A 72,089-nucleotide genomic window follows, 5' to 3' on the forward strand; every position below is an offset into this window, starting at 1 on the left:
ATTTCGAACAAAATGTTTTTTATTACAGGTTTTCATGTTGTTCCTAACTGTTTCTATGCTGCTGGTGGGTGGAGTATATTTTGGTTTTCAATCATTACTGCCTTCTGCCTTACCTACCTCTCCTTCTCATGATCTAAATTTCGTCTCTACTGTTTCTCCACATTCTTTTCACCTACTGCCCCAACATGAGCAAGTCAGACGTGCGGAATTTAGAAACAATTCCTTTGTGCAACTTTTGCATCAGCATCAGTTGGTGGTAAATACTACAAATTGTTAGGTGTGTGGGCTAATGCCACATACCATGGACAGGGGTATCCCATATTTGGTTCTTCCGTACAGCCCCCAAGGGTCAGCTCGGGCATTCCAAATCATGTTCCGTAGTGCACTAGATTCCTACCCCCATCGAGAGCCACGCTCAGCAAGCTTTGGTCCTGGCCCGTACCATAAGTCTCTGGCGATAGCGATGGCTGATCTAGATAGAGACATTTTTGATGCGTCGCTCATCCCAGAGGAGGAAGTGCAGGCCTATAAGTACCTTAGTGAGGCTGAGTATAGTATATCAGTGGGTGATAGGCAGCTTAAAAGCTCATCTCCGATCTGGATTGTACCTCACCTAGGCCACTTTTGTCTGCAAGGTTGTGGCCGAAATCCAAGAGCCCAGCTTGGGAAGAGTGCTTGTGTGGATACTTACGTTCTACCGATGCTCTTTTCCCCTGTCTTTCTGACTGCCAAGGGTACCTATTTTGTATGTTATGACCGAGCATATACGTGGTTACCTCATGACTTCTCAGGTACCTGCTATATTGCAAATCTCTTGCCCCAGACTTTCACTGTTGCTGCCGACTATCACAAAATCAGAGTTGTGAGAGGTGTCATTAGTAAAGAGGATACTTCCGGTCAAGAAGCAGGAGACTTCTTCAAGGGTTTCCTACCGTTTTGGGGCCCTATGGTCAATAGCAGAAATCTGAGACAGTTAACTCGTGTAGTAGAATCAACCGCTAACATAACTGCAAGCGCCCTTGGTAATCTGACAGCAGAGCTTCAAGCGGATAGGCTTATGACGTTACAGAACCGTATGGTTCTAGACATTGTTCTAGCAGACAGAGGTGGTGTGTGCAAAGTCATCCATTGGAGCTGCTGCATATTCATACCGGATAACGCTCCAACGGTTTATCAAGCCATCTCCAAGTTGCACAAAATCTCGGAGTCCATACACGTGGACGAGGGAGATTGGACGCTTCTAGGATGGTTTTGGAATCTAATGTCGACTTGGGGTTGGAAGATTCTCATGGTTATGGGGGTTGTTGTGACATTTCTGTTCACGTGTTGTCTGTGTGTACAGTGTGGTCCTGCCTTATGTGGCCTTTGCGCTACAGCGTGTATAAGAAGGCCATCTGTTACCAAAGAGGCATTGATGGATAGAATTATGTTCCAACAACATCTAAATGATCTGATGAGAATCGAGATTGACTCCGACTTCGACTAGTTCTTGCCTACATGAGGGCAAAAGGAGCGTCTGAGGTTCGGTGAAAATCGTTACGACGTTTCGGGCATCGCCGAATATGGACGAGTGTGGTATCTATGAACCGTAAATGACGAGTTTAGTAAGTGTACGCGGTATCGCCATGCTACCCAGAAGAGTTCGTCTCATTTACAGGTTTTTCCAATGAACCCTCGGGTTCCATTTTAGATACGGCATCCATTTTGTTTCTTGCCCTCACGTAGTCAGCGAACAGGCAACTGTCCGCATCGTGACCTTTTGTTCCCAAGCTTCACGGAAGAAGCATATGCCTTTTCATGCGTCTTTTATAACTAGGGGAAGGACACTGCTAAGGCAATTGCCTCCGATCGAAGGTGATTCTGCCCGGTCGGTCTATTGTTTCAGCCTCGCACATGCTGGGATCAAGCCCTTTTAAGCTACGATTACGCATCCAATATTAACTTCTTCCCTGCTGTCTGACTTCCTTGCAGCTGTTCTTGTCTCTTTCTCTTGCCTATTTACAACTCAAGTGGAATGTACCTAATGGTGAGAAGATGTGCTTTTACAGTTGGAGCTGGTGATGTTAATGTAATTATGTTCCGGGGTTCTGAATACATGAAAGCGACCCTTTTGAAGCCTTTGCGTGGGAACTGGGTTGTAACCTGTTGTTCACATGTTGTGCAATGGTAAAATCTTGTATAAAAGAGAGCGACTCACATATGCAATTTGAAGCAGACTCTCAGAACTACATGTTGTTGTACTTCTCGTGACTTTTGCCTCCCTGCAGTAATAAACGCTGATCTTTGACGTCGAAGGAAGTCTCCCGTGTCTCTGTCTTTAGTGCGCCAGAACAGGTATCCCACGAAGGTTTAAGGTGTTGTTCCCTGGCACCGCTGGGCCTTAAATAGTCCAGTCCTTCACCTGTCTTATCCCAACATGGATATGCTGGTGCCGCCCGGTTTCTCAATCATCCACAAAGACAGACTCGAGCACAGAGGGGGCGGCATAGCAATCATTCACAAAAGCGACCTCTCCATATCAGAAAATCCCTCATGCCTTTATAACTCCTTCGAATGCCTATCGGTCAACATCAAATCGCGTACTAACAGTTCGCTACAATGCCATCTCCTGTACAAACCATCTGGTAACCACAACGAATTTGGAACACAGCTCTTGGACTTGATCACCCAATGCGCTCTCAGCAACGATAACAGCATAATTCTGGGTGACCTTAACTTAAGATGGAATGAAACAAAAAACCCGCTCATCCAATCTCTCAACAGCCTCATGCTAGATAACGGTATGATCCAACATTGTTCAGAAGAAACTGACCACCGAGGAGTGATCCTGGATGCAATCATCTCGGACAGGAAATCAATCACTATTGACTACATCATTCCCGTTGACTGGTCCGATCACCCCATTATTCTTTTTCATATCAACCAACCGGCCCTAACCAAACCCCCTACTCTGGCCCCACCTAAATGGGCCAGGAACACATCCTGAGTCCCTCGAGACAAACTAGAAGAAGGGCTAAACATGCTCCTCCCAATCGAATCGGAGCACCTCTCAACCACTGAACTTACCTTGCTCTACCACTCTAATTTGTCGCTCACCTTGGACCGGCTGGCGCCCCTGAAACTAAAGAAAACCAGAAGCACCCCCTCTAGGTCCTGGTTCACCACTGACATCAATGAGGAAAGAAGACACCTCAGAACCGTAGAAAGATCTTGGAGGAATAATCCCTCCTCCCTCCATCGCGATCAACTCAAGGCAGCACACAGAAATTACAATAAGCACATCAAGAACAAAAAGACATCTTTCTTCTGCTCTGCCTTAGACAACGCAAAAAAACGCTCCAATGAACTCTTTGACATCATTAGGAGCCAAACATCCAAACCGTCGACAACCAACATGGTGGAGTCCAAAACGCTCTGTGACAACTTTGCCAGCTTTTTCAACGAAAAAATCGCCAAAATAGATCTATCACTCAGCACCTACCCCTCCACCCTCACAGAGACATCGACACTAGCAACAATAAGCAACATCCCAGTGATCACTCCTACTCTCTGGTCCTCCTTCCGCCCCATCCAGGAGGAAGAGATTAGTAAACTGATAGCCGCCGCTAAATTCTCATCCCACTCCCTAGATCAGCTACCCTCGAGCCTGACGAAAGACCTGAAGCTTACCCTAGCCCCGATCTGGTGCAAGATCATCAACAGTTCACTGAGCACGGGATTCATTCCAGACTGCCTCAAAGTAGGACAAGTCACTCCGTTACTAAAAAATCCTGGACTCGACACGGAGGATATGAACAACTTCAGACCGGTATCAAATCTTCCTCTTTTATCCAAAATTCTTGAACGATTGTTCTCGCACAGTTAACCCAACACCTAGAGAACATCAAACTACTAGACCCACACCAATCAGGATTCAGAAAGGGATGCAGCACCGAAACCGCAATCTTAAATGTCCTAGACGATCTTCACATGTCACTTGACTCTGACCAATGTAGCCTTCTCATCCTCCTTGACCTATCGGCCGCGTTCGATACAGTTGACCACACTCTGCTCCTCAAAGTCCTCCAGGAGAGAGCAGGCATTGAAAGGACGGTACTAAAATGGTTCTCCTCCTTCTTTCACAACCGCACACAAAGAACAAAAATCAATAACTTTGAGTCTGACCCCCTTCCCATCAGTAGAGGAGTTCCACAAGGGTCAGTATTCTCTCCACAACTTTTCAACTTCTACATGGAACCCCTCACCACACTTCTAAGGAACTCCAACATCCCATTCCACCTATATGCAGACGATAAACAACTGTATCTGGAAACCACTTCGATCAAAGACATACACAAACTAAATCTCACGCTCAAAGAGGTCCAACAGTGGCTCTCAATGAACCACCTCAAACTCAACCAAGAGAAAACAGAAGTTCTCCTCATCTCTAATAGAGACAAAAACCCACAAATCAAAGAACAGCTCAAAGCCATAGACGCCCTCAATGGTGCTCTTTCGCCAACGGACTCGGTGAAATCCCTAGGGATTACCCTCGACCTCAAGCTGAACATGAAAAAACACATCTCAAAAGCCGCAAAAAGCGTGTTCCTAAACCTGAAGCTGCTGTACAGAATAAAACCCTTCCTCCCTCCGAAAGATCTTAAACAGGCCACGCAGGCACTGGTACTTTCCAGAATTGACTATGGAATCGCAGCACTGACCGGATCAGCAAAATCTCACCTAGGTCCCCTGACAACTACCCTCAACGAAGTAGCAAGAATGGTCACAGGAACGAAGAAATTTGAGCACATCTCGCCGGCACTTAGAGAACTGAAGTGGCTTCCTATTGATCAACGAGCCAGCTTCCGCACAGCCTGTCTCACGCATAAAGCCTTGCACACAGGCAAACCTGTATATCTGGCCGCCACACTCAAAAGGGTCGGTCAGTCCAGGAACCTCAGAAGCTCCAACACGCTTCTACTCATCCCAATGAAATCTCGAAAACACAAAACCGCAAATAAATCCTTTGCGGGTAATGCGCCTAAGATTTGGAACTCCATCCCACCTCACATCAGAATGACCACCTCCTTCCCGAAATTCAAGACACTACTCAAAGCCCTCTTCCTAGAGCGCTCCCGATCGTAAAGAGTAAGCCAGAAAGGACTTGGGGAAGGATTACTACCTCCACAGCTTGAAACCCCTCCACTATGTTCCGTAACTGTGTACATATTGCCCTTAAGTTGGTAAACTGAAGGTTTTTTTTCTTTTCTTTTTTTCTTCTCTGCTCTCTTTTTCCGCACAGAACTTGTTTGCTCATAATTGTACATGCTGTGAAGCGCTCTGATACCCTCGGGTCCAGCTAGTGCTATACAAAACTTCAATAAATAAATAAATACATATTTATTACAACTCCACCTACAACCTTAACCACAGAGTCGACAAGGGAAATCGGTCTATAATTCAGTGTGTTATCACGATCACCCTTTTTAAACACTGGTACGATTGTAGAGGTACCGCAGGACGCAGGACACCCTTCCTTTGCCGCCGCGTTAAGCATGGCCACCAGGACAGGAGCCCAAAGGGAAGGATTTGACTTGTAGAGGTCCGGGGGAATACCATCCGAACCTGGCGCCTTTTTACATGACAGACCGGCAATACCTTTCTCCACTTCACTCTGGGTAAATACAACCGTGGCATTATTATGATCTCTAGCTTGTGGACGGGATAGGGTTGTGGCACTCTTAAAAATAAGACTGAAGTAGGATACCCATTCCTCTTCCGTTATGTTGGTGCCTAAATCATCTGCTCTGTTCCTTTCAAAGAGGGGTCTATTAATGATTTCCCAAAATCTTCTACTACTACGTAGCGTGCTTAGATCTAATAAATCCCGCCAGGTTGCTTCCTTCAATTCCGTCTTAAGGCTTGCCAGTATCTTATAATTGAGACGGAGAGCACAAATTCGGGGTTGGTCCCTCGGCTTTGCTTTCAATGCGGCCTTTAAGTCTCTAGCAGCTTTGGACATAAAGGATTAAACCATTTGGGATCATCAGACAACGTTCTTTGTGCAGGGACAAGTAATAGTGCCCCCACCATAGAAACAATCCCTTCAAAAGCTTTAAGAACGCCCATAGCAGGAGAATCAGGTTTCACACAAAAAGTGAGTTCTGCAGCACAGGAATCAAGAACCTTTTCATAAAAAAGGGACAGGGCTACCTGAGACCACTTAAGGGGGCGTCTCCCATCCGTAGAGATTATGATCGCTGTCCATGATTATGAATCCCCTAAGGATGGACTGGAGACTAGCCGAGATTAAAATATGATCAATAAAAGATCCACTGCAATGACCTTTAAAGGTCGGGACCAACTGTTTCTAGTTGGTGCTGCAAAAGACATAGACGAGATAAGATCGTATTCGTTGAGCAGATCATTAAGTGTGTCTCCCTGCACAGAGTGCTCAAAATGAAGACCCCGGAACCTGGCACAACCCATATTGCCCACACTAGAGATTTTAGGATCACCGCACGGATGAACATTAAAATCCCTTACTATCATAAGACTATTACTAACATGGCCACAATACTGCCTAACAAAACCGTTTAGCTGAGTTATCTTACAAACCCCCTGTCTGTTCAATGCATTATAGAAATTAATCAAACACAGACTAGCGTTTCCATGCATTAAAACAATAGCTTGGGAGTCCCTTTGAGCAGAGGAAATATCCTTAATCCTGCAGTTCAGGGAAAGAGTTGTAAAGACGGTCAAACCACCCTTAGCTCTTCCGCTGAATGATGGAGTGGCGGGGACAAAAAAAAGCTTTCCACCCCTCCAAAAATAGGTTGCAGTTCACCAGCCAGGTCTCCTGGAGACAAATCAAAGAAAATTGCCTGATGAACTGCACCCATAATGGACCTATGATCTTCTCTGCTAGCCCAGCAATGTTCCCAGACAGAATCTTATAGTCCTCTACCTTGGGTGGATCCTCTGACGGCACAATGGGTATGACCACCGATAACACAGGGATGGGCAACTCAGTCAACGACTGGCCTGATGACCCGGCACCAAAAAGAGAAGGAACAGCAAGTGCATGGGGCCGAGCAATTAGATCTAGAAGCTCTGATCTGTTACTCAGTCAATCACAGTCATCTAGCCTTGAAAGAGCTGCAAATCTATTTGGCCCCTGTGGGGTAGATGAAAAATGGCAATTCCCCATAAAATCATACCTCTCGGCCATGGGGTTAAGATATCTAGCCCTGGACTGCCCCACCAGCTTCTGAGACCACGTCTAACGTGATAACTTCAAGTTATTATGCATTGGGAGCTCCACCTTATAGAAAAATCCCAAGGGCAAAATCTAAATACCTTGTCCCCCATTCATCAATCCATCTCGGACCTCCCAGAAAATATTTTTTCACAGGCAGTGGGTTGTTAAAATTCACCACTTTACAGTCACCCCCCCTTGATTTCTTAGAACTTCGCAGCCAAGCAACACGACGAACCATGATAATATTTTGTTTAATCACAGGGCCCACAGAGGTATTACTAGTCAGCCAATAGGTAACCTTCTTTTGGGAGAGATGAGACGTTCCCTAAGATAACCACCAGCGGTGTTGATTGAGGTGGGAGATCAATAACTAGTAAATTCTGCTGCACGTTATTGGGGTTCCCCTGCGGCATACCTTCTTTCTTTACTGAGTCAGAGGAGGTTTGGCCGGATTGCTTAACAAACGGAGCCCCATTTGACTTCGATCTATCAGGTGCCTTATCGCACAACCCCTCCCAACTGCTACGAATCATATTTTCAGCAGGAAACGCAATATTAATCGGAGGGCAAAAAGCCCCAGTCGCCCCCTCTAAGGGGACGGAGCCTAATGGATTTGTGGGCTCTGCTGAGACTGACACAGCACAGCATTTGGGTCGAGTACATTGTATTAGTTTATTCTGGTCTGCAATACTTTGCTCAATCTTGTTTAGCTTAACCATAATTGGGCGTAGCTTCTCTTCCAGCATACTGCACAGGGTAGATTTAAGGGGAGGTCAGCCTCTGAGGGGGCTACTGTCATAGATGCCCTGTTATCTGGTGCTGGCTTAAGCAGTACGTTAGATTTCGTCTTTTTTGCTTGATTACCTATTGCTTTTCCTTTTCTTTTCGTGCTACCGAGAGACCGGCGGGCATCCCCCAATTGTTGTGGCGGGTTAGGGTCGCCGGATGCCTTTAAAGGAATGTGAGTAGTCTTCCCGCCTTCCCCGCCCTTACTTTTAGTGACTAAGGGGAAGGCCACCTGCCTGTTTTCAACAAATACAACCGGGGACAAGGGCATTGAAATTACCTCCCCCTGAGATTCTAATAAGGGGGAGAGCACATCTGTATCTCGGGTTACGCTACCCAGCCCCGGTGAGAGTATAAGGCTTCCGGCCTCATCAGTATTGTCCTTTGAATGATTATTAGTCCCCCCCAAGAGAAGAAGAAGGCCGCTGGTTGGAGATCTAGATAGGCGCCTGTTTACCAACTCGATCTCCCTATCTATAACTGGAGCAGTTCTAGTTAGAAAAGCGTCCATGGTGGTTACAGTTGTTCTAGCTGTACCTAAGCACCCCTCCTGGTTTGTCTGAATCTTTCGCATCCCCATGACGAATGAACTGATTTAAAATCCCGAGCTTGACTCGAGCTAGTGGGACCTCCATAAACAACCTGCAGCAAGTTTAGCCCTAAACACGCAAACACACTGGCCACCAAATAATAACATAAGAGATAAAATAGTAACAAATAAGGAAGAATCACCATAAAACATTAAAGAATGTCCAAAGAACTATAAGTAAAACTGAAATGACCTGGCCCAGCCCAGCCTCTTCCAGCCGCTGACGGGCACGGACGGGCCTGCTGGGCGCGTCCCGCGCTGCGGGAGCTTCCGAGCGTTCTTAAGCGCCTCCTGGCGCTTCTGGATGACACCGCAGTGAAGCAGCAGCCGGGAATGCTGGGGAAGGTAGTCATGCCTGCTCGTGACCAGTCCTCGGGGGTGGGCAGCATCGCGGGCCTCGGGCTCTGCTGCAGAGTGATAGAAGGTGAGTGAAATCCCCACAAAACGATATGCCTGCAAGTTGCAGAGGCGTCCCGCGCTGCGGGAGCCTCCGAGCGTTCTTAAGCGCCTCCTGGCGCTTTTGGATGACACCGCAGAGAAGCGCCAGCCGGGAATGCTGGGGAAGGTAGTCCTGCCTGCTCATGACCAGTCCTCGCGGGTGGGCAGCGTCGCGGGCCTCGGGTTCTGCTGCCGAGTGATAGAAGGTGAGTGAAATCCCCACAAAACGATATGCCTGCAAGTTGCAGTTTAGAGTCTGATTTCAGTGGAAGCCTACCTAATGCGCCTCAAAGGCACAATTGTAATCTCCCGCTATCAGTAGTTCTGTGTCTGGGTTAAATTGGGCCTGACTGAGAGTCGACCCTAGGAAGTCTCCATCATCATTGTTAGGCGTATAAATATTGATCAGACACATGGTATGACCATCCAACGTACCTTCAACCACTACGAATCTACCAATGGGATCTGGTTTGGATCGAGTCATTTTAAAAGGGACCCCCTGGTGCCACCCACACCAGTGCACCCCTAGAGAACCCCCAGTAGGACGTTGCATATATCTAACCCCTCCAGCGTCTTTGAACATACTTGAGACAGTTCCACTAGAGGTGCATTTCTTGTAAGAATGCTATTGAAACCCGTAACATTTCATGTAAGTGAATATACGGTTACGCTTAACAAAATTATTCAGTCCTCGGACATTCCATGTTATAAATTTGTAGGTACCTCCTCGATCCATTGTGACGCTAAATCGTCCCTGAGTTTCTGTTGGACTCTTACAGAAGGTCCTTAACCCACCGACACCACTAAATAGCAACCTTACACATTTTCCTCTGCTTGTCATAGCTCCTGATTTGTCTGCTGGTTTTGAACTTATTCCCAACACTACAATTTCACCTCCTTCCCCCTAGGCAGTAACTTCCCATCCCTCTTGCACCAACCATGGCCTAAGGACTTGGGGCTATGCTCCACACCTCTTGCGCGCCCCCACCCTTATCCATTATACCTTATCGCAGTAATACTACCCCAACTAGATCAGCATGAAAATGCCGAATTTCAATGTTAATGTATCTACCTAAATAACTGTCAACACTGAGGTCCAGCCACCGAACCCCGTGGGACCCCGCAGGACCCATCAGCCCCGCTAGGCCACTCACGTGGGGAGGTGTCTGGGAAGTCCTAATAAATCTTAGTGGCAGAGCCACGCAGCATTGTGACCTGTAAGGAATATTATCTCAATGGAGTACCCACCCATTCCCCACCCTTGTACATGTCGTAGGACTTAGTAGCAGATCATTGTCCATCCGTCATCCAGCACCAACCACCCGCTTTCCCTTTACTCATAGTTCTTTATCAACACTCGTCCTCTTTCTGGACCATTCATCTAACAGCAGAATAAACTCTCCTGCCCCTTTTTATCCTTCTGTGGTCCCCTCTGACTGTGATTGAGTTTCTTGCACCAGGCAGAGAGGGGAAAACTGAATCTGGAGTTGTATAGCCATCTATTCTGTTTGCAATGTACCATCCATGTTGACCAGGACTCGTCCCGTCCCCAGTGCCTCTTGCGGGGGAAGTCTTTGTTACAAGCTGTCCTGTCATTGTCCTCTCTGCCGGAGACGGCGTGATCGCTGCTCTCGCCATCCTTGATTCTGATCTGGTCCCACCAGGCCTATCGATTCTATCTAGTCCACCCCGTCCTGTGGTGTCATAGAAGTGGACCGTATCCTTATACTGTACATGCAGTTTTGCAGGGAATAGCAGGCTGTATTTAATATTGTGCTCTCGGAAGCACCTTTTAATTCCTAAAAAAACCGTTACCGAGCTCTTAAACTTTTCTAGTGTAATCTGGAAATATTTGGATTGTCCGGTCTTCGTATTTCGGCGGGCCATTGACCCGGATATGTTAAAGAATTATGTCTTGGTCTCTGTGATTAAATAGGTGTGCTATCAGCGCCCTAGGCGGAGCACCCAGGCTCGGCGGGAGTCCGAGGGCACGGTGGGCTCTTTCAATGGTGAAAAATTTGGAGAGTCTGATGTTTCCCATGGCCGCAGCGATCCATCCTTCCAAGAAAATATCCGCCACCGGTCCTTTCGCTTTTTCGGGAAATCCCACGAAACTGAGGTTGTTTCTTCACTAAGGCTCTTCCTCATCTTCCACTCTGTTTTCCAGATGGTTGGATTGGGTCTGGAGCGCCGAGACCGTTGTGCGAAGCCGATGGACCTCTTCCCGCAGTGTCCCAACTTCTTTCTCAGTATTGGTGGCTCTGTCTGCCACTTTCCATAGATAAAGGCGCATATGATTAATATCCATTCCCATGGCGTCAATCTTTGATTCTAGGGCAACTCGGGAGTCTCTAATGGTGTTCAGAATGTCTGTTTTGTCCTGCGCCATTGTGTCGGGAGTGGACACGTTGTTCTGTTCCGGTCTGGGCTGCTCCGTTACTGTGTACTGTACAATTTTATGAGTTTGTCCGCCCTATGCGGCTTGTCTTTGCTCATGTTGGGACCACATCTTGATATCATCTAAGGGGGCGCAGAATGTAGCTGTATTTACTACCCTGTGGAGTAGGACCTGTTCCTTACTGATTCACCCCTGAGGCGCACTGTGTGTCACGATGCTAAACTCTGTTGTTTTCAGTATGTGGGGCCTTACAAGACCCGTCTTCCATGGCCCTGTACCTCCTATATGGAAATAGACTGCGTACGGCCCCTTGACTTGCCTTCACAGTGGCTGAACCAGTCCCCATGTCTGTTTGGAGTATTGTGGCCTCAGGGCTGCCTTTCCCCCAGGCCAACTTCGACTAATGAGGGCAATGGCCCTCTTTTCCTTTAATGCCTGCCTCTGTTGTGTATGGGGGTCTGGTCCCAGCTCAGTCTTCCTGCTCCACCAGGGGTTTGTAATGTCTCAGCTTTCTGTCCTTTTTTCAGGGCCTAAGTGCTCCTTCTCTAGGCGACCAGGCTCCCCAACGATCCATGGCGGCACTCCGCCAAAGCGCCCGCCCCCCCCCGGGGTTCATCGGGGATACTCCAGCTATTGGGGATTGCGTCAGGCTTCCGATGGGCCTACCTAGACTTTTGGTCCTCCCCGTGGTGGCGTCTTATCACGGCCGCACCCCTTCAGTTCCAGGGGAAATCCGGACTCTCATTATACTCACCGTCGCCCTCGGGAGCATCTCCAGTCAGCTCCCGACATGCAGTTGTTTCCCCCGCAGACTAACCCATACTTCGCTCCAGGGTCAGGCATCGCCATCACGGGGTCAGGCACTCCCCGTTTCACCGGATCCGCATCAGACTGCTTCCGTTGTTTGTTGGCGACTTCGCGCAGTGTTTTTGGGTACTACAGGGTCTAGGTGGGTAGCCGCAACGATTCTTGGGCCTATGCAGGCGCTTTCGCCGGGATAAATGCAGGATTCTTATGCTGATGAGACGGAGTTCCGCGCTGATGCGACTACTCTGTCATCTTAGTTGGCCTCGCCCCCAAGAAAACTTTCAATTACGGTGGTTAAAGATATTTGAAGCTATCGAAAACTGGCAAAACCGCAAACTTTACATGCTTCGCCTAAAACGAGGCTGAGGCACCACTGATCCCATGCATGTACTTGCTAGCAAAAAGACCCAAAGACCCTGCTTCTAGAAGGGAATATGGCATATTTGTTCCTGTCACCATAGTGTCTCGTCAACCAAATATGCTATTGCTCGACCGTAAAGTTGTATGATGGTACAACGCATGCCTGTCAACACATGCCTGTACTACGCAGTCTCTACCACGACCGCGTCTTTAGCACGCATGCCTATAACACGCAAGCCTTTACCACACAATTATGTGGTAAAGACATGATGGGTAAAGGGGCATGCGGGCTAAAGACCATACCCCCGCCTCCTGCCTTGTAAACTGTCCCTTTTCCCCTGCCCTATCCCCTAAAAATTAAACCCACACCCTAAAAACGACCCCAACCCCAGCCCCCCCGCCCTGAGCCCTAAACTATCCTCTACATCCCTAAACTAACCCGACCCTGCCGTGTAAACTGTCCCTTCTCCCCCTGCCCTAAGCCCTAAAAATTAAGCCCAAGCCCCAAAAACTACCCTAAACCTACCCCCTGCCCTGAGCCCTAAAAACTATCCCCTACATCCCTAAACTACGTTGACCCTGTTCCCTGCCCTGTAATCTGTCCCTTTTCTGTCTGCCCTGAGCCCTAAAAATAACCCTACGCCCTAAAAACTATCCCAACCCTAGACCCACTACCCTGAGCCCTAAAAGGCTTTTCTCTACTTCCGTGAAGTACTCAGACCCAGCCCTCCACCCGCCCTGAGGCCAAAAAGTCCCTTGCCCTGAGCCATAAAAACTATCTCCTACATCCCTAAACTACCTGACCCTGCCCTCTGCCCTGTAAACTGTCCATTTTCCCCCTGCCCTGAGACCTAAAAATTAACATTTTTAACCAAAAGAGAGAGTAAGGAAAAAAGCGAACTTGTCCTCTTCCCCAAGTAGTTTATTGTAAACAAAGTAGACAAATCCTTTGCAAGGTCATGGAGTCATTGTTTCTGACTAGCACCTAGCAAATGGGAGATCAAGAAAAGCGCAAACAACTGCACGGTGTTTTAGGAAACCCCTCACCCACCTACCTGGTAGGTGGCATGCTTCATCATCGGGGCCCAGCTGGATTACCTAGCGCAATCCAGCTGTGCTTCAACGCCTGAGTTACAGCGGAGCAGGTTGTTTGTGTGAATACAGTGAAGTGCTATGTGAAGTGCAAGTTACCTGATAAAAATGTCTATATGGAATCCCTTTTAAAAGTTTTAATAGAAGGGCCCTAGGACATGAGTAAAAAATATTTGGGGGATCAACTTGAGGTTTTAGGTACCTCCGTATCCCTTTACAAATGATTAGGTCTACTAGTTTCAGCCCTTTAGGTAGTTAAGAGGGCTTTCGTCAGGACCAAAAAGTGTGTGACACAAAATTAGTTGGCCACTGCACCAGTGGCCAAGCTTAGTGCTTTTGGGGAGAGAGCGTTCTTACGAAAGATCAACCTCGTGTCTCAGACCTGTACCCTCCCGTCTGCATGGTCGGGGTTAGGGCCACAAAGTACCTACAGGCCAACCATCAACCTGTGCACTCAAAGAAATCCACCGACTGTGCTGACCGCTGTGATGTGGTCATTGGGCTTACCTGGATGTGAATGGCGCCAAAAGGGATCGCGCTGTTACAGCTGATGTTTATATAGCGTTATGGTTAATTGGTTTATTGGGGGTGGGGTTTGTGTTGACCAATAAAAGGGTCCTGGTTTGGCCAGGACGATGAACAGTCGTACCCGTGTGCGTGTAATGATTACTCTCGACATAACATTCTGGCGACGAAGGTCCAGAGTTTGATGCTGTTCTCCCGCCCCTCGTTCTGGCATGGTGGTGAAGCTACGGTACTGTGCTGGGACGATTCCTGTCTTGGGGGTTCTTCTTCGTATGACGCTGTCGGCGTGGCCAGGCTCCAGTGGTTTCTGCCGGATTCGGAGGGCGGACGGCGATCGGCTTAGGGTTTTCCTTCTTCCCTGCCCGCTCCGAGTGTTTGGGGGCATGGCTAGAGCCGTGGCTGTGCGTGAGTCAGCGGACCGGCTGGCTCGCGGCCCTGACAACGCGGAGGCTGTCAATTTCTTTGTGTTGTGGGATGCTGTCAGTCTCTTCAGTGGAGCTGTGAATGCGCTCCTGTGACTGATTGTTTTGCTGGGTATCTAGTAATAGGAGTGCTCAGTGATTGCAGGCATCATTGTCAGGCTATTCGGTGGAGCTGTGATAAGTGCTCCTGTGACTGCTTGTTTGTTGGGCATCTGGTGGCTGGAGTGCTCAGTGGTTGCAGGCATCATATTTTGGACCTGACTTTGGAACTTTCTGGTGTGCCCTACATTTGCAGATAAAGGGCTTAATGATGTCGACTGTTCCCCCGGTGGAACATTTTTTGCTGGATGGCCCCCCTTCTGCCCAGGCTGCTCGATGGAAAGAGTGGGTTGGTCGTTTGGAGACCTACTTTGAGGCCATTGATCTGGACGAAGAGAGGAAGCGCCCAATGTTATTGCATCTTGGCGGGGCAGCAAAACATCGGCTGGGGCGGTCGGTGGTGGAGGAAACCCCGCACACTTATGAGACATTGAAACAGGCCCTGACTGCACATTTTGAACCTCTGGCGAATCCTGACTACGAGAGGTTTCTGCTACGTCAGGCAAGGCAGGTGCCTAATGAGTCTGTCGATGTCTTCTTTGCTCGCTTGCGGGTACTGGCTAGTACCTGCAGGTTACCTGATGCTGCAGATGAGATAAGGGCACAATTTATACAGAGCTGTTATTCCAGCAAGCTTCGTGAGGCGATACTTCAGGTTCCCAAAATGCCGATGGCGGACATGTTGACCCGTGGCCGGTCCAAAGAACTTTTGAAGGTGAGGGCAGCCCATATGGATGCTGCTCTTCAGCATTCTGTAAAGACGGAACCAGTGAATGCTATGATGGTTCGACGTACTGACAAACAGAAAATGCCTCCTCACAACGCAGAGCGACATCGGACATGTTACGGTTGTGGGGGTTCGTTTCCTCATAATGGGACTTGTCCTGCGGTTGGGAAACGGTGTTCCAATTGCAATGAAGTTAATCATTTTGCGAAAATGTGCGGTTCGGCTCATATCCGGGGGCCTGTTCCTGCGTCTTCAGCCCAGGTCTATGCCGCCCTTCCAGAGCTGGAGGATATGGATGATGAGGAAGAGGTCATTCATGTGTTACATGCCTTACAGCCTGGGGGTGCAGTAAGGAGGGGTTTGCCTAAATGTGATATTGAGGTGAATGGTTATTTGGTACCTGCTCTGATTGACACTGGGGAGTCCATTAATGTGATGGCTGAATCCATGATGATGGGACTACCGAATATACCAGTATTGAGTGGGACATCTATTAAGGTGTTCGCTTTTGGGGCCAGTGAACCCCTTCCAATGGCTGGTGTTTTTTCTGCGGTGATTTCCCATGGTTCCCATCAAGTGAAAACGCCTGTATATGTTACCAAAGACGGTCAGGGGATGTTGCTGAGTTGCCAAACAGCCGAGAGTCTACGCCTGGTCGTCTTTGCATTGGCTATCCATCAGTGGACTATTGATGATTTACTGCTACAGTTCTCGCAGTTATTTGATGGTATAGGTTGTCTGAAGGATCGGATGATCAAATTGCACATTGACGAGTCTGTCCAACCAGTTGCATTGCGTCATCGACGAGTGGCCTTTCATCTTCGGCCGAAGGTGGAGGCAGAGTTAGCAATGTTGGAGGAAGCTGACAAAGTGGAGGGTCCGACTCTGTGGTTGTCTCCGATTGTCGTTGCCCGCAAACCTAAACAACCTGGTGAAGTTAGGATTTGTGTGGACATGCGCTTACCTAACTTGGCAATCAAACGTGAACGCCACCTTACCCCTACTGTTGATGACATTGTGGTGGAAGTCAGTGGGTCAAGGTGGTTTTCCAAAATGGATCTTCGTGCTGGTTATCATCAGTCGATGCTTGACCCTGCCTCTCGGGGAGTTGCCACCTTTTCCACATATGTCGGACTGAGACGTTATAAACGTTTAAGCTTTGGCATTTCTAGTGCTGCCGAAGTATTTCAGGCCACAGAGAAAAATGTGAATTTCTAAAAACTGACATTTCATTCTTTGGTTATCATTTTTCACAAAATGGGGTATCTCCTGATCCATTGAAGGTATGTGATATACAGACTGCCTCTGCCCCTATTAATGTGTCCGGTGTGTCATGGTTTGATTTCTGAATTACGCACGGATAATGGACCTCCTTTTTCCAGTCATGAGTTTTCTTCTAATTTGCAGTCCAGGGGAGTGCTTCATCGAAGAGTGACTCCTTTATGGCCTCAGGCCAATGGGGAGGTTGAACGTTTCATGCGTACTCTGAATAAAACACTTAGGATTGCTGTGACTGATAGTCAGGATTTAGATTGTGCTATATTTTTGTTCTTAAAGGAATATCGGATGACTCCACCCTCAACCACAAAAGTCAGTCCTACATCTTTGTGTATGAATCGTCATATGGGTGACTTTGTACCAGTATTGGTGTCCCCTCCTGCAAATTATGCTGCCGTGGCTGGAGAGCTGAAGAATCGGCAGATGAAGAATGACAAAGTGGCAATTAGCCGTGGGGCTGTGGCCCGGACATTTTCTGTTGGTGATGTTGTAATGATGAGAAATAGGTATCGGAAAGGGAAGTTTAGTTTGCCGTTTGAGCCTGAACCTTGGGTGGTGAAATCTGTTTATGGTACTAAAGTTACTATAGTAAGGGGTGGGGCAATCATCTCGAGGAATGTATCGTTCTTTAAAATGTTCCATAAATCCAGTGAGGCTCAGGAAAGGGATTATGTGATGTCCGATACTGTTTCAGTATCATCAGATTTTGGGGATGTTGGTCCGGTATCTCTTCCTCCTTTAGTCCCGGTGGGGGGGATGAGGGGTCTGGTAAAAGTGACGTGCCACCTGTATCACCTGTGTTACCCACGGCGGTGGGGTCTGGGTCTATATCTAGGGCTCCTGCCAGTGATTTGCCTTCTGGTTTCGAACATCAACGGAGGGGCACGGGCCGTTATCAGTTGAGGAACTGTCCTGTTCGTTCTACACGTTTGAGAGACTATGTCACATGTTTGAGATGATAATTTTTGTTTTCTTTGATTGTAAATAGGGGAGGAATGTGATGTGGTCATTGGGCTTACCTGGATGTGAATGGCGCCAAAAGGGATCGCGCTGCTACAGCTGATGTTTATATAGCGTTATGGTTAATTGGTTTATTAGGGGTGGGGTTTGTGTTGACCAATAAAAGGGTCCTGGTTTGGCCAGGACGATGAACAGTCGTACCTGTGTGCGTCTAATGATTACTCTCGACATAACAACCGCCCCTGCCCCCTCCTTCCGCTGCCGCCCGCTCCGCCTCACACTCAACAGTCATCCTGGACCCCCTCCCCCGTCTCCGGGGCGAGGAACTGGGGGGGGGGGGGTCCTCGCACGCCCGGTGCACCTGGGTCTGACCCCACTGCCTGCGCTATGGCGTCTCCGCACACTCACCTGTGCCCGCCCACCTGCCTGCCTCGGGCGCGGGCCGGGTACTCTGCCCAGGATGCTGAAGTTTCATGTCGACCGCCGGAGCAGGTAGGAGCCTGGGGTGGGGGTGGTGAGGCAGAAGGTGAGAGACTGGAGTCAAGGGTACTAACGTGAAGGTGGGCCCCGGGCTGAGAGTGGGGCTCTAGCTGGCGGCTGGGAAGGCAGCTGCTGCATTACAGTGCTTCTGTGGGACATGCTTGGCTCAGGGCTTTTAGAGCTGGGCCTGGCAGCCGCGGTGACATTGAGACTACTGCATGTGTGTGTGTGTCCGCGTGGGTCGCTGAGTTTTGACAAGGCTCCTTTTAACTCGTCAAATTCACGAATAATATCTTAACCTCGCTTCAGGTCTTCGCAGGCACTGTTGCCTTTCATATCCAGCACTAAAGCATTCTGGGTGTTGTAGTCCCGCTTTGCTCCCATTGAAATAATCAGACAGACTAATATACCCCACAGCGATCATATTAGTAAACAGCAATGGTCTAGCGAACAGTATTTGTGCTCAGATGTGGAGTCAGGTGGCCACACACTGATGGAGACACTGATGGGCCGCAACAGCCAAGTGAAGCTACAATTGTAGACAATGGCGAACCAAGACTTGTTTAAATTGGAGAGCAGAGAAGTGTGTGCATTCATGATTCTAAGTGTTTACGAAGGGAAACCAAGAATTATTTACATTGAGCAGTCGTGTTTACACTGGTGAGGCACGAACTGTTTACAAAGATCAGGGGTGGTGTTGTAGGTCTGGGCAGGCCGTATCTGAGCCATTTCACAATGGGGAGGGGGTTTGGGGGGAGGATCTTATAGGGGATGTGTCTATGAAGGGACAAAATCATAAGCCAATTGCGTTTTCGAGGCATGAGGGCACAAGGTCATGAAGAGGGGTCGGGGCTTTGGGCTGAGATCTGACCCCCAACATCCCTCCCCCAAAACAAAAGCTTATGAAGCTACCACTAATGCCCTGGGGAGTATGTAAAAAAAAAACATGAAACACAGCAGCGCCCACCCTCCAGATATGAGCTGGAAACCCACAACCCACAACCCACACCTGCAGTGTGAGACAGCAGTGTGTATGAGAGACAGCAGTGTGAGATACAGCATTGTGTGTAAGAAAGACAGTAGTGTGTGAGAAACAGCAGGGTGTGTGAGCGAGACAGCAGTGTGAGAGACAGCAGTGTGTGTGTTCTAGGGAGAGACAGCAGTGTGAGAGAGATAGCAGTGTGAGAGAGGCAGCAGTGTGAGAGACAGCAGTGTGATAGACCATTTATTTATGTTTTGGTTTTTGAAACAAATGTTATTTGCTAAAGTTAGGACTCCTAACTTCTGTGAATATCGAAATGTGTAAGTGCCTTCTGTGAATACCAAAATAAGTTAGTGCCTTCTGTGAATACCAAAATAGTAGTAAGTTTAGAATTTTGTCTTAAGTTAGTTCTGTGAATCGGGACCCTAGTGCTTATGCTGATGGTCTATGCATAATGTGTTTTATGCCTAATGTAATGCCTACTGCATAATGTGTTTATGCTTATGATATTAATGCATAATGTGTTTATGCCTGATGCAAATGTCATGCTATGATGTTTATGCCTAATGAGATTGCATAAGGTGTTTATGCTAGTGATAATGCTGAGTTCAGTATTTTGCCAGTAGTTACTGGTTGTGATATTTTTACTACTTGTGATGGTTCTGACAGTGGCCCGATTGGCCCTTTCATGTATATGATCCCCTGTGAATATTGCCCAGTGCCAGTTGGCACAGTGTATATTGTGTGATTATGATTCTATTGTGTTTTAGATAATACAAAGGCTATTTTTGTTATATTTAACCTTGTGTGGAGTTTCTTTTGTGGTGTGCCTAGTGTGTTGCTGCTGTGGTTTCTGCCTGGCTTAGGCGCATGTCCTGGCCAACCAGAAATCCTATTTCTAACAGTGGGTGAGAGGGGGAGCACATTGACAAGGGAGGGCCGGGCGGGAGGGTATAGTAGAAGACAGGGACAACAGAGGGCAGACAGGAGGAGCTGGGGAAGCAAACTGACAGCGAAGTGTGGGCAGGTAGAGCAGGAAGAGCAAAAGGACAAGGGGATGGTGTGGAAGCAGGAACCTCAATAGAAGGTGCGATTGGAGGAAGCAAGAACAGCAATTGAGGGAAGGCGAGAAAAAGTAACACAGAGGGGGGAGAAATACATCAGGGAGGCAGCTGAGAAACACACCCAATCTCCTAGAGTGCTTAAACAAAAAGAAAATAGTAACACCTAAAAAATTAGCAATGGAAAGGACACAAGCAATGCGTCCATACTCCTGGTATGGTGGTCAAACACAAGAGGAAGGAAAGCCTAAGGCAGCTGGCAAATAAGAAACAAGCTGAAAGAGTGATTTTAAAGCCAACTGATGGTATGTAATGGTAAGTGGGTGGGCTCTAAGCCCATTGCATGTTAACAACATGCCTCTTAACAGACAGCACATGCTGTAGGTGAAACATCTTTGTAGGTGATCCAAGATATTAAGAATGACACAGGATAAGGAAACAGTGAGAATTAAGGAGAGAGAGACGAGGCAGGGAGAAAGAGAACCAGCAAAAATCAGACAAGGAAAGGCAAAGAGAGGTTAAGGAGAGAGGTAGCGAAAAACAGAATTGGGGATGTTGCAAATGAGTTCCGCCCATTTAGTCACCAGGAATGTTCGCATTTGACTACCTGTTTTTTGGGGACCTTTACTGTGGGTGAGTCTTACAGTAATTTCACAGTAATTGGACTTAGCATGTTTACCACCAATGTCGATCATTTCAGAGAAGGCTGCTGCGGTGCTGCTAGGGTAAAGGTCACTGCACATGTGGGAAGGATGGGCATGTGAGACTATCGCCGTATGCAGCCCAGTAATTGCGCACAGGTAGCCCGGCGCAAAAGAGACTCTACAATGATAGGTGATGACCTGGGTTAGGTTTTATAATATTAGTGAGCATAGGACAGTAGAGTTTACTGGAACTTTGCAGTGCTTTCAATATACTATACATATAGATAAAATCTAGGCCTACACAGTCCAGCAAGGTGTCAAAGCGGGGTAAAACATGCATGCTGAGTGTAAATATGCAGTTTCCAACACACCACATAAATATATTATGGAACGTCAAGAATTCTCATGTTTCCCTGGCTCAGCTCAGGATTTGTCTCACCTGCTGGTCCAAGTGAATAATCTGCTCCCCAGCAGAGGGAACAAAGGCCACCCCAAAAAAAGGGAGCAATTATCAGTGACTGACCTAGTTCTTGAGAGAGGCAAGGGTCATAGGGAAAATCTGCATCTGATAACTAAATTGTCACACTGCACCTGGGATGGGACGTTCCAGGCCCACTGAACAAAGGAAGAAGCCCAGACGAATAGGCCACATTTTAACGCATGCGTTTAGAATACATGCCATTACAACGCGGCCATTACTACAACCACGTTCTTATATCGCATAGCATTACAACACAAGTCATTTCAACAACTTGCTGTAGGGGGGCGCTGGATATTGGAATAGTATAATTTACTATTCCAACTCCAGTCTGTGCAACAGTAGGGATGGTGTTGGATTTACAATCCAACACTTTCTGGCCCCTACATCAAGTCGTTGTAACAGCTTGCGTTGTAATGGCATACGATGTAACATCGTTGTCGTTGTAATGACCGTGTTGTAATGAATGCTTTGTTTGGCATGCGGGGTAAATGATGTTTCCCAGCCCACACACCTAGAGACACTACAGGAGAGGTTTGCCTTTGAAATCTTGGCGGGAAAGTATCTGGCAGTGATGTTAGTTAGGGGTGGAGCTGAGACCCTCCGAGAAGCTCTTCACAGAGAAAACCTGACAGTGCCATATTGGATTGTTTGGGAATGGTGTGCAGGAGGGTTGGTGTAGGAAATTAGGATCTTTATGACATGGTTGCCACCACTTTGTGCCTGGTGTCAGTGTGTTTAGATTGTAGTACACTGGGATCCTGCTAACCAGTATCCCAGGGTTGGTGCTCTCTCTCCTAAATTGACTTGGTAAGTACTTTTTACACCCAACAATTGGCATACTGGTGTACCCCTGTAAGCCCTTAGTATATGGTACTAAGGTACCCAGGGCATTAGTACACCAGGGGTGTCCCACGGGCTGCAGGATGTATTATGCCAACCATGGGAGCCCATGCAAACTGTATCTACAGGCCTGCCATTGCAGCCTGTGTGATATGGTGCATGCACCTTTCACTGCAGATATAAAGTTTGCCAGATCCTGGTCACTGCACTTGGACCTATAAGTCACCCCTAAGGTAGGCCTTTCAGCCCGAGGGCAGGGTGCATGGCTCTAAGTGTGAGTCTGCCCCTGCACAAGCAGAGGCACCCCTAAAAACCCAAGATTTCTTTCTCTGGGCTTTGTAAGTGAGGGGGGAGCCATCTTAAGGTATGTAGTGGATACTGGTCAACACACGATGTCCAACTACATAATTGCTTCACAGCACCTAGTCATGTGTGCTATCAAACATGATGGAATCATGCAAGTACACTGATTCCAGAGTTAGTCGTCTGATACCAATTATTGGGTGGGGGTCCTTAGAGGACCCCCCATGGCTACCTCTGACTGGTCAGTCCACCTTATTAGCGACCCTAATCACCCCCAGATAGGTGGGTCACTGCAGAAGCTGTCCAACCCCCTTCCTCAGTTACTTAAGGGCTCCCCTGAGGGTGGGAGCCTAGATTCGTCTGGACCAAGATTCATCTGCAAGACTCTTTCACAAGGCTCTTCTGCTGCTGTAACCCAAGACAAGCCATTACAAGAATGGGGTAACCCAATATGGTTCGTGGAACTGGGTGATCAATAATATCAAAAACAGTGGTCCAAACCAATACTTTTGAATCAACAAAATATGTACTTACAATTAAACATTTGTCATTATTGAGTGAGCCTTCGAATTAATCCGCTCTAAAGAATCAATCTGTAGTTCATTTTTCAAAACAATGCAACTACCTGACAAAACCCATGATTATTCAAAAAGGAGTTCAATGAATTACTCCATCGCACAAGGTTATTTATATACATTTATACATTTCTAATACTAACGGTAAAAAGGAAGAGCAATAAGCTACTAAGAAGGTGCAAGAAAGGAAAAAAGGGTAGTGATTTTGGAAAGGGGTGCAAGCCTCAAAGAAAAAGTGACACAGAAATAAACAATTTCAATTAATTAAATGGAAGCTGATATTAAAAAATCCCAGCTTATTCAGCAAACGACCACTGCTTGTTTACACTATTTTTTCATTTATACAGTTTTGAATAGCATGTATAATGTAATTCCTGGTGATTAGTGGTCCAATTTGCATATAAAGAAGCGTCGACGTTTCGACCCGTCTTTTGGTTCAGGGGTGACTGGGGGCCTCGACCTGCGGGTCTTCCTCAGGACATATATGGCACAACCTTCAAACCGTAGATCTATCAAGGACATGTACCCATGAATTTTCAGTGGGCGACCTTTGTCCTCCTACTTCAAAAATGGACGATATAGATTTTTGACCGTAATTTACCCACCATCCAAACAGGGGGTAAGGGCGTGTCGGACTCTATCCCAGATGTTCCAATTGTCTACTAGGGCAGTTAATGGTGGTTTAGACACAATTCCCACCGAGGCATCAAATGTCGCTTTCGAAGTTACGCGCCCACTGCTCAACGGGACGGCTGGATTTTGCACAGCGGTCCCGTTGAGCAGTGGGCGCGTAACTTCGAAAGCGACATTTGATGCCTCGGTGGGAATTGTGTCTAAACCACCATTAACTGCCCTAGTAGACAATTGGAACATCTGGGATAGAGTCCGACACGCCCTTACCCCCTGTTTGGATGGTGGGTAAATTACGGTCAAAAATCTATATCGTCCATTTTTGAAGTAGGAGGACAAAGGTCGCCCACTGAAAATTCATGGGTACATGTCCTTGATAGATCTACGGTTTGAAGGTTGTGCCATATATGTCCTGAGGAAGACCCGCAGGTCGAGGCCCCCAGTCACCCCTGAACCAAAAGACGGGTCGAAACGTCGACGCTTCTTTATATGCAAATTGGACCACTAATAACCAGGAATTACATTATACATGCTATTCAAAACTGTATAAATGAAAAAATAGTGTAAACAAGCAGTGGTCGTTTGCTGAATAAGCTGGGATTTTTTAATATCAGCTTCCATTTAATTAATTGAAATTGTTTATTTCTGTGTCACTTTTTCTTTGAGGCTTGCACCCCTTTCCAAAATCACTACCCTTTTTTCCTTTCTTGCACCTTCTTAGTAGCTTATTGCTCTTCGTATTAGAAATGTATAAATGTATATAAATAACCTTGTGCGATGGAGTAATTCATTAAACTCCTTTTTGAATAATCATGGGTTTTGTCAGGTAGTTGCATTGTTTTGAAAAATGAACTACAGATTGATTCTTTAGAGCGGATTAATTCGAAGGCTCACTCAATAATGACAAATGTTTAATTGTAAGTACATATTTTGTTGATTCAAAAGTATTGGTAACCCAAGACAAGACTGCAGCTGGTAGGAGGGCTCCAACTGCAACTTTGTCCCCGTACTTTGCAAAGAACCTGCAACTTCCGTGCATCCTCCAGAGCCACAAGGACTCTGTGGGCATCAAAGACAGCTAGAAGGAATCTCCCTTGGAGTGAAGGAGTCACTCCCCTGCAGCCACAGGCACCTCAACGACAACGACCGTCCTGTGGATCCCGCTGTCCCACCGACTCTCCAAGGCTCCAAGGCACATGTGGTGATTTTGTGGCTCCCCAGAGGTCTGACTTGTCTTCTTTTCAACTTGGAAGACTGCTCATTGGAGCTGCTGGAACCGAGCCCCTGTGCACCGTGTTTGTTTGCCGTTGACAAGGCTTGTTGGCTCTCCAGTTTGGAGGTCTTCGAGCTCCAATAAGCCCCAGCCTCAAGCATCATCCAGCAGCAAAAGCGATGTCCTCACTGCATCTCTTGCGACGTGGGCCTCCATCTTTAGTGTGCTGCTGAGGTCTCCCTGCAACTCCCTGAGCCTGCTGCCAGAGGGTCCATCCGGGGTCTTTATCCATTCCTGCTGGCTCTCCTGCTTGCTAAGGCTGGCCCTAACCTACATGTAGAGGGTGAATTCCTCAGACCTTGTCGTCCCCATTTCAGCATTTCATCCTGCAGCACGTCTGTTGCGTATTCCACAGCTTGTTTTTGGTGTTTCAGGCCACTGACCCTCCTGCCATTCGTTGATCAGCATGGGACAGCTCGTGGATGGCTCCTGAGATCCTACAGCATCGCCTGAACTCCATAGTGGAAAATTCAAGGACTCCCTCCTACAGTGAAGTACCCCCGAGAAGGTTGGGCTACCAAGTTCCTACTCACTTTTCTGCAGGAACCCCATGCAAAGACTAGAGGTCCCAACCACCCCTGGTCACCTATCATACCCAACTGAGTCAAAGTAACAACAGTAAACCAGGAGGAGGAGGGAAAACACAGAAGGAAGAAAGTGTTCCACGACGCTCCTCACTCTAAAACAGGACCAGACAGCCAGGAGAAATCTCTGTCAAACAAAGCCAGACAGTGTAAGTATGTAAAGAATATGCTGAATCTAAAAAAGGTAATAAAGGAAAATATGTGTGAGTCTAAGGTAAATGAATAGTTCCCTTGTTCCACTTAATACTGACGGGTTGTTCAAGTGGGGTGTAATTCTTTGTCTGCAGAAAGTGAAAGGAAGGGCGTAAATAAGGAGTGCAGTAAAGTAATGAAAGAAAAAATTAAAAGGAGAGCACACTGAAACCCACCTATGGACTAATAGTAATAACCCACGATGACAGGACTTCGTACTCAAGAACTAATACCCTAATATCTATCTAAAGTAGTGTACATGTGAATGAGATATAGAGCTATACTAACTTCCACCATAATGTCAGTTAGAACTAACAGGAATTGAACTTTCAGGAATAATCCTAATAAGAAATAAATGAAGAAAAAAAAGGAAAAACGAAATCTCCATGGACAAGGGTCCCAATCAGATAAGTATTAAAGTTTACATAACATTATTTGCATGTTCAGCGCAAACAGCGCTATTACCGTAATGTAGTGTGTAATTGCTGTTTTCTTGTTGCCTTCTCTTTTGTTTTCTGTGTTATTGTAGTGGAACTAGGGATTTGTCTAAACTGCAATGACGCAGGAGCCGAAGACTTGTATGCACTGCAGCGACGCGGGAGCCGATGAACAAAACATCCAGAAAGCTGCCAGGAGATTGAGGTAGAACCAGGACGTCGCGATTAGGAGGCGTGATGAGGAGAGGAGCAAGAACGCCGGCAACCCGACAAAGGACCAAAAGACTCTGGAGGAACGTGAACTAGAAGCACAGGTAAGTGAACTGGAAGAGCATTAGCCGATCCCGAAGCTGATACGCGAAGCGTTCTAATACGGGATCAGAGGAGCTTTATACTTCTCTGCCGGTGCCCGCGTATGCGATGCAGCAGGACCGACAATCCCGACACTGGCATTGTGCTCCTGCACCTCCTAGACAACTCCGGGTGGCTTGGACTCTGTCTCCTCTCTCCCTAAGTACTCCTCATCGGAATCCATGCCTAGGTTCCACCGACCTGGTCCATGGGTCACTGTAGCAGCTGGGCAGCCGAGGTCCCCCATTGACTCCACGACAGTTCCGACATCACTTCACACCTAGGCACCCAGGCTCCCTGGTGTATGTATCCTGCTTCTCTGGGTATCGACAGGTGGGGGTGCTCTCCAACCTCCTTTGTTCCAACAGGTTTTCTCTGGGTCCTTTGGGAAGATATTTCTATCTACCACCTAACTATCTATCTATCTATCTATCTATCTATCTATCTATCTATCTATCTATCTATCTATCTATCTATCTATCTATCTATCTATCTATCTATCTATCTATCTATCTAGCTATCTCTATATATCTATGCCACTGGTGCCCAAGTGTCTGCGTGCTGTTGTTGTAGTAGTACTGGCACTAAGACTGCTGGGCTTGCATCCACTACTAATTATGTCTTTAGGTTGGGGTCGTAGTACTTCACTTTTTCGCTGAGTGGGGCATTTTTGACTTTTTTAGAATGCTTCTTGATGTTCTGACTTCTATTGCCACGCACTTTTTGCCTTAGTCAGCTCAGATGTGTGAGTTACTCAATTGGGAATGAACCTCCAACAGTAGATAGCCTTTCCCAGAAAGCTTCTAACCTCTGACACAGTCTGAGGTGCTCTGGCTTTGTTGATGTCTATGGCCTTCTGGGGGTCTACCATGACACTTTTTTGAGAAGACACAGCCATAAAAGTTCATCTCGCCTGTGAGGACGACACACTTATGTCTGTGTACTACACAGTTAGATATTTGTTTCTGAGTAGCTTTCAGTGTCAGATGGAGTTCAGAAATCGTCTTTGCATGGATGAAAATGTCATCACTGTGAGAAGTTGGCCTGATATGCAGTGCTCACTATTCTAGTGATCACTATGTATCAGTCCAAACGACCCTTATTGATGATTGGTTGTAAGTCAACCTGATAGACCAGCTATCCTAGTAGCATGGACAAGAGCAGTCTTTAGGCTAAACTCTAGAGGGCGTGTTAAGCCAGCTGTTTTACCATCACATTTACCCCTTGAACACCAAGTGAAAGGACACCACACAAGTTGTTATGAAAAATAAAGTATATTTATTTATAACAAGACTACCCTGAACTCTTTATGAGTCAGGGAGCTAAGCACAATACAAAACTCTTAAAGAAATACTGAAAGTCACACAATTTACACAAATGCCCGAGGGGCACGAAAAACCATATACTACAAAAGTGGAATGCGAATTACTAGCAGGTAAGTAACTATTCTCAGAGGCTTTGGGATCGCTAGGACTAGACTACTGAACCTTTAGATTACGAGCAGGAGGCCTAGGGAGATCGGGTGCAGAGTGTGCACTCTCACGCGGGATGCTGAACAAAGTCTATGGAGGCTAGTAAATGCAAAGTTACAGTTATCGGACGAATCCGACTAGATAGAGCTGAAACGAAAAAGGATCTGGACACTTAGATAGTTAAGCTATGCTGGAGCACCGAAATGCTCAGGTTACCTAGCCCAGGGGCTGCGGCTGCATAGGTCCGAAAAGACGTCGGGAATCCTCGTTGCAGTCTATGGAGCCTGAAAGAAGAAGTTGCTGGCAGGCGACCAGTGATGAAGTTCGATGTGATCCAAGCCTGGATCGATGAAGATGGAGACCTGTAAGCAGAGGGGACCAAGTCCTGAATCACTAGCCAGTGATTAGGTGGGCACCAGGATGGCACCGGGCAAAGTCACCTCGACCAGGTGAGTGGGCGACGCTGGGCTCTGCAGTCTCTCGGACCAGGAGGCGTTGTCGGCGACCAGGATGGAGGGGCGAGCTGTCCCACAAAGGTATCTGCTGTCGACGTCGCTGGACCCAGGATTGGGGCAACAACTCTTGGCAAATGCAAGCCCACGCGGTGGACTCAAAATGGCGTCTGAAGTGGACCAGGAGGGTCCGGGGTGCTCCTCTGTTGGAGGGGAGCAAGGGCCAGTCTGGAGCAACCAGACCAGTGGTGTTGTCGTCGTGGTTCGTCGTCAGAAGGGCCACTAGCCAACGGGCAAGTGACCTGGACAACGCGGTGAGCAGCAAAGAGCAGAAGGGCCCCACGCAGATCTCGTGGATGCTGGAGGGCTGGACTTCGGTGCTGGAGCTGCTCAGGGTCGGGGCTTCTCAAACCCCAAAGCACTCACTCAAGGATCCCTCGGTGGTCGTGCTGGGCAAGCGTCGTGCAGTCTTGAAGATGGCCGGTCCCTCGAGGTCTCGTCACACCCACGAATCTCAGCTGGGCTGATGATGCAGGTAGAGGTCAGAGGTGCCAGGGAAGCCGGTTCTCGTCGAGCTGGGCAGTCTTGATCCGGAGGAGAGACTTACAGCAAACCGCGATGCTTGGATGGTGCCTGCTGGTGCAGGGTGACTACTCCTTAGTCACAAGGGAGAAATCTTAGGAAGAAGTCTTGAGTTCCTTTCGTAGAAAGTAGTTTCAGGATTCAAAGATGATCTAATTTGGAAGGGGGCCTGCTCCTACCTTTATCCTGAGAAAAGGGGCTGGCACGCGACTAAGTCCTGCCCTATGGGTGGGACTAGGAGGGGGGTGGTTACACCCCTCTCCTTTGTCCGGTCTCTCCCCAGCTCAGGGGCTGGTGTGCCCCAGGAACTGGTTTGAGTCGGCATATGCATAGTGAGCACCGGGGTGCCACTTGCAGTCACCTTCCTCTATAGCCCTGCCTACCTGGGATACACAAAACCCTGTCTGGGATGGTGCTAGCACCGCCCCTGACAGGAAACCCTTTGTCCAAGCACTCCTCGCTGGAAGGACTCCCAGCAGCAGTAGGTCAGACTTGTGTCTCGGTGGCAGCATCCATTTTGTGGAGCTGAGGCTATGTTCAACTTTAACCAGGGTTACAGGCTACCAACATGTCTTCTCCCTCTAGAGGGGTGGAATGCTACCCCCGTCGCCAGAACTGGCGAGGGGGTAGTATTCCAAAGCGTATGACACCTTACACGACATGTTTAGATAATGTCAGACCAAAGTTACCATAACCGCGAGGATTATAAGGCACTTAAGAGTATATGGTCTGACGCTATCATGGAAACGGCTAAGGGATAGATCCCGAAAGCCGCAGACAGGCTCAGCTCATGCCAGAGTACCATCTCACACGATTCCAAGCACTCTGCCTTCAGGATTGTTAAGGCCTGCCATAGGAGTGACTGATAGGAGATCTGTGTGCCCCTTTCGGTTTAGATATAGGTATACTATATCTAGAGCAGGGGTGATTACACCTCCTTGCCCCCAGCTGTCAAGCAGCCAGTTGTGTCTGTTTAGTTAGTCAGCCCAGGGGTGGCATAATACATGCTGCAGCCCCTGGGAGACTTCTGGGTGCACCTCTGCCCTGGGTACAGGGACTTGGAGAAGGCCCAGTGCCAATTCAGTACCTGGGTACAATTTGGAATAGAGAGAACAGCTAGGCTGTGGGTCTGATTAGCAGGCCCACAGCCAGGGAAAGTCGTAAACCAGTGAAGCAAAAAGCAAAAATCTGGGTGATCATAGGATTGCAGACCTTACTCTCCTACATGACCCCCCCCCAAACTTTGGGACAATAAGCTAACCTTGACCAGGTGAGTCTTCTTGCTCTAAGTGGAAATACCTGGAGAGCCCATCAGCATTGCCATGATCAGTACCAGGTCTATGCTCCACTGTAAAATCCATCCCCTGTAGGGAAATGGACCACCTAAGTAGTTTGGGGTTTTCACCCTTCATCTGATTTAGCCACAAGAGGGGCTTATGGTCGGTCTGAATCTTGAAGTGAGTGCCAAACAAGTATGACCTCAACTTCTTCAGGGCCCACACCACAGCAAAGGCCTCCCTCTCAATAGCTGACCAATTTTTCTCTCTGGGGGTCAGCCTTCTGCTAATAAAAGCAATGGGCTGGTCGTTACCATCAAAATTCAGCTGAGATAGAACAGCTCCCACACCCAACTCAGAAGCATCTGTTTGGACAATGAAGGTCTTGGAGTAGTCTGGACTCTTTAGGATAGGTGCTGTGCACATGGCCTGCTTTAGGTCATCAAATGCTTTCTGACAGCTTGCTGTCCACTGAACTTTCTTTGGCATCTTTTTACTTGTCAGGTCATTAAGTGGAGTCACAATGGACCCATAATTCTTGACAAATTTTCTATAGTAACCAGTCAGGCCCAAGAAAGCTCGAACCTGAGTCTGGGTGGTTGGAGGAGCCCAGTCCTGGATGGCCTGTATCTTGCTCTCCAATGGCTGAACCTGGCCTCCACCTACAAGGTGGCCCAGGTATACAACCTGTGTCTGCCCTATCTGGCACTTAGTGGCCTTGATAGTGAGACCTGCCTTTTGCAGTGCCTCTAACACTTTCCTCAGGTGGACCAGGTGATCCTCCCAGGTGGAACTAAAGACAGCTATATCATCAAGATATGCTGCACAGAAGTCATCCAACCCAGTGAGAACTTGATTCACCAGCCTTTGGAAGGTGGCAGGTGCATTTTTCAAACCAAAGGGCATTACCACAAACTGATAATGCCCACCAGGGGTAGAAAATGCTGTTTTGGGTTTGGCCTCCTCAGCTAACCTGATTTGCCAATACCCAGCTGTCAGGTCAAATGTACTTAAGTAGTTGGCAGAAGCCAATCTATCTATAAGTTCATCTGCTCTTGGTATTGGGTGGGCATCAGTCTTAGTGACTGCATTGAGGCCTCTGTAGTCTACGCAAAACCTCATCTCTTTCTTACCACCCTGGGTGTGAGGCTTTGGCACTAGAACTACTGGGCTAGCCCAAGGGCTATCTGAGGGCTCAATGACTCCCAGCTCCAACATTTTCTGCACTTCGGTCTTGATGCAGTCTCTGACATGGTCAGGCTGTCTGTAGATTTTACTCTTGACAGGCAGACTGTCTCCAGTGTCCACCTCATGGATACACCAATTAGTTTGACTGGGTGTCAGAGAGAACATATGTCTAAAGGATTACAGAACTTGTCTACAATCCTGTTGCTGATGTTCAGAGAGACTGCCACAAAAGACAACACCATCTACTGATCCATCATCAGGATTCTGAGTGAGCAGGTCTGGGAGAGGGTCACTCTCTTCCTCCTGTCCCTCATCTGTGGCCATGAGCAAGCCCATGTCCTTCCTGTCGACATATGCCTTGAGCCTGTTTACATGGAGCACCCTGAGGGGGCTCCTGGGAGTTCCAAGGTCCACCAGGTAGGTGACCTCTCCCTTTTGCTCAATGATTGTGTGGGGCCCAGACCATTTGTCTTTGAGTGCTGCTGGGGCCACTGGCTCCAGCACCCACACCTTCTGTCCAGGCTTGTACAGAGTCAGGACAGCCTTTTGGTCATGCCAAGCTTTTTGGAGTTCTTGGCTTGCCTCAAGGTTTTTAGATGCCTTTTCCATGTACTCAGCCATCCTGGAGCGGAGACCAAGTACATAGTCCACAATGTTTGTTCCAGGCTTTTTGAGAGGTCTCTCCCATCCTTCCTTTACCAAATAAAGGGGTCCTCTTACAGGATGCCCAAACAGAAGTTCAAAAGGGCTGTAGCCAACCCCCTTCTGTGGGACCTCTCTGTAAGCAAACAAGAGGCAGGGTATCAGGACATCCCATCTCCTCCTGAGAGGTTCAGGTAGTCCATGAATCATCCCTTTGAGGGTCCTGTTGAATCTCTCAACAAGCCCATTGCACTGTGGGTGATAGGGTGTGGTGAATTTATAATTGACACCACATTCCTTCCACATTGCAGTCAGATATCCTGACATGAAGTTTGCACCTCTGTCAGAGACGACCTCCTTAGGGAACCCCACTCTGGAGAACACTCCAATTAGGGCTCTTGCCACAACAGGTGCTGTAGTGGTCCTAAGGGGTATAGCTTCAGGATACCTGGTGGCATGATCCACTACCACCAGTATAAACTTGTGCCCTGATGCTGTCTGGGGTTCCATTGGACCAACAATGTCAATCCCCACTCTCTCAAAGGGTACCCCCCCCCACAGGTAGTGGTATGAGGGGGGCCTTTGTTGTGCCACCTGACTTACCACTGGCTTGGCAAGTGACACAGGAGCGACAAAACTCCTTGGTATCTTCATTCATGTGGGGCCAGTGAAAGTGTGTGACAAGCCTGTCCCACGTCTTGTTCTGGCCTAAGTGACCTGCAAGGGGAATTTCATGGGCCAAGGTAAGAAGGAAACCTCTCTGAGACAAGGGGATGACCAGCCTCCTGGTTGCACCAGGCTTGGGGTCTCTTGACTCAGAGTACAGGAGTCCATCATCCCAGTATACCTTGTGGGTACCTGTGGCATTCCCTGCAGCCTCAGCAGCAGCCTGCTGTCTGAGGGGTTCAAGTGAGGGGCAGTCCAACTGTGCCTTTCCCAGGTCTTCCCTGGAGGGTCCCCCTGAGCCCAGAAACTCAACCTGATCAGGTTCAAGCCAAGTCAAGTCATTATACTTTTATTCGACACATATATCATAAAAAGTACAAACATATAGTACACACATAGTTATAAAAGCAGTTCATTATTTACAAAAATACATATAAGAGTTATGTGGAAGAATTGACTTGATGAACATTTTTTAAAATCTTAGTCCTAATGATCCAGGCACAAGATAAAAACTTTGCAACCCCACAAATAATAGCCAAAGAAGAGGTTGGAAATGAGAATACGTAAAGCTGATTTGTAATCTCTAACACCAAGATTCTTTAGTACTGGTTTTAACCATTTCTTCCTAGGTAGGATATATGCCTTACAGGCAAAGAAAAAGTGGCCCAATGATTCTTCGGGATTTGTACAACCTGGACACTTTATATCCTCTTCCCTCCTATTATTCCATCTAGATGTAAAAGTTTTGAGGGGCAATGTTCCATATCTAAATTTAAGATATAAAGTCCTTTCCCGAGGAATCTCAATAAAATCTAAAAACAATTCCAATTTTAAAGTGCATTTATGGGTCAAAAAAGTCTCGGTCAAATGTCCCCAGTTTGGGTTTTGTAGCGCCTTGGCCTCTATCCAGTCCCAATATAATTTTTTCACCACTTGTTTTGGTGGAGGTGATTGGGATACCCAAGCGTCGCTTAAACCCACACTTGCTACAAGATTTTTTAAAGCATTTAGCCACTTAATTTTGCCTGAAGTGTTTAATTTTAGCATTTCATCCAAGACTAAGGCATAGTTAGCTAATTCGGGGGTCCTCCTCAAACGGACCCAGTATAAGAGGGGACGGAGCTGGAGGATGTCCCGAATAGACTTTCTACCCAGGTCTAAGAATAGCGGTTTGAGTGGTGTAGAGGATGGAAGCGATACCAAGTCCCTCATAAACGTATTCTCTGATCGGACGTGGTCGTTGGTATTCTCATTGCCCCACAGTTCCGAACCATAAACAGCTGAGGCGATTGCTTTACCCTCATAAACTGATAAGGCAGGGGCAACTGGCCTACTCACAGAGAGACGTTGGTTTTTTAAAATAGTGCCGGAAACCCTTTTAAGATTTAAAATCATTTTACATATATGGGGTTCCCATTTCAAATGGTTATTAATCCTAACACCAAGGTAATCAAACTCTTCGACCACCTCCAAAGGAGATCCATTCAAAGTCAAGTGGATATTCCTATATTTCCTCTTGGCGGTCATAACCATTAGTTTAGTTTTAGTTGTGTTTATTGTAAGTCCCCGTTCCTGACAAAAAACACTAAACTGATCAAGAAGGGTTTGAAGGCCTGTGGGGGTTTTTGATAAGAGGAGGGGGTCGTCGGCAAAGAGGAGCGATGGCGTTTTCTCCCCAGCCACAATGGGGGCGTCGGCTGGTATCTCTTGCAGATGTTTCACCACCCCATTTATAAAGAGGGAGAATAAAGTAGGGGCCATCACGCACCCCTGCCGCACCCCTCTGTTAACAGGTATACTCTTGGTGAGTTGCCCCTGCGCCCCCCAGCGTATTTTCGCATAAGTACCCTCATGGAGTTTAATAATAAGATTTAGCAGATAGGATGGGAAACCCATATCCAATAGGACATTCCAAAGTTTAACACGGGGTATTACATCAAAAGCAGTTTTGAGATCAATAAAAGCCAGGTAGAGGCTCCCTCTGGCTATTGACACTGTTTTCCAAAAAACTGCACAAAATCTGAAAACTTGGTCAATGGCCCCTACATTACTTCTGAATCCAGCCTGAAAATGGGACAAAATATTTTCTTCCATGAGCCAGCCCTCAATCCTATTTACAATTACCCTACCAACTACTTTTTGAATAACATCAATTAAACTAATTGGTCTGTAGTTGGCAGGGTCCTCTCTCTCACCCTTTTTAAAAACGGTGACAACTTCAGCACCCTTCCATGAGTCCGGTACTTGCTGGCCCAACTGAATGAGGTTCAAAACATTTACAATAAAATCAGCTCAAACCAGTGGGTTAAACAACAATAAGTCACCCGGGATTCCGTCCGGGCCGGGTGCCTTTCCCGGTTTTATTTTAAGGATGGCCTCCTGAACCTCGTGGGATGTAAAGAATACATCAGTAAAGCCATCATTCCGATGGACCGAACAGTCGGTACCTATTATAGGGGATACTACGGCAACTTCCAAGGAGCCTACGCCATATAATTTCGAAAAGTGGGAATGCCATTGGGACTCGGTTATATGGTTTGGAATAGGCTCAGCGCCTCGTCTATCAATGACGTTAATCAATTTCCAAAATGCAGTAGCATTTTTCCCATGAGCCGCTTCCTTTAGAGCCTGCCAATGTTCCTCTTCCCAATCTTTTTTGGCTTTCGCAATACTAATGCGATACTCATTTCTAGCTAATCTAGCAGCTAAGGCATCCTTATTTTTAATAGCTAGTGAAATTGCTTTCCTTTTTCCTCTACAGGAAGCAGTATACCAAGGGTTCCCCTTTTTTTGCGTACATTTTGTCAATTGGCATCCCTTGTTTTTTTTAGAAAAAAACATACTGATCTCCCCTATTAGGTCTTTATAATTAGTTGCCAGCACCAGCCCCTGGAGCTGGGGTGAAATTTGGTTCACTGGTACCAGGGCAGATGAAGCAGCCGAAACTAGAACCCTAATATTCTCAAGTGTCCCTTCATTACACCTAACCACATTCCATTTAATCCTGCGATTACAGTTAGAAGGGACTAGTTCTTTAGTGATCAGCTCATTTTGAACCTCCTCACCAATGTTATCTCCCCAGAACATACCCATGCAGAGGGGATTATGGTCACTATCAATCCTCTGGCTTACCTCCATATCAACAAGATTGGGCCATGACCCTACATCCAAAAGGATGTAGTCAATCCGTGACGGGCAGCCTATTCGATTGAAGGTCATAGCGCCCATACGATCGGATGTGGTACGGCCGTTTAAAGCCCATAGGTCATAGGCAGACACCAGGGCATTTAACTGAATAGCTCGAGCCGACCACTTCTTAATTGGGGCCAGAGATAAGGAAGGAATTAACTGGTTACCTGGGTTATTAAAAAAGCCCAAGAATTCATCCTCATCGAGAGGCTCAAATGTACAATTAAAATCACCTCCCACTAATACTGAGGATTTAGAAGGGAGGGCTGAAAGCCTGTTGTCTAACAACTCCAGTATTGGAGACAATTGGCCCCCTGGGAGCCCCCTGGCGTAGATACAGAAAAGTTCAAAAACATTCCTGGCAGACTGCCTTTTAACAGTTATATGGAGAATGTCATTACAGGGGACATAATTAACAGTAACCTCACAATTCAAATCTATCCTGATCCAAATGAGTAGACCACTCGATGGGCGCCCCCTCCCAAGCTGTGTTGCAGGGACAAAGAATGTAGAATAACCCTGCTTGTGTTCTGGCTCTACACACCAGGTTTCCTGGAACATACAGATATGGAAATCTTCTAAGAAATTATTCCATTCCGGATCAGGCAAGTTTTTCTTTAAGCCCGCTATGTTCCAGGACAGAATTTTAACAAGGGAAGGGGACAACATAGGTATATCCAGGGCGGCCCGAGTAACAACATCCCCTGACAAGGGGTCTGGAATAGTGCTATCCTGAATAGGTACTTCCTCCCTGGTAGCAACAGTAGGACCACTATCTACGGGAGTAGGTACCCCACAGCCCTTGGCATCTTCAATACTCTGGGGTGGTGGTCAGTCCACTTCTTCCAGCCCACTGAATCGATTATAACAAGGGAATAAGGGATAGTTGAGCTGTGGGCCCCATCCTTCTCCATTAAACTGTGTATCTCCCTTCCACTGGTGCCCCCTCCTTCTATGTACTAAATTCCATCCTTCCTCTACAGGCATTCCCCACTGTTGCAGATTCTGGTATGTGCCACCTCTACCCAAGCCTTTATTAGCCGGCCTCATCCAACTCCATCTAACGTCCTCATTGCCCTCTTGCACATAAAAAAAGGACAGGGGTTTGGCTGATACCACTGACTTGCTATCACAGGGAGGAGAGGAACAAATAAATTTTACAAGTCGTGGGTCCTCGAACGTGATAACAACACAATCGCCCTTTATACTTTTCTTCCTCCCACCTACCCAAGGTGCCCGTTCTACCATAAGTATATTCTTGTTTAGGCTTGGTGGTGGAGGGTAATTTTTGTCAAGCCAGTGGCATATTTTGTTTTTAATCGCCCAGAAGGGCTCAGAGGTGGTCAGTGGCAGCTCAGGAATCCCCGTCAGAACGACCACATACGGACATGCATCAGGTGGTAAATTGATATTACGTCGTGATGTGGTTTTTCTGGGCTGTGACTGGGGAATAATAAGAGCTGGGTTGTTAGAAGTCTTTCTACTCACTGCACTGGGTGCATTTCTAATCGCTGCACTCGGACATGTAGAAGTGGAGGGTTTAATATTATTCACTATGTTAGTTGCCGGTAGAGAAGAAATGGAAGGGTTGATTGTGGGAACCGGAATACTCCCCGTGGGTGGATTTGTGTTAACAATCCCAGTGTTAATAACAGGCGGTGAAACCACCGAAATAGAGGGGCCAGGGGTAGTCAGCCTGGGGTCTTGTAGCGCAAGAATAGCAGCTAGTTGATGTTCTATGTTGGAAAGCCTATTCTCCAGAGGCGAAAGCAAAGATTTTAACAAACTAGACATAGACTCCATTAAAGAGTCAAGCCCGTCCCCTGAATTAGTTAGTGAGTCATTGCTTCCGCTAATATCCAGAATGCTGGCCAGGCTGCTATCATGAGTTATATCACCCGGAACCCCTAAAGATAATAAATAAGGAGTGGAATCTAAGGGGTCAGACTCAGTATGATCAATGGGGGCCTGAAGGGTCCCATCATTTACTATCGCCCCACCTGTATTATCCCCTCCGGTGTTAGAACCCATAGACCCTTGTAAAATTATGGCGGGATTATCTGTTGGAAAATTTGTTGGGTTCAAGACATTTAAAGTTGACATAATAGTGTCTGACCCACCCGTCTTGGAAGAGTCAATGCCATCATGATTAACTATCACGGATGCTAGGGGGATGTTAGGGGGTAATGTGCTCATGGCGGGGGCATTGATGGGAATTAGTGATTGGCAACTGGCAGGAGTGGAGTCATTAATGGGCATCCCAGCAGAAGTATCAACAAGGTTAATCAAACTTTGCGGCGGGGAATGTATCATTGCAATGTTACCCAATGAAGACCTTTTTGCGTGAGCAAGGTCCAATGAAACCCTCCTTTCCATTAAAGAAATACCCTGGTCTATCAGAGAGTTTGTTCGAGAAATAAAATTATCTAGGGTACCAATAACTTTTTTAGTTTTATCGTTTCCAGCTCTCTGGCTCCTAGTTTTACGAGTGGACATCTCTGACAGGCTACAAAGACAAGGGATAATAAAATAGCACAACAAATAACCCAAAGATAACAGTGAACACAGAGCAAACAAATAGGCTACCCAAAGGAAATGTGATCCCGAAAGCTTCAATCAAAAAGGTAAATGTAAGAATAAATACAAAGCTATAGTACAGGGGAATACTAAAGGTGCGCCCAGACCAGGCACTGCAGGCCACGGAGGGCCACAGAGGGCCCGCCCTTTGCCCGGGCTTAGCCCCGGGCGCTCCCGCGCGCTCCCGCGCGCTCCCGCGCAGCAAGGAGCTTCCAAATTTATAGTCCTGAACCAATAGGGCGGGGTGGGGCGGGGCGGTCAGGGAGAGCGGGGCCAGGTGACTCGGCCAGAGACACCGGGACTCCTGGGAAAGCGAGTCCCGGGTCGCGCTCGCAGCCCTGCCGCCTCACCGCCTCACAGAACCCCACAGGAGCAGCTGGAAGCAGGAATCACCAAAGAGTCAGGCAGGTCAGTAACGAAGCGGGACCCGCGTAGCGGGTACCGCGAGGCGTGGGTGGGAGAGCCTGGAACAAGCAGGAACGCCGGATTCAGATTTAGATTCAACAAAGGAGTGTCCCACGGCCAGGAGTTCCTTCCCTCTTTTTCACCTGGTGCAGCTGGGGCGGGGCGGTCAGGGAGAGCGGGGCCAGGTGACTCGGCCAGAGACACCGGGACTCCTGGGAAAGCGAGTCCCGGGTCGCGCTCGCAGCCCTGCCGCCTCACCGCCTCACAGAACCCCACAGGAGCAGCTGGAAGCAGGAATCACCAAAGAGTCAGGCAGGTCAGTAACGAAGCGGGACCCGCGTAGCGGGTACCGCGAGGCGTGGGTGGGAGAGCCTGGAACAAGCAGGAACGCCGGATTCAGATTTAGATTCAACAAAGGAGTGTCCCCCCAACAAAGGAGTGTTCAAGCTCTTTAGGCTCAGTTTCCCTCAGTTCTTTGAGATCAGCCTCCTCAGAGACTTGATCCACAACCTGGGGCAAGGGGGAAGGCAATGCCTTATCCCTACTGCTCCTCTTCTTGGAAGGTGTCTGGTCCCTTGTTCCAGGATCCAGCACCTGTTCAGTGGGGTATCTTTTGGCCTGTGACCTAGTCACAGCAAGGACATGTGCTGGCAAGCCTAACATTTCCATGTGAGTCCTCTGCTCCACTTCTGACCATAGGGATGTTTCCAAATCATTGCCCAACAGACATTCTACTGGGAGGTCTGAACTAACCACAACCTTCTTTGGGCCACTTACCCCTCCCCAGGAGAAATCAACAACTGCCATACTATTATTGGTAGTGACGTTGTTGGCATTGGTCACCAGGTAGTCTGCACCTGGCATGATCTGTCCAGGGAACACAAAGTTAGGTGTCACCATTGTGACACTGGCACAAGTGTCCCTGTAGGCCTGAGCCATTTTTCCATTAATTAAAGGTGTCTGCCTGTATTTGCCCAAAGTATTGGGACTTGCATCAGGGGATATATCCACATCCCCTGTACAGACAAGGACAGCCTGAGTGAGTGTGCCAACTAAGTTGTCAGACCCCTCAGTTCCCAAGGTTAACCCAACTATTCCCTTGGGAGGTGCACTACCACTACTGACTGTACTAGGGGGTGTAGTTGCCTTAGGGGCTGTAGTGGTAGGAGTTTGCCCTCCTCTCTTGGTGCACTCACTAAACCAGTGAGACTTACTTTTACAGTACTGGCACCACCTTTTTGACTGGCCTTCTTGAGTCTTCTTTTTCTGCTGTGAAGCCTGACCCCCACCCTCTTTGGTTTGTTGGGGACCTGTTGAAGACTTCTGGTCATTTTGTTCATTCTTGTTACTACCCTTTTGGTCTGCTTTCTTCTGACCACCCTGGTTCTGAGTCTGGTTCTGCTTGACCCTTGTTCTGACCCATCTGTCTGCCTTCTTTCCCAATTCTTGGGGAGAGGTCAGATCTGAATCAACAAGGTGCTGATGCAACAACTGGTTCTGACAGTTATTTAAAATCTGTTCTCTCATGATCAGATTATACAACCCTGTGTAATCAGTAACCTTGCTACCCAGCAACCAGCCTTCCAAAGCCTTAGTGGCACAATCAACAAAGTCAGCCCAATCCTGAGACTGAGTTTTCTGGGTGTCCCTGAACAGCAACCTGTACTGCTCAGTGGTTAAGCCAAACCCATCAACCAGTGTATTCGTCAGGACTTGGTAATTGTTAGCATCCTCAACTCTAGTAGTGAGGAGCTTATCTCTACCTTTGCCTACAAAGGAGAGCCACAGTATAGCTGCCCACTGACTCTGGGGGATGCACTGGACAGTGCAGGCCCTCTCCAAAGCAGCCATCCATTTGTGGATGTCATCCCCTTGTTTAAAGGGGGGCACTATCTTACTCAGGTGTTTAGTGTCTAAACTCCTTTCTTTATCTCTAGGGAGATTGCTGCCACCAGTGGGGACTATCCCACTCATCTGCTGCTCTCTAGCAAAGGCAAGCTTCTCTTTGGCCAGGGCAAGTTTTTCCCTTTCAATCCTTAGATTAGCCTGTTTCATCCTTGCTTCATGTTCTCTTCTCTGAGGGGAAGTCAATCTCCTCTGGGGAGAAATCCTTCTCCTCTGAGAAGAGGCATTAGAGTGCAGAGATCTATTGGAGTCCCTAGAAGGAGATCTATCTCTTCTAACTCCAAGGTTAGGCCTTATTAGGGTCAGTACTGGGGGTCTGTAGGAAGGTAGATCCCTGACTATGGTTGCCCCCAACTTTTTGCCTGGTGTTTTGCTGGTTTTCTGACTTAGTTGACCTGGGGCCCTGCCATTCAGGACCCCAGGCCTACTGCTCTCTCTGTAAAATGGATTCCATGTACCTTAGGTACATATCTAATTGGATACTGAGTCACCTTATCAGTCCCTGTACAGTGTACCTTAGGTACCCAGGGCATAGGTGTGCCCAGGTCCTACCAGGGGCTGCAGCATGTATTATGCCACCCCTGGCTGGCCATCCAAATCTGACACAACTGGCTGCACGACAGCTGGGGCAAGGTGGTGTAATCACCCTTTGCTTTAGATATAGTATTCCTATATCTAACCCTAAAATGGACACATGTATTCCTATCAGTCACTCCTATGGCAGGCCTTAACAATCCTGAAGGCAGAGTGCTTGGAATCATGTGAGATGGTGCTCTGGCATGAGCTGAGCCCGTTTGCAGCTTGCGGAACCAAGTCCTAATAGCTGTTCCATGATAACGCATACCATATACTCTTAAGTGCATTATAATCCTCGCGGTTATATGCCAACTCTGGTATCGCTTTATCAAAACATGTCGAGTAAGGTGTCATACGAATTGGAATACTAACCCCTCGCCAATTCTGGCGACGGGGTTAGCATTCCACCCTTCTAGAGGGACACGACATGTATGTAACCTGTAACCCCGGTTAAAGTCAGACATAGCCTCAGCTCCACAAGATGGATGCTGCCACCGAGACACAAGTCTGCCCTCCTGCTGCTGGGAGTCCTCCCAGCCCAGGAGGCAAGGACAAAGGGTTTCCTGCCAGGGGCGGTGCCAGCACCGTCCCAGACAGGATTTTGTGTATTCTAGGTAGGCAGGGCTTTAGAGGAAGGTGACTGCAAGTGGCACCCCGGTGCTCACTGTGCATAGGCCGGCTTGAACCAGTTCCAGGGGCACTCCAGCCCCTGAACTGGGGAAAGCCCGCCAAAGGAGAGGGGTGTAACCACCCCCCTCCTAGTCCCACCCATAGGGCAGGACTTAGTCGCGTGCCAGCCCCTTTTTGCAGGATAAAGGTAGGAACTGGCCCCCTTCCAATTTAGATCATCTTTGAATCCTGAAACTACTTTCCACGAAAGGAACTCAAGACTTCTTCCCAAGATTCTCCCTTGTGACTAAGGAGTAGTCACCCTGCAGCAGCAGGCACCAACCAAGCATCGCGGTTTGTTGCCAGTCTCTCCTCCGGATCAAGACTGCTCCAGCACGACGAGAACCGGCTTCCCTGGCACCTCTGACCTCAACCTACATCATCAGCCCAGCTGTGATCCGTGGGTGCGACGAGACCTCGAGGGACTGGCCATCTTCAGAACTGCATGACGCTTGTCCAGCACGACCACCGAGTGACCCTCGACTGAGTGCTTTGGGGTAAGAGAAGCCCCGACCCTGAGCAGCTCCAGCACCGAAGTTCAGCCCCCCTGCATCCACGAGATCTGCGTGGGGCCCTTCTGCTCTTTGCTGCTCACCACGTTGTCCAGGACGCTTGCCCGTTGGCTAGTGGCCCTCTCACGATGCTCCCCGACGACAACCACTGCTGGTCTGGTTGCTCCAGACTAGCCCTTGCTCCCCTCCAAAAGAGGAGCACCCTGGACCCTCCTGGTCCACTCAAGACGCCATTTTAGGTCCACCGCGTGGGCCTTGCATTTGCCAAGACTTGTTGCCCAATCCTGGGTCCAGCGACGTCGACAGCAAGCACCTTCGTGGGACAGCTCGCACCTCCATCCTGGTCGCCGACAACGCCTCCTGGTCCGAGAGACTGCAGAGCCCAGCAGCGCCCACTCACCTGGCTGAGGTGACTTCGTCCGGTGCCATCCTGGTGCCCACTCAAATCACTGGCTAGTGATTCAGAACTTGGTCCCCTCTGCTTACAGGTTTCTTCTTTCCTGATCCAGGCTTGGATCACCACGAACTCCTTCACTGGCCGCCTGCCAGCAACTTCCTTCTTCAGGCTCCTGGATCTTCAACGAGGGTTTCCGACGCAACTTGAACCCTATGCAGCCGCAGCCCCTGGGCTAGGTAAACTGAGTACTCCAGTGCTCCAGCATAGTCCAACACCCTAAGTGTTCGGATCCACCCTTGTTTTCGACCCACCTAGTCGGGTTCGCCCGAGAACAGTAACTTTGCAAAGTGCTAGTATCCATAGACTTGTTCCCGCATTACGCGTGAGAGTTCCCACTCTGCACACGGCGTCCCTAGGCCTCCTGTTTCTAATCCAAGGGTTCAGCATTGTAGGCCTAGCGTTTCTACAGTCTAGAAAAGTATTACTTACCTGCTAGTAACTTCGCATTCCACTTCTTGTGTATATGGTTTTTCGTGCCCCTCGGGCATTTGTGTAAATTGTGCGACTTTCAGTAATTCTTTAAGAGTTTTGTTGTGTGCTTAGCTCCCTGTCTCATAAAGAGCCAGGGTAGTCCTGTTATAAATAAATACACTTTATTTTTGATAACAACTTGTGTGGTGTCCTTTCACTTGGTGTTCAAGGGGTAATGTGATGGTAAAACAGCTGGCTTAACACGCCCTCTAGAGTTTAGCCTAAAGACTGCTCTTGTCCATGCTACTAGGATAGCTGGTCTATCAGGTTGACTTACAACCAATCATCAATAAGGGTCGTTTGGATTGATACATAGTGATCACTAGAATAGTGAGCACTGCATATCAGGCCAACTTCTCACAGTGATGAAATTTTCATCCATGCAAAGACGATTTCTGAACTCCATCTGACACTGAAAGCTACTCAGAAACAAATATCTAACTGTGTAGTACACAGACATAAGTGTGTCGTCCTCACAGGCGAGATGAACTTTTATGGCTGTGTCTTCTCAAAAAATTGTCATGGTAGACCCCCAGAAGGCCATAGACATCAACAAAGCCAGAGCACCTCAGACTGTGTCAGAGGTTAGAAGCTTTCTGGGAAAGGCTATCTACTGTTGGAAATTCCCAATTGAGTAACTCTCACCGAACCACTCACACATCTGAGCTGACTAAGGCAAAAAGTGCGTGGCAATAGAAGTCAGAACATCAAGAAGCATTCTAAAAAAGTCAAAAATGCCCCACTCAGCGAAAAAGTGAAGTACTACGACCCCAACCTAAAGACATAATTAGTAGTGGATGCAAGCCCAGCAGTCTTAGTGCCAGTACTACTACAACAACAGCACGCAGACACTTGGGCACCAGTGGCATAGATATATAGAGATAGATAGATAGATAGATAGATAGATAGATAGATAGATAGATAGATAGATAGATAGATAGATAGATAGATAGATAGATAGATAGATAGATAGTTAGGTGGTAGATAGAAATATCTTCCCAAAAGACCCAGAGAAAACCTGTTGGAACAAAGGAGGTTGGAGAGCACCCCCACCTGTCGATACCCAGAGAAGCAGGATACATACACCAGGGAGCCTGGGTGCCTAGGTGTGAAGTGATGTCGGAACTGTCGTGGAGTCAATGGGGGACCTCGGCTGCCCAGCTGCTACAGTGACCCATGGACCAGGTCGGTGGAACCTAGGCATGGATTCCGATGAGGAGTACTTAGGGAGAGAGGAGACAGAGTCCAAGCCACCCGGAGTTGTCTAGGAGGTGCAGGAGCACAATGCCAGTGTCGGGATTGTCGGTCCTGCTGCATCGCATACGCGGGCACCGGCAGAGAAGTATAAAGCTCCTCTGATCCCGTATTAGAACGCTTCGCGTATCAGCTTCGGGATCGGCTAATGCTCTTCCAGTTCACTTACCTGTGCTTCTAGTTCACGTTCCTGGATCTGTGGAAAAGTAAATTTTGCCATGTTCTGGGTCCCTACGTGTTCCCCACCTTATGTTATATGTGCATGATTAATATGCATATGTATTCCCTTATGATCGATTAAAGACGCAATTACAGTTGTGTCCAACTCTAGTATGCCAGTTTCCAGTTCTCGTGAAAGCTACGAGTATTAGGCCTATGTAAAGTTATGTTGCCACGTTTCACAGTGTGCACGTTAATTCAGTAAAAGTCCCCGTTTCTAGGCCTCAAAAGGGCCCGGACTCAGATTCAGCTCCTGTCTCCTGAACCCTCGCTGAGGAGCGATACAGCCCCCACCTGTATCCCTGACCCTTCACTTACTTCCTGCCTCACAGTGCCCGGCTCGGCCTGGCTCTGCCTGCCAGTCTGCCAAGAGTATGTTATGATTCTAGTTATCAGTCCAGCTCTCCTTCTCTGCATTCCTAAGCTACTGAATCGCATCAATAGTTTCAGTCATCGTCTAGCCTTTACGTCTCCATGTAAGAGAAATACTGTATTAATGGTCATTTAATATTCCTCAACTCGCACTACATGTAGAATAATGCATGCACCAGTCTTAGAGTCTGTTAGCCTTTGCCCTGATATCTTTTGGATTCTATCAACATGTTCTCTAAACATCAGATACTAGATAGTGTTTAGGTACATGTCGCTCTGACACTCCAGACTTTCGTCTCCTCTTCTAGCGCAGAAGTCATAGCCCCCAGCTTCTCCTAGTAACACGTCATTGCCAGTTTGCGCGCACCACTAGGTCAGAGGTCCCGGCTCCTTAGGTAGCCCCCTCCATGTTTCCGCCCCATTTATGACATATTCTGTTACGTTTACATCACATGTCTATGTACACGCCTCTTGTTACACCTACTTTCTGCCTTATCTTTCGCGACTGCTACAAACCCCACCCACTGCTACGCCTACTGTATGTACTGTAATGCAATTGTTTTAGTATATATACTTGTGTACTGTTATTAAAGTCAGCGCGCTCATCCCAGACCCTGCCCCGGCAGCTGCCGGGCCCTGCCATCCTATTCCCGTGCAGGTTGTCCTGTTCCTGTCCTTTATCCTGTATTAAAACCTGCAAACTCAAGTTACCTCGAATCTTGACTCTTATTTATTGAGCTATCTGTTATTATATATCTAGTCAAAAATAGAACAGGTATTTAATTATTTATTTACCACATAATGGCGCCCGAATAGGGACTTGCCCTTTCCCCACGCGCCGGAGAAGCCACGCAAGCCCCCTGACCCTCTGCAGCCGTGACGGAACCATACCGTGCACGTGCAGATATTTCTGCTTCAAGTATCCCTCAGGCCCACGGAGGAGACGGAGGTTGCGGTCCAGCATCCAGACGAGGCGGTGGAGGAACGCGGCGAGTCCCGACCAGAGCCCAAGCCGAGAGTCCAAGGTCCGAGGTATCCGGAGGCCCACCCGTAACTGAAGTCCGAAGTTCGTCCGTCCGTCGTCGTTGCAGTCCAGTCCAGTCCGAGGCCTTCCGTTCTTGCTGCCCGGTGAGTACCGTTGCTGGGGTAGTATCTAGACAGGGTCAATTGCATTGTCTCTGGTCCGTGGGTTTGGGTACACAGATCCAACACGAAGTGTTCACTTAGGTGGATGCGGGTCCTGACGTGTCTCTTTATGAGACCGGTAAGTTTCGTACTGTTTTAGCAGTGCATCTAGTTTCTGTTCTAGTCCGTTCTGTTCTCGAGAAATTCATGTATTCTGTTTTCAGTATTCCAGGTAGTATTTTGTCCGAACTGTTATCTTAAATGTCATTCATGTATTTCAATGTCGTGGTATGAATGTGTTGTTCAGTAATCATCGTGTTCATTGTGTATTGTATTGTGTCTAGACTCCAGCCCAGTCATTCCTCTATTTTCCAAGTTACGTCAGTTAAAAACTAGAAAAGGTCTGTTAGAAGAGGCAGTTCCTGTCCCGTCTAGGGACAGTCCAGGTCATTTTATGTATCAAAAGCATGGCATAAGTGCCATATTGTATCTAGATTTATGGGTGGAGTACACCAAACAGTTAGAAGAAAAGTATAGATGGCCCGTATCGGGTACATGGGATGCCGAGTGCATCATGCGAGTAGAAGAAGCATTATGGAAAAAGAAAGCCAGACAGTCACAGAAAGATGCCATCGAGTTATGGCGCAAAGAATCCCATAAAAGAACCGAAAAAGAAATCAGGAAGTCAGAATTAAGTAGAGAATCCTCAGAAAGAGCCCAAGAAAGGGAATTAATCGAAATAGGTGAACAAGTTAAAACCGAACAGTCAGACAGACAGAGGAATGCCCTTATTAAGGGTATGTACCCTCTTCTTGCCGAGGACTTGCCAAAAGCAACCCCGGAGGCATCCAGTAATTTTCCGCCACCCTTAGTTCCGATCAAGCTACGTCACAAACCGACCGCAGCTGATATTTTTCTCTCGTCCTATTTGGACGACACAGTCCCAGAATATGCAAATCCTGTTCCGCCAGCTCCTGTAAATAATGTAAATCCTTCTCCTCCAGTCACCGGGGCACCTGTTACAGCACCTGTTACGGTACCCCCGGTCCAGCCTACATTACAAGTTCCCGCTACACTGGTCACTCTGCCAACACGAAGAGTATCAGTCGACGATTCCAGTTTAGGGGCCGCGGGAGGAGGTCCTCCGGGAACCCCGCCGGCACACAAACGTGTAACGTCAGTCGAGTTACATGAACGTGCGTTACAGCGTACGCCCAAACATCAGTCCGTTGCAGATATCAGGCGAGCTCTTACCGAATGCCGTTATGATCCAGTTCCAGGTGATGATAGTATGGTTATATATTCATTGCGTGTAAGACGGGTGACCGAGTATTTGGACACCCTACCAAACATGAAAGAAGATCTAGACAGAATATATCGTTTCATTCGTACAGGAACAGATTCAGAAAGTATTGGAGAAGTCATGTCTCTAAGGAAAGCTGAGACCCAGCTCATACTATTAAAGTTTCTAATTAATTGTTTAATAAGGGAACAAGATTATCCGACTAAAGATCAGACCGAAATGAAAGTTCTGACAAGGTGGAGTGATAATATAGCCGAGGGTAAACACAAGACACTCAGTAGTATAGAGAGTATGTACAAGAAAATCCGTAAAGAAATAATAAGGTTACACGAGAAACGCAAAGTAGCACAAGTAAGCGAGAAAGAAAATGACTCTTCTACTGAAGAGGTAGACGACGAGAATCCTTCCAGAATAGCGTATGTAGGTAGAACTAGACTTTCCGACCGACATTCACGTCTAGACTACAAGAAAACTGCTCCTCTTCCAGCACCAGAACAAGGTTCTCTGGAGCAAGTATTTCAAGCTACCGATCACATTCTGAAATCACGAATCGGTTATAGTGAACTTAGTACTATGCATGAACAAGAACTAGCCCGATCAGCAGTCCGATGGGCTACTGATTCTACCACTTTTCCAGACGAAATAGTGGCACAAATGTTTCTGAAACTGCCCCCAGCCGAGCAGCGACTGGTGGGTATGTATATGATCCAGCACCTCATTACTCTGTATGAGGGTCAGCATTCTGATCCAGGTCCGTTACATGATGTCCTGAACGAGTTACTCCAGTATAGATGGAAAGGTCTAGGTACTGATTTAATTAGTATCATTCTAGAACAGCGCCACAAATACCGAACGTTCCTGAATCCGCATTTTGTTCACATCTCACCCCCAGAAAGTAAACCGTTTTACATAGACAGACAGCATCCGTTACGAGAAGTACACCCAGTTAGGACACCAGCTGGTGAAATGCAACGAGTATTTGTTTACACCCCGATTACTAAGATGGAACTCTTAGAGATGAAAAAGTTAATTCCCTGTCACGACAAAGATCCAGCAGGGTTCCACCGGGAATTAAAAGACATGCTCCGTATGGGAGAATACACGTATCCAGATATAATTAAAATGTTAAAGGTTCTGTTGCCTGCGGGCATATATGAAAAACTCAAGGAGAAAGAATGGGAGGTGGGAGAGAAAAAGATAGATTGGGCAGCTCTAGAAGCTGAAGAAAATACACGTGTACCAGGTACCGGTCTAGGAGATAAATGTAAAGAATTACCCGAACTGTTAATACAAGTTTTGCCAAGATTACTAGCCACGAAAAAGGAAGACTGGGATGCAATCTCAGCCTGTAAACAGAAACCAGACGAAGATACTAGTGATTTTTATTCTAGATTTGAGAAATGCTTTAGCATTAACAGTGGTCTCAAGACGAGTAGTGAGTCATACCCTCATCTTTTTGTTACTAAACTAGTCGAGAATTCAAGTCCACAAGTTAAAAACCGAGTTTTGAAAGTCGAAAGTACCTGGCAAGCTAATACTCCGTCCCAAATGTTACAGATGCTTCAGTATCACCAGAATAGAATCAGAGAAGAGCAAGATCATGAAAGGAAACGTATGAAAGACACAAAAATGAAAGTATTAGTTGCACAATCTGTTCCTCAAGACAGTCAGAAGAGGGGTCCGAATCAAGCCAGTCATCCTGCAGTTCCTGTTAAAGGGACCTGCAATTATTGTAAACAGCCAGGTCATTTCATAAACGAGTGTGCAGTTCTGAAACACAACATAGCTACCGGTAAGACTAAAGAAAGACCACGTCTGCCTAGACAAGAACAAGTTTCACAGACTTCTCAGCCACCACAGAATGCACAACAGACAGTTACAGTACCGCAGCCTATTGCTGCAACACAGCATGTTACACAGCAGATGTACCAGTATGCACAGTCCGAGTATCCAGAGTACCAGCAGTATTCATGAAACAGCCTAGAGAGGGAGGTAGGCTTGCCTCTCATCGAGATACCTGTAGATCAAGAGGGTCCCTATGCTCACAGTCAAGTATTAGGGAAAGACAGAAAGTTTCTGATTGATACAGGGGCAAGTAGGACTACTATAAGTAATGACGAGGTTCCAGGGGCTCCGCTCTCAGGCTCTAGAAATGTTTCCCTTGGATTTTCAGGAAAGCCAATTGTAAACGAGATATCAAAGCCAGTTACTCTAGAAGTAGGTCCATTGTCCCGAACTACTGACCTGCTACTCACGAAATCATGTCCAGAAAATTTGTTAGGCATTAAGACACTGAAAGAATTAGGTGCAGTTATATGTTGTTCCCCAGAGGGAATACGTTTGTTTTTACGTGACTTCAAGGGTCACTATGTTTTACGAGATTTTGATCCAAGATTGTCTAATGTTCCGCAGCATCTATGGGCGCAAGGTCCAACTGATGTTGGTTTTATGCAAATCACACCCCATCGTGTGACTCTCAAGCAAGGTATAGTCCTGCCACGAATCAGACAGTACAGATTGCCACCTGAGGCTGTAGCAGCCTTATCCAAAATTATTGACGAGCTCATGGTTCAAGGAGTGGTTGTAGAAACTGACTCCAATGTATGTAATTCTCCTATCATTCCAGTCATGAAACGTACTGATCCAAATGCACCCCCAGTATATCGATTAGTGATTGACCTTCGAGAACTCAATAAATGTATTATTCCCCAGTACCCAGTTGTTCCAGATATTTCTTCCCTATTAACAGCTATTGATTCTGAAGCTGTATTTTTTACTGTAATCGACCTCAAGAATGCATTTTTCAGTGTTCCAATTCATCCAGACAGCCAGTACCTTTTCGGTTTTTGTTTAAATGGAAGGAGCTATAAATTCACACGAGCTCCTCAAGGTTTCACTGAAAGTCCTAGCATTTACAGTCAAGCACTTAAGAGACAACTGGACAACATTCACATGCCAACTGACACTGCCCTGCTCCAGTATGTCGATGATCTACTGATCACAGCCCGTTCTGAACGTGACTGCGAGCGAGCGTCACTTACAGTTCTGTATTTCCTGGCCGAGATGGGGCATAAGGTGTCCCCTTCGAAGCTTCAATTCTGTGTCCAGCAAGTGGTCTACTTAGGACACTTACTGTCCAAGAGGGGTAGGCAGTTGACACCTGACCGTATCCAGTTAATAGCGAGTCTTCCTCAGCCCAAGACCCAGAAAGAGGTACGAGCTTTTATCGGCCTCACTTCTTATTGCCGACAATGGATTCCTCAGTATGCATTTCTAGCCAAGCCACTGATACAGTTAACGACACAGGAGGCAGCCGTATCGACTGTCCTCCCTTGGACATCTGAACATACACTTAGTTTTAATGAATTAAAGAAAGCCTTATGTCAAGCTCCTGTTCTAGCAACACCGAACTACAGTAAGCCTTTTACACTTTTTGTCACAGAACGCGAAGGTACAGCATTATCTGTTCTCACACAAGATCAAGCAGGACAATACAAGCCTTGTGCTTATTTTTCGAGCACATTAGATCCAGTGGCCCAGGCTCTGCCTGCGTGCCTCAAGTCAGTTGCAGCCACAGCACTAGCTATCAGACAAAGTGATTCTATAGTATTAGGACACTCCTTGACAGTACAAGTTCCACACTCCGTGGAAGTTCTTTTAAACCGAACACAGACTCAGCACTTGACAATTGCACGTTTGACAGGTTATGAACTGACACTATTCCAGCCACACATAGAAATCAGACGCTGCAACGTTCTAAATCCTGCTACACTGTTACCGTCAGTTACTTCAAATCCTGCCACACATGACTGTGTGGAAGTAGTTAACACCATGACGAAGCCAAGACAAGACTTGACAGATATTCCATTACCAGATCCCGACCTGACACTTTATGTGGATGGTTCATGTATGAGAACTAGTACAGGAGAACTAGTAGCCGCGTATGCAGTGACTACTGACACTGAAGTTATAGAGACACACCGTGTTGACACTCTGTCCGCTCAAGCAGCAGAGCTAGTCGCTCTGACCCAAGCCTGCATACGTGCCAAGAACCTGAAAGTTAATATTTACACAGATTCACGTTATGCATTCGGAGTCGTACACGACTTTGGAGTGCTCTGGCAGGAGAGAGGGTTCATGACTTCTCATGGAACCAAGATTCAGCATGGTCTCCTGATTCAGGCTCTGTTAGATGCAATACATTTACCGACAGCTATCGCTATCATGAAGTGCAAAGCACATACGAAAGTTACTGACATTATTTCCCAAGGTAATGATCTAGCAGATCAAACAGCCAAGCTCACAGCTCAGACTCCAGACATTCCAGTTAACACGACACTGACACACACTCCAGATCAGACTACATGTATGACAGTTAAGGACCCCACTCAAGATGTCATAGATATCCAGTCACATGCCACTCCCGATGAAATCAAGAAATGGTCCGAACAAGGAGGGGTCCAGACAAATCAGGGATGGTTGACGAAAGGAAAAGCCACATGGTTTCTCCCCGACTCAATGGTTCAAGTCATTATTAATACCGCACATAGTCCTGCACATTTAGGAGAAAAAGCCATGTTAGACAGTATCCAGAACATTTGGTTCAACAAGCATTTACGAGCTGCAGCCAAGCAGAAAGTCCGTACCTGTATGATATGTTGCCAGTTCAATCCAGGTAAAAGTGTCCCGGTGGAACAAGGGGGATTCCAGCCTCCTGACCACCCTTTTGAGGTCCTCCAAATGGATTATATTCAGGTGGAGCGATGTCGAGGTTTCAAGTATGTCCTTGTAGTTGTATGCGCTTTGTCCAGGTGGACAGAGGCATATCCAGTCCCAGATTACACAGCCGCGACCACTGCCAAGCAGCTGGTTCGTGAATTCTTCCCCCGCTATGGACTCCCTAGGGTCGTGTATTCAGATAACGGCCAGCCATTCTCATCTGAACTCATGAAGCATGTTTCCCTTCTGTTAGGGTACCAGTGGAAGTTTCATTGTGTACGCCATCCTGAAGCAGCAGGTCTCGTAGAGAGACATAATCAGACCCTGAAAATCCGTATTGCCAAAGTCTGTAAAGAGAAAGGTGTGGACTGGCTAGTAGCTCTGCCAGTCGCCCTATTCTATATGCGCATGGTCGCACATTCCAGATCAGGTCTGTCCCCTTATGAGGTCGTATTCGGCCGCCCCCGAACATGTGGGGTACACCTAGACCCCGAAGTATTACAGATGTTTCCAGTAATATGCTGACAGATTACCTAGCTTCCTTGATGTCTGCCCTCCACTCTTGTCGTTCACAGGTTGCTGCCGCATTTCCAGACAATACCGAGGTGAAACCGCATGAAATCGTTCCAGGAAGTCTGGTCCTTGTCCGGAATTTTGATCGTTCAAGTCCGCTGGAGCCTCGCTGGAAGGAACCGAAGCAAGTCCTTCTGACCACCCGTACTGCCGTCAAGTTGGAAGGCAGGAAGGGGTGGGTGCACCTGTCACATGTCAAGAAATCTCACGGACTCCGACTAAAAACTGTTTCCAAGAACATTTCCAAGGATTGTCAAGATTTTAAAGACTGCCAAGATACTATTCTTAAGGACTGTCCCGCAAATGACATTGATACCAAGCCCTCCCTGTTAGAGAAAATTCCGCAGCAGGAGTATAAAAAGAAGCTTCGGTCTAGTAAAATAAGTCAGCCAGTTTAATTGTCTAAGTCCTCCCCTAGGTGAAACGGTTAGACAGGTTTCTGACATGTATGAGATAGACCCCCATAGTGAGAGAGTTAGTCAAAACTCAATCCGATGTATCGTCTTTCTAAGTTTTATATTGTTTTTGAGTTTGATGATTACCTGCACAAGTTATGCATTGCATTTATGTTTTTCAATTTCTCATGTAAATAAGTTTTCTAATGCTACAGTAGAGCACACATTTAGTGATCTGCCTCCTCACGAGCTATCCTATCGTCTTGCTATGCGCAATAATACATTTATCAGAATGCTACACTATTCACACCAGACCAGCAATGCCACTAATTGTTGGGTGTGTGGTCGACTCCCCCCTTTCCAGACACCGAAGGGAGTTCTGCCACTCTTTCCTTATCCATTTTCACATAATGGTTCGTGTGGAGCGTGGTCCACGTTAACGTCATCCTCAACTGATATGTCCCTTCTGAACAGTACATGTTTTTCAGACAAGCAAGGTCTTACCCATAGAATAGGGTTAGATCTAGAAAATGAAGTTTATGATTTAGGTAACTATTCATCGAATTTTATGGTCCTGAATGTTCAGTCTGATCCTACTCCAGACTTACCTGCTATTTCAGTACTACCAGTCAAAGGTGAATTATGTGTCAGAAATAATGGTTCTGTACATGTAGGACATAGTGATTGTACTACTACTGTCGAGTATAGTGACAGTGGGAAATCTATTTTCAAAGCTTCACGTCATTCTTATTTTGTTTGTGGTCAGACCGCATATGTTCGTCTGCCCCTCGATTGGGATGGAACATGTTACATTGCCTTCCTACTGCCACCAGTTTTCCTAGCCCCATCTGATTATCATAGAAACACACATCTAGTACACGTTAGACATAGAAGAGAGATCGAGTCCCCGATTGTCGATCAAACTGAAACTGCTCTAGAACAGTATACAGACTTCAATAGAGGTTTCTTCTTCTTTATAGGACCTATCCAGAATAGTAAGTTAATCCGTAGGTTAACCAGAACCCTTGAAGCAGTAGTGAATGAGACTACTTCTGCCCTAGGTAACTTAACGGAAGAGCAATCTGCTATGAGATTTGTCGTGCTCCAGAATCGTCTCGTTCTTGACGTCATACTGGCCGATAGAGGAGGAGCATGTAGAGTCATCGGATCTAGTTGTTGCATTTTCATTCCTAATAACGCGCCGTCTGTTTATTCAGCTATAACCAGACTTCATAAAATTGCCCATCAGTTACACCAGAATCCAGGCACCTGGACATGGTCCGGTTGGCTCTGGAGTATTATTTCTGCCTGGGGATGGAAAGTATTGTCATTCCTAGGTATAGCAGTAATGATCATTTTCAGTTGCTGCCTCTGTTTACAATGTGGCCCTGCGATTTGCGGCATTTGTGCTACATCCTGTATTCCTAGTCTTAGTCCCCGTCCTAAGTCCTGTTCCAAGACAATTCGAGACGAGCAAATGATACTGTATGAAATGATAGATGGTATCATGAATATTGATGTTTGCTGATGGAAACGTAGTGACAAGGAGGGAATGTGGAAAAGTAAATTTTGCCATGTTCTGTGTCCCTACGTGTTCCCCACCTTATGTTATATGTGCATGATTAATATGCATATGTATTCCCTTATGATCGATTAAAGACGCAATTACAGTTGTGTCCAACTCTAGTATGCCAGTTTCCAGTTCTCGTGAAAGCTACGAGTATTAGGCCTATGTAAAGTTATGTTGCCACGTTTCACAGTGTGCACGTTAATTCAGTAAAAGTCCCCGTTTCTAGGCCTCAAAAGGGCCCGGACTCAGATTCAGCTCCTGTCTCCTGAACCCTCGCTGAGGAGCGATACAGCCCCCACCTGTATCCCTGACCCTTCACTTACTTCCTGCCTCACAGTGCCCGGCTCGGCCTGGCTCTGCCTGCCAGTCTGCCAAGAGTATGTTATGATTCTAGTTATCAGTCCAGCTCTCCTTCTCTGCATTCCTAAGCTACTGAATCGCATCAATAGTTTCAGTCATCGTCTAGCCTTTACGTCTCCATGTAAGAGAAATACTGTATTAATGGTCATTTAATATTCCTCAACTCGCACTACATGTAGAATAATGCATGCACCAGTCTTAGAGTCTGTTAGCCTTTGCCCTGATATCTTTTGGATTCTATCAACATGTTCTCTAAACATCAGATACTAGATAGTGTTTAGGTACATGTCGCTCTGACACTCCAGACTTTCGTCTCCTCTTCTAGCGCAGAAGTCATAGCCCCCAGCTTCTCCTAGTAACACGTCATTGCCAGTTTGCGCGCACCACTAGGTCAGAGGTCCCGGCTCCTTAGGTAGCCCCCTCCATGTTTCCGCCCCATTTATGACATATTCTGTTACGTTTACATCACATGTCTATGTACACGCCTCTTGTTACACCTACTTTCTGCCTTATCTTTCGCGACTGCTACAAACCCCACCCACTGCTACGCCTACTGTATGTACTGTAATGCAATTGTTTTAGTATATATACTTGTGTACTGTTATTAAAGTCAGCGCGCTCATCCCAGACCCTGCCCCGGCAGCTGCCGGGCCCTGCCATCCTATTCCCGTGCAGGTTGTCCTGTTCCTGTCCTTTATCCTGTATTAAAACCTGCAAACTCAAGTTACCTCGAATCTTGACTCTTATTTATTGAGCTATCTGTTATTATATATCTAGTCAAAAATAGAACAGGTATTTAATTATTTATTTACCACAGATCTTCAACAAGGGTTTCCGACGCAACTTGAACCCTATGCAGCCGCAGCCCCTGGGCTAGGTAAACTGAGTACTCCAGTGCTCCAGCATAGTCCAACACCCTAAGTGTTCGGATCCACCCTTGTTTTCGACCCACCTAGTCGGGTTCGCCCGAGAACAGTAACTTTGCAAAGTGCTAGTATCCATAGACTTGTTCCCGCATTACGCGTGAGAGTTCCCACTCTGCACACGGCGTCCCTAGGCCTCCTGTTTCTAATCCAAGGGTTCAGCATTGTAGGCCTAGCGTTTCTACAGTCTAGAAAAGTATTACTTACCTGCTAGTAACTTCGCATTCCACTTCTTGTGTATATGGTTTTTCGTGCCCCTCGGGCATTTGTGTAAATTGTGCGACTTTCAGTAATTCTTTAAGAGTTTTGTTGTGTGCTTAGCTCCCTGTCTCATAAAGAGCCAGGGTAGTCCTGTTATAAATAAATACACTTTATTTTTGATAACAACTTGTGTGGTGTCCTTTCACTTGGTGTTCAAGGGGTAATGTGATGGTAAAACAGCTGGCTTAACACGCCCTCTAGAGTCTTAGCCTTAGACTGCTCGTATCCATGCTACTAGGATAGCTGGTCTATAAGGTTGACTTACAACCAATCATCAATAAGGGTTGTTTGGACTGATACATAGTGATCACTAGAATAGTGAGCACTGCATATCAGGCCAACTTCTCACATTGGTGAGCAGCGGTTGGGATTTGAGCTTGCTGTTGTTTTACCACACATATCCTACGAATATCATTTGAAAGATCACATAAGTACTAAGGTACATATAACTTAGCTTAGAATACTCTGAGTTCTACTGAACCAGCTGTTGTAGCTCCTAGGGCCTAGCACACCCTAAACTACAACTCTAGCAAGGGATCAGTAGGTAAACATATAGTGTAGGTAAGTGCACCACTTACACCTCACTAGAAAAGCATGTCTACCCATGGAGAGTCTACTGAGACTCCCCTTGTGGTTATTGACCCTCCACAGGTCAAATCAAGATATGCAGCTCTCAGTTTCCAGGAGATGAGACAAGTGTGTACCTCCAGGAAACTGAAACAGGGGTCTAACCCCACCATTCCCTTTCTGATAGGTCTCTTAGAGACATATGATGCTAGAAAAGCTTCTCAGTTAGATGGGAATATGCCAGCCTTAGAGGGTACCACTGGGGATCCAGACCTCCTTGACACTGAAAATGCAGTTGAGGAAGAGGATCTAGAGGAACTCTCTGAGGGTGAGGCAAACAAGGGTCCTGAGTTAGTCAGCAGACTCACTAGGGCCAACTTAGACCTACTTGGGCAAGGATATGGGGGACCCCCAGTACTGACCCTAATGAGGCCTAACCTTGGAGTTAGAAGAGGTAGATCTCCTTCTAGGGACTCCAGTATATCTCTGCACTCTAATACCTCTTCTCAGAGGAGAAGGATTTCTCCCCAGAGGAGATTGACTTCCCCTCAGAGAAGAGAGCATGAAGCAAGGATGAAGCAGGCTAATCTGAGGATTGAAAGGGAAGAACTTGCCCTGGCCAAAGAAAAGCTTTCCTTTGCTAGAGAGCAGCAGATGAGTGGGACAGTTCCCACTGGTGGCAGCAATCTCCCAAGAGAAAAAGAGAAGGGTTTAGATACTAAACACCTGACAAAGATAGTGCCCCCCTTTAAACAAGGGGATGACATCCAGAAATGGATGGCTGCTTTGGAGAGGGCCTGCACTGTACAGTGCATCCCCCAAAGTCAGTGGGCAGCTATACTGTGGCTCTCCTTTGATGGCAAAGGTAGAGATAAGCTCCTCACTACTAGAGTTGAGGATGCTAACAATTACCAAGTCCTGAAAAATACACTAGTTGATGGGTTTGGCTTAACCACTGAGCAGTACAGGTTGCTGTTCAGGGATACCCAGAAAACTCAGTCTCAGGATTGGGCTGACTTTGTTGATTGTGCCACTAAGGCTTTGGAAGGCTGGCTACTGGGTAGCAAGGTTACTGACTTCACAGGATTGTATAATCTTATTATGAGAGAGCAAGTCTTAAATAATTGTCAGAACCAGTTATTACACCAGCACCTGGTAGATTCTGATCTGACCTCTCCACAAGAATTGAGTAAGAGGGCAGACAAATGGGTCAGAACCAGGATTAGGCCTAAGAACCAAGGTGGTGACCAGAAAAAGGAATCAACCAAGCCTCAAGAGAAGGGTGGGAATAAATCTGCAGATCAAACCACATCAGGGCCCCAAAAATCCTCTGAGGGGGGTGGGTCCCAGAATCCTTCCAATGCCCAGAAGAAACCTTATTGTTATCCCTGTAAACAGGTGGGTCATTTGAAAACTGACAGCAGTTGCCCAAAGAACAACAATAAGGAGAACATACCCCCAAGTAACATTCCCAAACCTCCTGTTACTACTAGTAGTAATCTCCCAGGTGGTGGGAGTGCCCCCAAGAATTTGGGTGCATTTACTTTGGGAGTTCCTGGGGACTCTGGCCTAACCAGGTCCCCTGACTTAGATACTCTTGTCTGTGAGAATGGCATGGGGTTTGCCAACTTCACTACTTGTCCCAACACTTTGAGCAAGTACAGACAGGAGCCCCTCATCAATGGTATAAAAGTTGAGGCCTATAGAGATACAGGGGCTAGCATCACCATGGTGACTGAGAGTCTAGTCCCCTCAAGGCAACTTTTACCTGGTGCCACATACCAGGTGACCAATATTGATGGAGTATAGAGAAATCATCCCATGGCAGTAGTAAATCTCAGCTGGGGAGGTGTCACTGGCCACAAGAGAGTGGCAGTGTCACCAAACTTGCCTGTAGATTGCCTACTGGAGAATGATTTAGAGCTCTCAGCCTGGGCTGAGGTAGAGCAAGAAACCCATTTTAAAATGGTGAACCTCCATGGTAAGGTTAGTGGGGCAGTGACAGCCACAGCCCCAGTCCAAGATGTCCTCCCTGAACAGGTCAGGAGGGCTGTGCCAGTCACAGCCCAATCTCAGACAGCTTCCTTCCCAGAAAAGGTTAGCAGGGCTGTGATGGTCACAGCCCATACCCAAACTGAGCCCCCTCCTGAAAAGGTTGGGAGAGTTGTGATGGCCACAGCTCAAACTCAGACAGATAATAGTGTTGTGAAGCCTGAAACTATGGATCACTCCACTCAGACAGAGAGCATTGGGGAGGAAGAGAAATCTCCTTCCCACCAGACTTTAGGAAAGGATCAGCCTCCTCAGGGAACTGACCTGACCCCTTGTGAAGAAACTGCCCCAGAGGTAGTCAGGCCTAGCCTGGCAGAGCCTCTGATGTCAGTGGACCCTTCCAAGGTGGGACCCAGTCTGGAGCAGGTAACCTGCCCCTCTCTACCCTGCCTCAGCCAGCCCAGGGCTGTAGAGGTCAGGGAGGCCAGTGTTGGACCCCAAAGGGCCCCCTGTCCAAAATAATTCCCCAATCAGCAGATTAAGGGCACTGAAGCTAGTAGTCCTAGCCAAGTGAAAATAAAACCAACTCCTGAGGGATCCCCCTTAAATTAAGTTAGGGACCTCCCACAGATGGACACTGTTGGGCACAGCCAAACCTGGGACCTGAGGGCCCCAAACCTGACCTGTCCCTCCAGTAAGCCAAACAGAGGGACCCAACCTCCAGCTGTAGGTAGCCAGAGGTTGACCCTGAGAGCCCAAAACAACTCAGTCTTGGAAAGAAAGGCCTCTATGGTGGATAATGATTGGAGGAAGCTGGGCCCAAAATTAGTGGAGCCTCACTTCAGTACTCCATTTCAGCACCAGCCTTTTACTTTGCCAAAACACACCACAGGTAGAGATTCCCTATGGTGGAGACCCTCAGATACCCTTAGGGTGAGGGATTGCTTAGTGGACCATGAGATAGGGGGTAACCATGCCAGTGCTGGTACTTCCTTATATGGCCACTTAGGCAATATAGGCTTACCCGTCAAGGATAGCCTTATCTCCTTTCGTTTGGGGGGGGGGTTATGTAGGAAGGTAGATCCCTGACTATGGTTGCCCCCAACTTTTTGCCTGGTGTTTTGCTGGTTTTCGGACTTAGTTGACCTGGGGCCCTGCCATTCAGGACCCCAGGCCTACTGCTCTCTCTGTAAAATGGATTCCATGTACCTTAGGTACATATCTAATTGGATACTGAGTCACCTTATCAGTCCCTGTACAGTGTACCTTAGGTACCCAGGGCATAGGTGTGCCCAGGTCCTACCAGGGGCTGCAGCATGTATTATGCCACCCCTGGCTGGCCATCCAAATCTGACACAACTGGCTGCACGACAGCTGGGGCAAGGTGGTGTAATCACCCTTTGCTTTAGATATAGTATTCCTATATCTAACCCTAAAATGGACACATGTATTCCTATCAGTCACTCCTATGGCAGGCCTTAACAATCCTGAAGGCAGAGTGCTTGGAATCATGTGAGATGGTGCTCTGGCATGAGCTGAGCCCATTTGCAGCTTGCGGAACCAAGTCCTAATAGCTGTTCCATGATAACGCATACCATATACTCTTAAGTGCATTATAATCCTCGCGGTTATATGCCAACTCTGGTATCGCTTTATCAAAACATGTCGAGTAAGGTGTCATACGAATTGGAATACTAACCCCTCGCCAATTCTGGCGACGGGGTTAGCATTCCACCCTTCTAGAGGGACACGACATGTATGTAACCTGTAACCCCGGTTAAAGTCAGACATAGCCTCAGCTCCACAAGATGGATGCTGCCACCGAGACACAAGTCTGCCCTCCTGCTGCTGGGAGTCCTCCCAGCCCAGGAGGCAAGGACAAAGGGTTTCCTGCCAGGGGCGGTGCCAGCACCGTCCCAGACAGGATTTTGTGTATTCTAGGTAGGCAGGGCTTTAGAGGAAGGTGACTGCAAGTGGCACCCCGGTGCTCACTGTGCATAGGCCGGCTTGAACCCGTTCCAGGGGCACTCCAGCCCCTGATCTGGGGAAAGCCCGCCAAAGGAGAGGGGTGTAACCACCCCCCTCCTAGTCCCACCCATAGGGCAGGACTTAGTCGCGTGCCAGCCCCTTTTTGCAGGATAAAGGTAGGAACTGGCCCCCTTCCAATTTAGATCATCTTTGAATCCTGAAACTACTTTCCACGAAAGGAACTCAAGACTTCTTCCCAAGATTCTCCCTTGTGACTAAGGAGTAGTCACCCTGCAGCAGCAGGCACCAACCAAGCATCGCGGTTTGTTGCCAGTCTCTCCTCCGGATCAAGACTGCTCCAGCACGACGAGAACCGGCTTCCCTGGCACCTCTGACCTCAACCTACATCATCAGCCCAGCTGTGATCCGTGGGTGCGACGAGACCTCGAGGGACCGGCCATCTTCAGAACTGCACGACGCTTGTCCAGCACGACCACTGAGTGACCCTCGACTGAGTGCTTTGGGGTAAGAGAAGCCCCGACCCTGAGCAGCTCCAGCACCGAAGTCCAGCCCCCCTGCATCCACGAGATCTGCGTGGGGCCCTTCTGCTCTTTGCTGCTCACCGCGTTGTCCAGGACGCTTGCCCGTTGGCTAGTGGCCCTCTCACGACGCTCCCCGACGACAACCACTGCTGGTCTGGTTGCTCCAGACTAGCCCTTGCTCCCCTCCAAAAGAGGAGCACCCTGGACCCTCCTGGTCCACTCAAGACGCCATTTTAGGTCCACCGCGTGGGCCTTGCATTTGCCAAGACTTGTTGCCCAATCCTGGGTCCAGCGACGACGACAGCAAGCACCTTCGTGGGACAGCTCGCACCTCCATCCTGGTTGCCGACAACGCCTCCTGGTCCGAGAGACTGCAGAGGCCAGCAGCGCCCACTCACCTGGCTGAGGTGACTTCGTCCGGTGCCATCCTGGTGCCCACTCAAATCACTGGCTAGTGATTCAGAACTTGGTCCCCTCTGCTTACAGGTTTCTTCTTTCCTGATCCAGGCTTGGATCACCACGAACTCCTTCACTGGCCGCCTGCCAGCAACTTCCTTCTTCAGGCTCCTGGATCTTCAACGAGGGTTTCCGACGCAACTTGAACCCTATGCAGCCGCAGCCCCTGGGCTAGGTAAACTGAGTACTCCAGTGCTCCAGCATAGTCCAACACCCTAAGTGTTCGGATCCACCCTTGTTTTTGACCCACCTAGTCGGGTTCGCCCGAGAACAGTAACTTTGCAAAGTGCTAGTATCCATAGACTTGTTCCCGCATTACGCGTGAGAGTTCCCACTCTGCACACGGCGTCCCTAGGCCTCCTGCTTCTAATCCAAGGGTTCAGCATTGTAGGCCTAGCGTTTCTACAGTCTAGAAAAGTATTACTTACCTGCTAGTAACTTCGCATTCCACTTCTTGTGTATATGGTTTTTCGTGCCCCTCGGTCATTTGTGTAAATTGTGCGACTTTCAGTAATTCTTTAAGAGTTTTGTTGTGTGCTTAGCTCCCTGTCTCATAAAGAGCCAGGGTAGTCCTGTTATAAATAAATACACTTTATTTTTGATAACAACTTGTGTGGTGTCCTTTCACTTGGTGTTCAAGGGGTAATGTGATGGTAAAACAGCTGGCTTAACACGCCCTCTAGAGTCTTAGCCTTAGACTGCTCGTATCCATGCTACTAGGATAGCTGGTCTATAAGGTTGACTTACAACCAATCATCAATAAGGGTTGTTTGGACTGATACATAGTGATCACTAGAATAGTGAGCACTGCATATCAGGCCAACTTCTCACAGGGTCCCCCAGATCCTTCCCTAAGTAGGTCTAAGTTGGCCCTGGTAGGTCTGCTGACTAGCTCAGGACTGTTGTCTGCCTCATCCCCAGAGAGCTCCTCATCTTCCTCCTCCTCAACTGCATTTTCAGTGTCAAGGAGGTCTGGATCACCAAGGGTACCCTCTAAGGCTGGCATGTTCCCATCTGTATGAGAAGCGTTCTTAGCATCATATGCCTCTAAGAGACCTAACAGAAAGGGAATGGTGGGGTTAGACCCCTGTTTCAATTTCCTGGAGGTACACAATTGTCTCATCTCCTGGAAACTGAGAGCTGCATATCTTGAGATGACCTGTGGAGGGTCATTAGCCACTAGGGGAGTCTCTGAAGACTCTCTCCATGGGTAGACATGCTTCTAGTGTGGTGTAAGTGATGCACCTACCTACACTATGGGTTTACCTACTGATCCCTTGCTAGAGTTGTAGTTTAGGGTGTGCTAAGCCCTAACACACTACAACAGCTGGTTCAGTAGAACTCAGAGTATTCTAAGTTAAGTTATATGTACCTATGTACCTATGTGATCTTTCAAATGATATTCTTAGGATACGTGTGTGGTAAAACAACAGCAAGCTCAAATCCCAACCGCTGCTCACCAATGTGAGAAGTTGGCCTGATATGCAGTGCTCACTATTCTAGTGATCACTATGTATCAGTCCAAACGACCCTTATTGATGATTGGTTGTAAGTCAACCTGATAGACCAGCTATCCTAGTAGCATGGACAAGAGCAGTCTTTAGGCTAAACTCTAGAGGGCGTGTTAAGCCAGCTGTTTTACCATCACATTTACCCCTTGAACACCAAGTGAAAGGACACCACACAAGTTGTTATGAAAAATAAAGTATATTTATTTATAACAAGACTACCCTGAACTCTTTATGAGTCAGGGAGCTAAGCACAATATTAAAGAAATACTGAAAGTCGCACAATTTACACAAATGCCCGAGGGGCACGAAAAACCATATACTACAAAAGTGGAATGCAAATTACTAGCAGGTAAGTAACTATTCTCAGAGGCTTTGGGATCGCTAGGACTAGACTACTGAACCTTTAGATTACGAGCAGGAGGCCTAGGGAGATCGGGTGCAGAGTGTGCACTCTCACGCGGGATGCGGAACAAAGTCTATGGAGGCTAGTAAATGCAAAGTTACAGTTATCGGACGAATCCGACTAGATAGAGCTGAAATGAAAAAGGATCTGGACACTTAGATAGTTGAGCTATGCTGGAGCACCGAAATGCTCAGGTTACCTAGCCCTGGGGCTGCGGCTGCATAGGTCTGAAAAGACGTCGGGAATCCTCGTTGCAGTCTATGGAGCCTGAAAGAAGAAGTTGCTGGCAGGCGACCAGTGATGAAGTTCGATGTGATCCAAGCCTGGATCGATGAAGATGGAGACCTGTAAGCAGAGGGGACCAAGTCCTGAATCACTAGCCAGTGATTAGGTGGGCACCAGGATGGCACCGGGCGAAGTCACCTCGACCAGGTGAGTGGGCGACGCTGGGCTCTGCAGTCTCTCGGACCAGGAGGCGTTGTCGGCGACCAGGATGGAGGGGCGAGCTGTCCCACGAAGGTATCTGCTGTCGACGTCGCTGGACCCAGGATTGGGGCAACAACTCTTGGCAAATGCAAGCCCACGCGGTGGACTCAAAATGGCGTCTGGAGTGGACCAGGAGGGTCCGGGGTGCTCCTCTGTTGGAGGGGAGCAAGGGCCAGTCTGGAGCAACCAGACCAGCGGTGTTGTCGTCGTGGTTCGTCGTCAGAAGGGCCACTAGCCAACGGGCAAGTGACCTGGACAACGCGGTGAGCAGCAAAGAGCAGAAGGGCCCCACGCAGATCTCGTGGATGCTGGAGGGCTGGACTTCGGTGCTGGAGCTGCTCAGGGTCGGGGCTTCTCAAACCCCAAAGCACTCATTCAAGGATCCCTCGGTGGTCGTGCTGGGCAAGCGTCGTGCAGTCTTGAGGATGGCCGGTCCCTCGAGGTCTCGTCACACCCACGAATCTCAGCTGGGCTGATGATGCAGGTAGAGGTCAGAGGTGCCAGGGAAGCCGGTTCTCGTCGAGCTGGGCAGTCTTGATCCGGAGGAGAGACTTACAGCAAACGGCGATGCTTGGATGGTGCCTGCGGGTGCAGGGTGACTACTCCTTAGTCACAAGGGAGAAATCTTAGGAAGAAGTCTTGAGTTCCTTTCGTAGAAAGTAGTTTCAGGATTCAAAGATGATCTAATTTGGAAGGGGGCCTGCTCCTACCTTTATCATGAGAAAAGGGGCTGGCACGCGACTAAGTCCTGCCCTATGGGTGGGACTAGGAGGGGGGTGGTTACACCCCTCTCCTTTGTCCGGTCTCTCCCCAGCTCAGGGGCTGGTGTGCCCCAGGAACTGGTTTGAGCCGGCATATGCACAGTGAGCACCGGGGTGCCACTTGCAGTCACCTTCCTCTATAGCCCTGCCTACCTGGGATACACAAAACCCTGTCTGGGATGGTGCTAGCACCGCCCCTGACAGGAAAACCTTTGTCCAAGCACTCCTCGCTGGAAGGACTCCCAGCAGCAGGAGGTCAGACTTGTGTCTCGGTGGCAGCATCCATTTTGTGGAGCTGAGGCTATGTTCAACTTTAACCGGGGTTACAGGCTACCAACATGTCTTCTCCCTCTAGAGGGGTGGAATGCTACCCCCGTCACCAGAACTGGCGAGGGGGTAGTATTCCAAAGCGTATGACACCTTACACGACATGTTTAGATAATGTCAGACCAAAGTTACCATAACCGCGAGGATTATAAGGCACTTAAGAGTATATGGTCTGACGCTATCATGGAAACGGCTAAGGTATAGATCCCGAAAGCCGCAGACAGGCTCAGCTCATGCCAGAGCACCATCTCACACGATTCCAAGCACTCTGCCTTCAGGATTGTTAAGGCCTGCCATAGGAGTGACTGATAGGAGATCTGTGTGCCCATTTCGGTTTAGATATAGGTATACTATATCTAGAGCAGGGGTGATTACACCTCCTTGCCCCCAGCTGTCAAGCAGCCAGTTGTGTCTGTTTAGTTAGTCAGCCCAGGGGTGGCATAATACATGCTGCAGCCCCTGGGAGACTTCTGGGTGCACCTCTGCCCTGGGTACAGGGACTTGGAGAGGGCCCAGTGCCAATTCAGTACCTGGGTACAATTTGGAATAGAGAGAACAGCTAGGCTGTGGGTCTGATTAGCAGGCCCACAGCCAGGGAAAGTCGTAAACCAGTGAAGCAAAAAGCAAAAATCTGGGTGATCATAGGATTGCAGACCCTACTCTCCTACAATCACTAACACTGAAGATTCCAGTCTCCATAAGGCCTCCTTGATCACATTTTAAAATATCTCTGTCACAGCGGTAATAATGAACTTCAGGAATTTATATCAGTCAACATAAACGTCAATTCACCAAAATGCCAGGTGTATCGCAAGTGATACACCCTTTAAGGAAGTTATATCATCTGACCTCAGGCTCTGAATCGTCCTAAAAAGTGATGTCACTAATGCATCTTTTGGATACAGTTATTACACCGATGACATGATCTTTAAAAGGGATTGGGGTGTAATATAATACTTGCCCTAAACTGTAGTGAGGGAAGTGAATGAGCCAGACGTCTTCTAGGAGGTTGTTGGGGAGGAGGGGAGAAGGGATATACATTTTGAAACATAGGCTCCGACTGTACATTTCAAAGCAAACTTTTCACATACATTTTCTAAAAAGCCATGGACTCTGAATATAGAAAAATATAGAAGTCCTATCATGGTGTGCCCAGCCACAGAAACCTGATGCTCTCAAGTTATTGACCCTCATGTTTTTAAAATGTGCTGTGGGTTCCCCTATATGTGAAAATAACCTCCTTTTTGCCATGGCCAGCATTTTGGCATGTGTGCCCCCATATACCTTATATCAAAGTGTACTTCCAGCATGTTAGGATCAGCAGTTTGTTATGCTTTCTCCCTCTGATATCCTATGGACACTGACCCGGGGAATCACCTCTGCACTCGGGAGCCTTGGGAATCCTAGCAACTTACCTTTGGTGGTTCTGTGCTTCCCCTGTCCCATAGATCCTTGGGTGATAGTCTCGATTAGGCACCCTGTTCACATTCAATTTTTTTAGTATATTGTTAGGCCCCCACAGGGGTCCATGTGTTTTATGTGCTTACTTACCTGTTGTTGGTATATTTGTTGCGTATTTATATATATCTCCAGGTAGGAGATATACCAAAGTAGTTTAGTGATTGGTGTTCTAATAAATATTATACTATTTATCTAACACTGGTGTGGTTATTTGCTGTGTGAGCATCACCGACTGATTTGTGTGGTTATTGCACCTGCTTTACACCCTCCTGAATAAGCCTTAGCTGCTCTCCACAGCTACACCTTGAGAGCTTTGGTTATCAAGGACCACTTTCACTATCACTAAGGGTTGCCTGGACTCAGTGCAGGGTGCATCACCAATAGGTGTGCACCATATACTGAGCTAGCCTCCTACAGTTGGGACAGGGGTGGCAAAATGATGTGGAATCTTAGGATTGACCAGGAGTGCCTGGCATCTAGAACTTTCCACCTCTACTTATAAAGCCTTGCACAAAGGCGAGACAAAGAAGAAGATCTTGGACCTCATCGATGACGACAGCGGAAGAACGGCCACCTAGAAAGGGTAGCCACCTGATGCCCTGCAAAATGGAACAAAGCACTTTGCCTCTAGCTGAATCCCAGCAATGGATCTCTCCATGGCAAATGGTGGTAGCCCTTTATGCCCTCTGAAGACAAGTTGGAGGAAGACCTATCCTCATGAGCCCCCTCAGTGCATTCTGACAGCCAGGTGGCTATGGTGCCTGGAAATAGTGGATAGGCTGGTTGAGGAGGGCCAGTGTGGGATCCCCCCACCAGCAGGAGCGGACCGCCAGGAGCAAGGCAGATGAGAATGCAAGTGCAGGAAGCCAGAAACCCCAGGGGCATATTTACAAGATAATGACGCAGCGCAGTGCTGCAAGCCATCTTGCAGTGCTGAGCTGAGTCATTAGGAAAGCGCAGGGATGCTTCATATTTACAACAATGAAATGCATTCCTGCAGTTTCCTCTGCACTGGCTAACCATATGCTGCCTAGCACCAACGCAGGCCCCCTTGTACCATGGTGAAAGGGTGCCTGCATTGCAGGGATAATTGTTTTGGTGCAGAAAGGGACACCTTGCACACAAAAAATCACTGATGGTGTTTCCCTCCTTCTGTGTGTGCTGCAGATGCAGCACACATGGAAAGAGGAAATAACACGGAAAAATAAAGGTCTTTCTCCTCATTGCACCACTTTTATGCCTCACCTAGGAAGGCATTAGTATCTGAAACATTCTCAGGTTTATGAAACCTTTTGAATCTGGGAATGCATCAGAAGCAATGGGTGCAGTGCATGAAAGGGGGCCATATTTACAGCGCCAACTGAGCTCCAAAAAAAAGTGACACTCCGATGGCGCAAGGGACGCGTAAATATGCCCCCCCCAGCAACATTCACCCTTTAGAGAGAAGGTCTGTTGAAAATATTCCTGGTGGCTAGAGCTCGCCACCAGGAGCACAATGAGCCGTGGATCAGAGAAATCTCAGAAGTCAGCCCCAGAGGGCCCCCGGCCGTCCTCCGCACAAGCCCACTGTGCGCATGCAAGGGGTTAAAATAATTTATTGACAACTAGCTTACCAGTCGAGCGTTGCTGCGATCTCCAGAGAAAGGAAATTCAAGGAAACTCGTTATGATAACATTCAATTTACATTGTGTCTTTTTTATTGAAACATATTCATTTTAATATGGAAATCATTTCAAAGTGTCGTTTTAATTCTATTTATTTATTCGAGTGCTTGTGGATACACAATTTTTTGTTTTTCCGTCTGGTGCGTACATCAGTATTCGAAAGATTATGAGGGCACAGGTGGGCCGATATTTAAAAAAATGTTATGCCAGAAACCTTCGCGGGAGTGTACTCAACAACTTCCCAAAGTTTCCTGGCGATCGGATGAATGCTGTTTTAATTCTATTTATTTATTTGAGTGCTTGTGGATACACGATTTTTTGTTTTTCCGTCTTGTGCGTACATCCGTATTCAAAAGATTATGAGGGCCCTGGGGGGTCGATATTTAAAAAAATGTTATGCCAGAAACCTTCGCGGTAGTGTACTCAACAACTTCCCAAAGTTTCCTGGCGATCGGATGAATGCTGTTTTAATTCTATTTATTTATTCAAGTGCTTGTGGATACACGATTTTTTGTCTTTCCGTCTTGTGCGTACATCAGTATTTGAAAGATTATGAGGGCCCTGGGGGGCCGATATTTTAAAAAATGTTATGCCAGAAACCTTTGCGGGAGTGTACTCAACAACTTCCCAAAGTTTCCTGGCGATCGGATGAATGCTGTTTTAATTCTATTTATTTATTCAAGTGCTTGTGGATACACGATTTTTTGTCTTTCCGTCTTGTGCGTACATCAGTATTTGAAAGATTATGAGGGCCCTGGGGGGCCGATATTTTAAAAAATGTTATGCCAGAAACCTTTGCGGGAGTGTACTCAACAACTTCCCAAAGTTTCCTGGCGATCGGAGGAATGCTGTTTTAATTCTATTTATTTATTGGAGTGCTTGTGGATACACGATTTTTTGTTTTTCCGTCTTGTGCGTACATCCGTATTCAAAAGATTATGAGGGCCCTGGGGGGTCGATATTTAAAAAAATGTTATGCCAGAAACCTTCGCGGGAGTGTACTCAACAACTTCCCAAAGTTTCCTGGCGATCGGATGAATGCTGTTTTAATTCTATTTATTTATTCAAGTGCTTGTGGATACACGATTTTTTGTCTTTCCGTCTTGTGCGTACATCAGTATTTGAAAGATTATGAGGGCCCTGGGGGGCCGATATTTTAAAAAATTTTATGCCAGAAACCTTTGCGGGAGTGTACTCAACAACTTCCCAAAGTTTCCTGGCCATCGGATGAATGCTGTTTTAATTCTATTTATTTATTCGAGTGCTTGTGGATACACGATTTTTTGTTTTTCCGTCTTGTGCGTACATCAGTATTCGAAAGATTATGACGGCCCTGGGGGGGCCAATATTTAAAAAAACGTTATGCCAGAAACCTTCGCGGGAGTGTACTCAACAACTTCCCAAAGTTTCATGGCGGTCGGATGAATGGTGTTTTAATTCTATTTATTTATTCGAGCGCTTGTGGATACACGATTTTTTGTTTTTCCATATTGTGCGTGCATCAGTATTTGAAAGATCATGAGGGCCCTGGGGGGCCGATATTTTAAAAAAAATGTATGCCAGAAACCTTTGCGGGAGTGTACTCAACAACTTTCCAAAGTTTCATGGCGATCGGATGAATGGTGTTTTAATTCTATTTAATAATTCGAGTGCTTGTGGATATACCATTTGTTGTTGTTACGTCTGGTGTGTACATCAGTATTCGAAGGATTACGAGGGCCCTGGGGGCTAATATTTAAAAACAAATTATACCAGAAACCTTCGCGGGATTGTACTCAACAACTTCCCAAAGTTTCATGGCGATCAGATGAATGGTGTAGTAATGCATAAAGGACAAACAGACAGACAGACATACATTTGTTTTTATATATATAGATGATTATTGATGAAACCTGTAATGCTTCTTAATAACAATGAATGCATTTAAATATAGTTACTGGTTTTAATGTTGAATCCCAACATGTGATTACTAGTTTATTCATCTAACCACCCCCTTCTTGACAAAGCCAATAGGCAGGGCCACTGGAATTATGCGACAGGGGATCATCAAATGATGTGGCATGGCTGACTAAATCATATGGAAAGAAAAGGCAAATTATGCGGCATGATGCGGCATGATCCATATTGGACCGCAGTGTCGACTGTCTTGGCGGGGGCGACGGGAGGTACCTTACCACACACATGGGAAGCTTGTCTGTTGGGGCTATTTAAAAGGACGAAGCAGACAAAAGTCCAAGCGAGATTTTGGGATCTGGGCCTGATAACGGCGAAACGTCTCATTACCAGGCGTTGGAAACATGGTCTGCCCCCCCAAACGGTGCAGTGGCGTCGCTCACTGGATGCTTGGGCGAGAGCTGAGAGTGTAGCACTGCACCGGGAGGAGACGGCGGGTCTCCGGATGTACCCTATTGCGCTGGAGTGGGATGGTGTCCTGGTGGCCTACCACCGAGAGTGTCTGCGGAATGGTATTGAGTGAGTGTTTACACCATATTCACCTGTGACACACCCAATGTTCCTCTTGCTCCCAGCCTTCCCCCCCCCCTCCTCCTCTTTCTCCCTCCTCCCTGCCCCCCCCTCTCCGCGGCGCTTTTCTCACACCCTGCTGCACAGGTGCAGACTCCTACGAATATTACATTTCTGTTGTTATGACACATTTGAATTACACTCCTCTCCGCACCTCCAGCTCCACACACACACACATGACCGCTGACAGACACCACCTGGTTTATGGTTTCCTATATATCTGGAGTTGTTTTGTATAGTTAATAGTTTTCTAATGCAATTTTGAAATGTGAAATATGTTGCCAATGTGAATGCTAGCTCTGTTTCTCCGGTCATGGTATGCTTTGAGCGCTATACGAAATGAGTCTAAGGTATGCAGACACAATGCATAAGTTCTTTTACGCCGCTACTGGGCACTGCCATTACTGAACGTGAATGTAATACACAACAGCTATTGCATTCCCACTTTGTTATGCGGTCTACCTGTGCACCGATATAGTTTGCTCCTTACCGCCATGCTTCTGTGTGGGGGGGATGGTCCACATACTCTGGGACTTCATGACTTAAGTAACAGCGCCTTTTACTTGCTATGCTTGCATATGTGTACTGTTGTATAATGACAAAATATAATAAACATATTCAAACAAAAAAAAAATGATGCGGCATGATGCGGCATGATGCGGCACTCTTTTTTATAGTATTATTGTATTATTTATTGTAATTTTTAGACGTGGTAGTACTGACTGGGCAAAGATTTCACCTCATTAGTACCAGTTTAACA

Source organism: Lissotriton helveticus, chromosome 5_1, assembly GCF_964261635.1.
Source record: "Lissotriton helveticus chromosome 5_1, aLisHel1.1, whole genome shotgun sequence".
NCBI lineage: Eukaryota > Metazoa > Chordata > Amphibia > Caudata > Salamandridae > Lissotriton > Lissotriton helveticus.